The sequence below is a fragment of the Gossypium arboreum genome, chromosome 5 (genome assembly GCF_025698485.1).
Source record: "Gossypium arboreum isolate Shixiya-1 chromosome 5, ASM2569848v2, whole genome shotgun sequence".
NCBI classification, from domain to species: domain Eukaryota; kingdom Viridiplantae; phylum Streptophyta; class Magnoliopsida; order Malvales; family Malvaceae; genus Gossypium; species Gossypium arboreum.
In genome coordinates, this window is record NC_069074.1 from 25,051,176 (window position 1) to 25,122,267 (window position 71,092).

At 31.0% G+C, this 71,092-nt stretch overlaps 8 protein-coding genes, 2 long non-coding RNA genes, 1 other non-coding gene and 2 pseudogenes across 11 annotated transcripts in view; 3 read left to right on the plus strand and 10 right to left on the minus strand.

Moving 5' to 3' along the window:
• Positions 1–260: 260 nt before the first annotated feature.
• Positions 261–2,717, plus strand: LOC108453370 (proteasome subunit alpha type-1-B-like). The gene is made up of 2 exons (XM_017751435.2): positions 261–948; positions 2,058–2,717. Exons 1-2 carry the CDS (start codon positions 598–600, stop codon positions 2,544–2,546), a joined length of 840 nt encoding a protein of 279 aa, XP_017606924.1. The 5' UTR covers positions 261–597; the 3' UTR covers positions 2,547–2,717.
• Positions 2,718–2,871: 154 nt separating this feature from the next.
• LOC108453369 (uncharacterized) lies at positions 2,872–5,766 on the minus strand. The gene is made up of 8 exons (XM_017751434.2): positions 5,385–5,766; positions 4,579–4,842; positions 4,422–4,493; positions 4,280–4,318; positions 4,012–4,119; positions 3,702–3,799; positions 3,509–3,620; positions 2,872–3,291 (listed from the first exon to the last, which is right to left on the minus strand). The coding sequence occupies exons 1-8, from the start codon at positions 5,529–5,531 to the stop codon at positions 3,043–3,045; spliced, it is 1,089 nt and encodes a 362-aa protein (XP_017606923.1). The 5' UTR covers positions 5,532–5,766; the 3' UTR covers positions 2,872–3,042.
• A 6,597-nt stretch (positions 5,767–12,363) lies between these two features.
• On the minus strand, positions 12,364–14,010 carry LOC108451178 (uncharacterized). The gene is made up of 3 exons (XM_017748906.1): positions 13,936–14,010; positions 13,676–13,847; positions 12,364–13,187 (listed from the first exon to the last, which is right to left on the minus strand). The coding sequence occupies exons 1-3, from the start codon at positions 14,008–14,010 to the stop codon at positions 12,364–12,366; spliced, it is 1,071 nt and encodes a 356-aa protein (XP_017604395.1).
• Positions 14,011–18,130: 4,120 nt separating this feature from the next.
• Positions 18,131–19,962, minus strand: LOC108450593 (uncharacterized). The gene is made up of 4 exons (XM_017748281.2): positions 19,592–19,962; positions 19,391–19,521; positions 19,193–19,293; positions 18,131–19,088 (listed from the first exon to the last, which is right to left on the minus strand). Exons 1-4 carry the CDS (start codon positions 19,647–19,649, stop codon positions 18,953–18,955), a joined length of 426 nt encoding a protein of 141 aa, XP_017603770.1. The 5' UTR covers positions 19,650–19,962; the 3' UTR covers positions 18,131–18,952.
• Positions 19,963–22,252: 2,290 nt separating this feature from the next.
• Positions 22,253–24,102, minus strand: LOC108452700 (putative pectinesterase 11). Its single transcript, XM_017750500.2, has 4 exons — positions 23,666–24,102; positions 23,364–23,555; positions 22,968–23,203; positions 22,253–22,609 (listed from the first exon to the last, which is right to left on the minus strand). Exons 1-4 carry the CDS (start codon positions 24,035–24,037, stop codon positions 22,402–22,404), a joined length of 1,008 nt encoding a protein of 335 aa, XP_017605989.2. The 5' UTR covers positions 24,038–24,102; the 3' UTR covers positions 22,253–22,401.
• A 4,238-nt stretch (positions 24,103–28,340) lies between these two features.
• Positions 28,341–29,698, minus strand: LOC108451179 (putative pectinesterase 11; annotated as a pseudogene).
• Positions 29,699–47,254: 17,556 nt separating this feature from the next.
• On the minus strand, positions 47,255–48,591 carry LOC108451180 (putative pectinesterase 11; annotated as a pseudogene).
• Positions 48,592–50,173: 1,582 nt separating this feature from the next.
• LOC128293119 (uncharacterized) lies at positions 50,174–50,677 on the minus strand. Its single transcript, XR_008283190.1, has 2 exons — positions 50,482–50,677; positions 50,174–50,384 (listed from the first exon to the last, which is right to left on the minus strand). It is a non-coding gene; the product is annotated as an uncharacterized LOC128293119 (long non-coding RNA).
• Positions 50,678–57,416: 6,739 nt separating this feature from the next.
• LOC128293120 (uncharacterized) lies at positions 57,417–64,720 on the minus strand. The gene is made up of 2 exons (XR_008283191.1): positions 64,582–64,720; positions 57,417–57,649 (listed from the first exon to the last, which is right to left on the minus strand). It is a non-coding gene; the product is annotated as an uncharacterized LOC128293120 (long non-coding RNA).
• On the plus strand, positions 57,554–60,368 carry LOC108450346 (tubby-like F-box protein 6). The gene is made up of 5 exons (XM_017747920.2): positions 57,554–58,226; positions 58,295–58,703; positions 58,800–58,887; positions 59,160–59,292; positions 59,390–60,368. The coding sequence occupies exons 1-5, from the start codon at positions 57,967–57,969 to the stop codon at positions 60,054–60,056; spliced, it is 1,557 nt and encodes a 518-aa protein (XP_017603409.1). The 5' UTR covers positions 57,554–57,966; the 3' UTR covers positions 60,057–60,368.
• Positions 62,297–64,289, plus strand: LOC108450347 (protein RADIALIS-like 3). The gene is made up of 2 exons (XM_017747922.2): positions 62,297–62,818; positions 63,989–64,289. Exon 1 carries the CDS (start codon positions 62,535–62,537, stop codon positions 62,793–62,795), a length of 261 nt encoding a protein of 86 aa, XP_017603411.1. The 5' UTR covers positions 62,297–62,534; the 3' UTR covers positions 62,796–62,818; positions 63,989–64,289.
• A 104-nt stretch (positions 64,721–64,824) lies between the features above and the next one.
• TRNAA-AGC (transfer RNA alanine (anticodon AGC)) lies at positions 64,825–64,897 on the minus strand. Its single transcript has one exon. It is a non-coding gene; the product is annotated as a tRNA-Ala (tRNA).
• Positions 64,898–70,232: 5,335 nt separating this feature from the next.
• LOC108453397 (alkylbase DNA glycosidase-like protein mag2) overlaps positions 70,233–71,092 on the minus strand; it is a 4,022-nt gene continuing 3,162 nt past the window's right edge. The window contains exon 2 of the mRNA XM_017751473.2: positions 70,233–70,509. Coding sequence (XP_017606962.1) covers positions 70,488–70,509 — 22 coding nt within the window. The 3' untranslated portion in view covers positions 70,233–70,487. The remainder of the gene's footprint in view (positions 70,510–71,092) is intronic.

A 71,092-nucleotide genomic window follows, 5' to 3' on the forward strand; every position in this document is an offset into this window, starting at 1 on the left:
TTCTTATAAATTTTAAAATTTCAATTATTATAGTGAGCTAAAATTTTCTATTTATATATATTACTTATAATATAATTTAAATAATTAAATTTAATTAAACAAATTTAATTATTATTTTTGAAATTTAAAATTTAAAAATATATAAACTAAAATTACTAAAATTAATTAACTAATAGGATTTAACCAAAAAAAAATCAAGAATATGAAATGGATGGTTTTAAACACGAGAAAATACATAAATAGCTGTGTTAGGGAGAATTGAGCTTTGACTATAAATACATATAAATCCAATTGGCCTATGAAGCAAAGACAAATGGCCCATTTCTGGATAGCCAATCGGCCGGTTCCGCCGTTTACTTGTTGACCGACCCAACTCGGATTGTAACGGGGCTGAACCGAACCATTGAAGTGGGCTGGCCATTTCGATTTTGTTTTTGGTGTTCACGTTTCTCTCTCTTTCTCTCTCTCTCAAGCCTTGAAGAAGAAGTAAAGAAGAAAATCCCTCTTAAAACAGCCTCAGTGAAACGTAGTGAGAGAGGAAAAGCAAAGATTTTCAGTGGAAGAAAGCTAGCAATTTGAATTGGTATCGTACGGAAAATGTTCAGGAACCAGTACGATACCGACGTCACTACATGGAGCCCAGCTGGGCGGTTGTTCCAAGTGGAGTACGCGATGGAGGCTGTGAAGCAGGGTTCGGCGGCGATCGGTCTCCGATCCAAGACCCATGTGGTGTTGGGTTGCGTCAACAAGGCTAATTCCGAATTGTCTTCTCACCAGAAGAAGATCTTCAAAGTCGACGACCACATTGGGGTCGCCATCGCCGGTCTCACCGCCGACGGTCGCGTGCTCTCTCGGTATATGCGAAACGAGTGTATCAACTACAGCTTCACTTACGAATCGCCGCTTCCTGTCGGGAGACTCGTCGTCCAGCTCGCCGATAAAGCACAGGTCTTTTTCATTTCCTAAAATCTTCAATCATTGTATATTTTCTAGAAGAAAATATTAAGCTTTAATTTCAGTGCACTTAAGCCGACGGATGATGCTGATTTTGGGGTTCTTTTTAGAAATTGGAAATGACTTAAGGATTTAAATCCTAAATGGTTCTTTGCTGAAGTCTTGACAAGCATGAAGGTTTCGAGCAATGCTTTCAAAATAAATAAAACTTCAAATCTGTTCTCAATGAGAATTAGCTCACTTTTAAGGCTATTATGTAGGAAACATTGATTGATCAAGTAATGTGGAAACTATACGCAAATATCAGTAATTACATTGTTGGTGAACCAGTGGATGATTAACAATGTAAAAAAATGTCCCAACCTGTTTTCTATTAGAAGAAAATTTTACTTGATGACGACTAAGATGATACGAATAGAAAACGGCTACAATGTATGTGTGTGTTAGTGAGTTAACTTCACTTTGAAGTTGAAGCTAAGAGGTTGAGTGTACCCGGTATGAAGTGTCTAGGTCCTCAATATCATACTTGCTGTGAAGTTGCTCTTTGTTTGTGATCAAACTTCACAGTATAACACAGGCAATGGATTATGTCATAAAAAGGATAATTTGAAAAGATTGTTGATGGTTATGAGTACCTTACAATGACCATTTTGATACCTAGTTTACATTAGCATATGGTGCTCAGGTTTAATTGCGCTGGTGTTATATGATCGAGTAGCATTTTTCCAACTTTCAAAGGATTACTCAATATGGACTCTGTATATTTGTTGAGGTAATTGCTGATGTTGTTAGTATTACTGAATTAAATGTCATTGTCAAGTCTCGAGGTTATCTGCATATCATTTTGGTATTAAACATGATTGTTGATAAATCTTCTCTCTGTATAACTAGTGAGTTTTCAGTTTTTTTTTGGTGTGTGTCTTTTATTTTTAACCCTGATTAAACGAAACATGGTTGATGTTAAAGCTAGCAATATCTAATGGAGCACCAATCCCACTGGATTTCTTGAAAGTTAAAGTGTTAAACAGTTCTTCAAAAGAAGCATAATAATCTTATTTGTTTGTGCAATTGTAAAAAGGAAAATGCTCATGTTTTGGTGGCAGGTTTGCACCCAACGCTCTTGGAAACGACCTTACGGTGTTGGCCTGTTGGTGGCTGGCTTGGATGAATCTGGGGCTCATCTTTACTATAACTGTCCAAGTGGGAATTACTTCGAATACCAGGCTTTTGCCATTGGATCACGGTCACAAGCTGCAAAGACATACTTGGAACGGAGGTTTGAGAACTTTACAGACTCCTCGAGGGATGATCTGGTGAAAGATGCTATTATGGCAATAAGGGAGACCCTGCAAGGAGAAACTCTGAAAAGCTCAATATGTACAATTGCTGTGGTAGGGGCTGGAGAACCGTTCCACGTATTAGATCAGGGAACTGTACAGCAAATCATTGATACCTTCGAGACTGCAGCGGAGCAAGAAGACCCCGCTACCGAACCTGATGCTGCTACAGGTCAGGAGGCTGCCGCTGAGCAGGGCACTGCTGCTGATCACGGTGGTTCTACAGATGAAGGTGCGGCCCCAATGGATATTTGAGGATGCAAGAACCGGGGTTCCATCCATGTTCGGCAGTTGAAAACATTATTGTGTTGGATATTTCCTTCTTTTATTCTCTTACGCAAATTGTCTTTTTACCCTTGGTGCAAACATTCAAATGCTAGGCCTGAAACTTTTACATTTATGCTCAGAGATACTGAAACTTTTAAATTTGCCTCATAATCTCTGCTAGGGAATTGCATGTTCAAGAAATTTTAGATCAAGTTTGGGTAAGTGTTTTAATGATTCGTGCATAAAATGACAAATTTATGATGGCATTTAGTACATCGAAGGAAAAGATGATGTAACATAAGGCCTTTGCATCTGATAATAAACGCTTAATATATATATGTATTGAAGCCATTGCAAAGGAGTTTCTACAGAATAATTCAGTGATGATTCAACACTGATTAGGTTTGCCATTTTCTTCAGGAAAAAAAATTATTAAATAGCAGCAATAGAAGTGAAAATCAATGCTTGTTTGATCGTGGAGACATCAATTCCGAATATCAGGAAGTGGTAGGCCCTTTATCTGCATCTGCTTATACATCCATTGCCAATTCTCAGGTGTTACCTCACCCCCAAGTGAACGAATCACTGCACCACCACTACATGAGCCCACTTTGCAACATTCCTCAAGTGATAATCCCTTGACCAATCCATATAAGAAACCACCAGCGAAGAGGTCCCCAGCTCCTGTGGCATCAACCGCTTTTGTCTCCCCTATAGCCGGAACTCGGACAACCTGTCATATTAAGAATCTTTAGTTTTGCCGGTCTTTAGCTATGCATATATCATCTATAAAGGCAAAGTGCACAATTTGGCCATACTTTCCAAGTTGAGGATTAGTAACCAAGTACAAAGGCATTCCCTAAATGGGAGGCACTGATAATCTCTTAACAACAAAAGACTGCAAAGTACGAAAAAACATTGGTTAGTTTACAAGGTTGTGAGTGGCCAACCTCTTGTGCGTGTTTTGCGATGCATCCGTTGGCCCCTAATGTAACCACAGCCCATTGGCAATATTTGGACAGGTATTCCAGTGCAGCTTCAGGACTAGCATTTGCTTCACCCCTAAAGAAGTAAAATTGAAAAATATATATCAGTTACTACCAACTGCAGTTACAGCAGCAATTGAAAAATAATCACAGCCACCTTAGTAGTTCTGTTGCTTCATCCTCGTTGGCAAAGCAGAGGTCGATATCTCCCGACTTCAGTAACTTTAGAAGAGGTTCTCTAAAATTCCGAACCATCTGAGCAAAGTCACAGACTTCATAAGATAAAATGTTGAAGAGTTCCATGATAGAGAAGTGATATCAACCATAAGGTCGAAGCATTTACTATTATGATGCTTTTAAAATGTTTTATTTTTTGTGAATGGAACTGTTTTTAGTTACATTATAATTCACTCTGTACATAACATTGCATCCAACCTTGGGCAAAAACAAATCGATAATCCACTTACCTCAAAACTGGCCAAATCGATGGAGACAGACAAACCCTCTAGTTTGGCAAATCTTATAGCTGCTTGAGTAACTTCCAAATTGAATATTCCATATCTCATTACTAACCACTGCAATGAAAGATACATCATTAAGTCTAATTCTGTGCGATAACCAGCTGCCAAGGACTAAATGATGAAATGTGGTAAAAAAGTGAACAATCTACGTTGGCCATTTGAAAACAATGACCAAAAGAATATGATAATCGGATAAAAAAAACTCCTTGGTCACCTTAGAACCACTAAAGTCATCCTTCGTCAATTCATCCCCCTGCAAAACAACGAGGAAGAAAATTGATTGTAAGTTTGTACTTGGTATGGCACAGACATAAATCAGAAAGCAGATTATTACACTGAAAAACAAAAACACTCACCTGAACTTTTACAGCGGTCGACAGGCAAGGGCGCATTGTTCTATTGCCGTATGCATCAACTAGGCAAACACACTGCATCATGTCATATTCACTAAGAAAGTTTCAGTATGTTCAAAGCATAGTTAAATTTTGATAGGAATTGTATCATGAAGTTCACCTGAGCCGTTGGTCCCGTCTTCTTTCGCAGTCTCGAAATATTAACTCCAGTAAAGTTCATGTTACTTACAAACAATTGACCTTGCTCATCATCCCCATAGGCCCCGATCATTCCACTGTTAACACCAAAGCCAGAGCTAAGTCCACGAATAGTATTTGCAACACTTCCCCCAGCCATAGTCTTCATAGGAGATGGATCATCAACTGAAGTAAGGATATGCTTTTTCAACTCGCTTAATATATGCTCAAGCTCCTTGAATTCCACCTACATTATCAAATCCATTGTCTAAAATTGTCATGCTCATCAAACAAGAAAACAATCTAAAACTTTGCAGTTCAATGGTTGAAACTCGAAAGCTGTTGATTTAGTTGGGACAAAACTTGGAAGACAAGAGCAAATGTCATTGGGATTGGCGACTATGAAACATGAGAACAAGTAGAAGAAACGTAAGAATCTAACCAGAAAAAAGTCTTGTCCGCAAGCCTAAAATTACCATAAAAGTTATAGTTACTGACAAAGCTCCCGCATGCATCAACCAATTAAGAAAGAAAAAAGATATATTTGGTAAGCCTTTTCAATTTTCGTTGTCCAGAACATAGCAGAACGAGGGGGGAAGGGAATGAATAAAAGTTGGGTAATCTTGATGAGAAATAAGTCAATAACCCCGAAATTACACCAACGAAGACAAATTAAAACAAAGGAGCGTGAACCCAGAAAACAGCAAGTAATAATAGAAAGAAAGAGGAACACAAAATTAAGAAAAGAATTTAATGAAACGGGTAGTTAAAAAAAAAAGTGGAACATACCGGAATGGAGCCACCACGTTCACCAGGAATTTGATGGAGCAAGGACCAATCGACACGAGCCACATGATCAATGAGGGCAGCTGGCTGTAGTCCCAGGATAAGGGGAGCCTTGGCCTCCCCGTTATTAACCAAGGTTTCTGCTCCCATAGTTTTTAGCCGCTGGGTGGCCTTTGGTGACTCCCTCAAAAGGGTCTCCTTTGAAGTAGTAGTCTCAGGCTCAGGCTAAGGCTAAGGCTAAGGCTCAGGCTCAGACTCTATAGGATTTTGCAGTGAATGTAGTATTATATAGGCAAAGCCCCGAACATGCGTACTCAGCACTGCGTCAGGTGGGCTCTGCCACTGCCCTTCACTCCTCAGCGCCCCTATTGGCCTATTCAGCCTTTTTTTTTTTATTTACTATTTTGTTTCTTCACTGATTTTTACTATAAAAAAAAATGGGCCTTTTGGCTCCAAATGGTGTGAAATCTTAACTGTGATTGGGGGTTTGTGGGTTAAATACTAATGATTAATCCACTGTGGGCAAGTTTCAGTTGGTAAGTTAACATTAAAATGAACTTGACTTGCTCTGTAAGATGTCGGTCCAATAACTTGGACTTATATTGGGAAATTTTTCTCTTTTTGTTTTTGGTTTCTAATGAGTAAATTTGTTAGATTTTGATAGGTTAAATCAGAGGCTATAACTCCACCTTTAAAATTATTAAGGTGTTGACTGATTTTGCCCTAAAGGTTGTCAAAGCAACATTAAAGAATGTCGTGGAAAATCATGCACATGCTCACGATCTTTCTCAAAACCAAGGAATTTTGATGCCCTTTCTTTTACATGTAGTGCATGAATTTGTACAAAAGGAAATAACTCCCATCATGTCGCATTTTATCATGTCTCTTTTTTTGTTGGATGAAATGCCACATATAACAAAATCAGATTTAAAAAAAAAAATTGCTTATTCAACAACAATACTTCAAATTTTTCTCTCTCAACAATAAAAAGTATTATTCCACTCAGGAATTTTGTCTCTCACTTAGAGGTTGAGTATATAAATAATTACGGAGATACCTGGGTATGGTATAAATCAAACTACCAACCAAGGCCATATATAATACTTTAAAGCAAACCTTGTACCACTTGAGCCAACGCTCCCTCGAGTGGGAGGCAGAACTCCTAAGTGGGTCTCCACCCTCGAGTGGGAGACAAAAACCCCAAGCAGGACAATATCTTTCATTGTTGAGTGATCGAATCGACGTCCCCAAGTACAACACTTCGAAGACTACTTTCAAAAGAGTCGATCCCCCCTTAACATATTTTTGTAGGATTAATATTTTAATGATCCAACCGTTGAATTTATCAATATAATAATATTTGTCATGTATGTAAATTTTTGAACCGATCTAATATCTCTATCATATCAATAATATTATATATATTAATATTTATTGATCAATAGAAGACATTTTATATAAACAAATAGTTAGAAATTATAAATTTAGATATGAAATATAAAATATAATTATTAAATTATTAAAATATTAATGGTACAAAGATATGTAAAATAAAACTATTTTAGTTTTATCCTCCCTATCTTTAGCATATATAAGTTTTAAATTTTATTATACACAATTACCTACTAATCAATTATAATATTTAATAATATTTAAAAATAAGAATTTAAATAATAAAATACATGTAACACAAAAAGTATATAATAAAATTGATAACTATGAATCATAACTTTTTACTTATAAAATATACAAAGCTGGAAATATAATATCAAGTATTAAAAATAATTTTTAAGAATGTATCAAATTGTGAATTATAATATTAAAAGATGTTATTATCTAATAAAAATCAAATAAACATATAAAATAATATAAAATCTAAAACCATAATGAAACTCATCGATGTTACGGAAATTTAATGTTTTTTATTGTAAAAGAAATTTATAGAATTTTTATTTAAATATATTTTAATATATAATTAATATTCAAATATACTAAATTTATCAACACTTAATTTAACTATTACTAAACAATTTGATTACCAATTAATATTTTTTATTATATTTTTAAGAAATACTTTCATTAATCATAAATAACAATAATACATAAACATGACATAATGAATAAAACGCTACAAATTATTGCACAAATACGACCGTATGTAAAAAGAGTCCAATAGAAGAGATCAAAGATTAATCGACAATAACCGCAATATTGGAACCACATCACTGAGTTCAATTTCACGATCACTATCAAAATGCTTTGTCATGACAAAATAATATTATTTATTTTATAAAGCAATGTTATTTTAGTCATTATCTGATCGAGTAAGTGTTTAATTGACTTATTATGCCAACTTGGTTAAAAGCTTAATTTATAATTAGATTATGACACACCCACAATATTAGTGAAAAAATTATATAACGAATGTATTTATAAAAAATAAACGAGACTTTGATTGAATTGATAAAGTTTAGAAAATAAAATCATGAAACTTTGGATTCAAATATCATTATATGTATTTTTCTAGATTTTATGTAGGTAGCACTTTCTATAGCAATCGACATCTATAACGACTTTTCATTAGAGCAGCTAAGTTTGTTGTAGAACTGGTCTTATTTATATTTTACTTTTAACTTCTATAATAATTTTTTATCTATATTGACAAAAATCATAAAATATGAAGTACACTCTTCATAAAATTAGCTCAATTTTCACTTTAAATTTTAGTAAAATTAATTATATTCCTACGTGAAATAGAAATAACAAACTTTAGTTAAGATTTTTTTAATAGAATTAAATTTTATATATAAATATATTAATCATATTTTATTAAATAAACATAATATTTAATAAATTTTATTATAAATGTAGTTTAAGTATCTCTAATTAATATTATTAATATATTATATTTTTAATTTTAAAATTTTAAAATTAAAAATAATTAAAATTTCAAATGATGTATAGGTGTATCGAATGAGGTGTTAACAATCATCTCTATGTAATATCCAAAATTTTGATAGATAAATAGATTATTATAGAGAGGGTTGGTTTATAAAAATACAAAAATGCGGTCAAAATGATATTTATTGCTTTGTAAAATTAATAGATTTTTATAATTTTACAATTGAGTTAAGAAGTAGTTGATGAGCGACACAAACTTAGTTAATCACATAAATAATAATTAAATATCCCAAACACAACTACATTTACAAGAATGTAATAATAATTAAAATAAAATAACATGTTAGAAAAATAAACCTCACAAAATTGGTAATCTTAATTCACCTTCTATAACTACAAACAAAAACTGGTATAAAATATGTATATAAATAAGAATAATATTTGATACATAGTTAGTGTATAAATTTTATGTATCATTGAAAAATAATAATATGATTTATCATCATTAAATTAAATAAAAATATAGAAGACTCCTAAATAAATACTAATAATTTTATTTAAACATACGAGTTAGTATTTGGTGCACTTTGGCAGGTGTTTTTTTTATTTCACAAGTAACATTAAAAACTGTCATGTATATATATTTTTAAATATTTATTTTTAATATTTTACTATATATTATAAGACATTTGTCAACCTCTCGCCCTGATTGTGAAATTTTAAAACTTCATTGGTAGTGTACCAAATGTTATTCCAAAATATAATTAAACATTAAACATAACTATTATAAACAAATATTAAAAACTTTCGAATTTAGGATATTAGTTTTAAGGTCTCAAGTATAGGGTTTAGGATTTTCATTTTATTTAACGATGATTAATTAACATTCCTTAACTATGGAATATATGTATATTATTAATTACATTCATGAATTAAGTAGATTATGTATTAATGAGGTTTATTTGTTCCTTGATTTTTAAAAAAAAAAATCTAATTTAATTGTGAAAGTATCTTAAAGTTTCTAATTGATACAGTGCTTAGGATTACTCATAACTCATCCCAACAGGATAAATGTGCTTTAGCATGCTTGAACTCATGTACTCTTACATTGGCAACAATACCAATGCAAATTTTTAAATCATACATTCTACTATACTTTAGCTTAGATTTCTATTATCATGGAGAGAAATTTGAGTAAAATTTCATGAGTTTATATATTTTTAAGAAATATGCAACCTTTTAAGGTGGTGTTGTTAAAATATTGAGAAACAATTACAGTGAAACCGTGTACATCAAGTGATGAGCAATTTCGTCTTAAGAACAAAAGGTCCAATCCTTAACGACAACGTTAAGTTATCATTCTTCAAATCAATTATTAACAAATAAACTTATTGTTTTAAATTTTAACAAAGTTTACAAATTTATAAAAACATATAAAATTTTCAATATACGAGAAAAGTTTGTATGAAACTGAGATATCATATCATTTATATCCATTTCTAATAATTTAATATCATTTCAGTATTTTTATTCTAATTTTTTTTTGTGATAAAAAAGGAGATACAAGATAAAAGCTTAGACCCTCAAAGGAGAATCTTCAAACAATCTTAATCCTATTCTTCTAGTACGAACAGACTTAGCCAGACAATCAACAATTAAGTTACCTTCTCTAGGAATATGCTGAATTCTCCACTACTTCATCTTCCTCAAGATAATGTTAATTTTCCGAACCAAGGCAGAGTTGGGACTCTCCGAAGTATTATCCAAAATTGCATTAATAGCTTCAGTGCTATCAGTTTGAATTAGGATTTTCTCGAAAAATCTATCCAGAATAAGATTCAGCCCATCTAGAATTCCCCAGAGCTCTACATCTAAAACAGTGCAATTACCCAAATATTTAGCGAACTCGATGATCCACTTACCATTATGATCTCTCACACAACCACCATCAGCGACGAACCCTTCAACAAATCTAACCGAATCATCTGTGTTCAAACTCACCCAACTGTTAGGTAAGGGCCAATTATGGAGATGACCTCGAGCTTTATGAGATGAGAACTGTGAAGTGGATGAATATTGCTTCGCCCAGCTATAAGAGATTTTAATAATTTCATCAACACTCCAAGTAATACCTTGGAAGATGAATAGGTTTCGGTTCTTCCAAATACGCCACACGATGATTCCAAAGAGACAAGGCTAATCAATTCCATCTAGAGGAGTGGGATGGCTCTGAAGATTACTCCTCATCCAATCGAAAAAATATCCAGAATAGAAACTTGAAAGGTTTTGTTGCGGAATAAGCTTGTCCCAAATGCGTCTGGCAGCATTACAATCTCTGAATATGTGCACAGCATCTTCACAGTCATGACCACAAAGGTTATAGGCACTACTGCTCCCAAAACCACGCCTTACCCTGTCTGAGTTTGTTAAGAGGCGATGCTTTAGGGCCAACCAAATGAAAAAGTGAATCCTGTGTGGGCCATGAAACTTCCATGGTATTTCTCATATCCGATCTTTTACATTGAAAGTGTATTCACGAACCTTCTCGTAAGCACTTTTGATGGAGAAGTAGCCAATCGAGGTAGTGCCCCAAATAATTTGGTCAGAACCTGACGAAGGATGGGGTGGTGGAACGCTTATTATTTTGTTGATAATCTCCTCCGAAATCTAAGGGTTGAAAAAATCTAGATTCCAAGAGCCATCATCTGCAACCATACTATTAAGGGAACAATCTAAAGAAATGTTAGCAGAATAAGGAAAAAATTTAAAAAGGGAGGCCACAATTAGGAACCCAAGGATCCTACCAACACTTGATGCTGCTTCCGTCTCCGATTGACCAGATAAGGTTTTCACGAATGAGGGGCCATACCTTAGAGATGGATCTCCATAAAAAGGAACATCTACTCCTTGATAAATCATCAGGTAAACCAATAAAGACTCTGTATTTAGAACGAAGCACCTGAATCCAGAGGGCATTAGTGTTAGAAATGATGTTAAAACCAACCTTCATCATGAATGAGGTATTATGATCTTTCAACTGTCTAAGACCAATACCTCCATGAGACTTGGGTTGGCACACCGAATCCCAACTAACCAAGACCGTCTTTAACTGCCATTGTGCGTTCCCCAAACAAATTTCTGAACGATGCGCTCGATTACCTCACAGATACCTCTAAGAACCATCATTGTCTACATGAAGTAACTAGGAATCGAGAAAAGAACAGATTGAGCCAAAGTAACCCTTCCAGCTAAAGAAAGCTGACTTGCATCCCAACTGGATAGTTTATTACGAACCATTTCCACCACGAAATTCAGAGTACTATTGGTGACTTTGTCGTGTAGAAGTGGAACTCCAAGGTAATGCCCTAAATTAGAACTTTTTTGAAAACCAAATAAATGAATAATTTGTTCCCCTAAGTTATCGTCCACTCCTTTAGAGAAAAAAATATTAGTCTTACGTGAATTAATCCGATGACCCGAGTAATCGCAGAATTCATCCAAAATACTTTTGATGACTCGAGCTTGGTTATCATCCGCACGGCCAAAGAGTATCAAGTCATCAACAAAAAAAATGTGGGATAACGGTGGGCTACCACGGGACAGCCTAATAGGAGACCAATTACCAACATCAATAGCCTTGCGAATACTAAGACCTAACCACTCCATGCAAAGAATGAACAAGTAAGGAGATAAATGACATCCTTGACGAACGCCTCTAGCTGGACGAAATTTCTGGGTAGGGACACCATTCCACAGGACCTGCATAGTAGAGCTAGAGATTACAGACATAATAACATTCTATAAAAAAATAGAGATACCTGCAGCATGAAGCGATGCCTCAATGAAGTTCCATCGTACTCGAATAAAGGCCTTCTCCAGGTCAATTTTGATGGCCATCCACTTCTTGTTCTTCTGCGTACCCCTCATCGAATGAATAACCTCTTGAGTAATGATGATGTTGTCAGTGATATTACATCCTGCGACAAAACCAACTTGCTCAGGAGCAAGGAGCTTCGGGAAGACCACTTTTAATCTATTAGCAATAATCTTCATGACCAGCTTGTAAAGGACAGAACATAAGCTAATTGGCCGGAACTGAGAGAACTCCACGGGGTTTTAAGTTTTTGGGAATTAGCACAATAAGAGAATTATTAAAAGTCAAATCAATGCTTTTACCATTGAAGACTTCTTTGACCCAAGTGCAGACTGAAGTGCCAACATGATCCCACTGACTCTGATAGAATAGGGCATAGAAACCATCACTCCCTAAAGCCTTCAAAGGTGCCATATCAAAAAGAGCTGATTTAATTTCCTCATCCGATACTTGTCTGTTAAGAAAATTAAAATCTTCGTCTTTGAGGCATGGGAAAGCAACAGATGGAGAGTTTCGTATAGGCCAAAAATGCTCGCCATATAGATTAGAGTAGAAATTGACTGCTTCAAGCCTCAGACGATCATCGTCCATTATCCACTCACCCAAGCCATTTTTCAAAATAGTAATTCTATTTTGTTTACTTCTCCTCAGCATTCGCGAGTGAAAGAATTTTGTGTTACGATCTCCTAAGACCAACCAATCACATCGTGCTTTTTGCCTCCAAAAGATTTCTTCATGAAGCACATTCTTCAATTCTTCTTTCATATCTATCTCAACTTGCTTAGGAAATTTCGAGTTAGTTCTATCTCGTTCCATCTTAATACGCTCTAGTTTATGAGTCAAAAGCTTCTTACGAGTGAAAATATGACCATAAACCTCTTTATTCCAAATCTTAACCTGGTCAGTGAACTTAGAATGCAGGGATGACATGTTCATAGACATCCTCCAATTCTCCTTAACAAAATTCGAAAAGGATGGATGCTCAGTCCAACCGGTTAAAAACTGAACGGACGTCCTTTCAATGAAGGAACCTCAGGTAAAAGAGACAGTTTGAGAAGTCTGTGATCAGATTTAAGTCGATGTAAGTGAGTCACTGTTAAGTTTGGAAAAATCGCGTTCCAAGCGATATTGCAAATGGCTCTGTCCAAGCGCTCAACAATCCCCTCTTTTTGCCAAGTGAATAGAGACCCTTAAAAACCTAAATCATGAAGTTGGCCGAAATCCATTAAATTACCAAAAAAAGGACATCTTTTACCTAAAACATGTCCTCTTTTTTTCTCACTAGATGAAAGGATGGCATTAAAGTTACCAATCGCCACCCACGAGGACCTATCCACTGAAATGAAGCTCTACAAAGCCTCCCACAAGTGCCTCCTCTTCTATCTATTAGGACTGCCATACACGAAGGAGACCAAGAAAGGCTACCGAAGGGAGCTATTAGAAACATTAGCTAAAACAAATTGGGGGTGACCCTGGAGCACTTCCATGTTAACCGAATACTTCCACCCAATCCAAATACCTCTTGAAAAGACGACCGCTTCCACATGATGAGAATTATTAAAACCGAGTTTGGCAATAACTAAATCCGCTTTCTCACCACTGACCCTAGTTTCAAGGAGACTAATCAAATCTGGTCTATGCTCTCGATTATATTCCCATAAGACTCTAACAAATTTAGAACTCACACAACCCTTACAATTTCAAGAAAATATAGTAAAATTCATAAAATTAAGAATGAGAGAAAGAACTAACCTCGTAAGAGCTATCAGTAACTCAAACATTGTCAACTATAACTTTAGAATTATTCGAAGAAATTCCAGCTTGTACACTAATGAGCTCTGCCATAGAACCCATAGCGTCCGGAAGAGAGACTCGTAAACTACTGGCCGGTTTAAATTTCCCTCAACGTCCACGAATAGATTTAAATAAATATTTCCCACTATGACCATTTCCTTTCCCATTTTCAACAGCATGTCCTTTAGAAATATTAGGAGAGTTAACACGCACTTTTGGTTTAGATTTAATATCTAATTTCTCTTGAAAAGTAACAGCTGTATGTTTTTTAAGATCAAGTGCATTCGAAATGGGAATAAATTGAGCCTCTTTGAAGGTGGGATTAACGTGAAAAGAGGTGGCCAAATCTTTGGGAGGAGAAATAGATGTTGTTGGGTCTTTATTCATAAAGCCTGCTGCACCCTCCAAGCCCAAACTGCTTATAATTGAAGTCTGGCCCAAAGCCTGATGTGATCTAAAGCAGTCCAACAGAGACCTAGCTTATTTATGCGGAAGGCCTAGAGTAGGATTAAGCCCAAGACCGCCAGTCACAAAAACTTGACCACTAAGCATAGGGCCCAACGCCGAACTAGGTTCAGCTCTGTTAGGCGTCTGATCAGTAGCACGTGTAGAAACACGGGCTTCCACTTCCAGCGTCTGCTTCGCGTCAAATTTTTTCAAGGGTCTGGATTTTAGACAAGGCCCAACATCTTCAATAGGGTCCAACAGACTTTCTCCTCTATTTTCTTCAGCCATCGGTCCAGACTCTAGCCCCATGTATTTGCCTTTCAATTTTCTAATAAAGCCCCCTTGTGAAAACCTAGCCATTCTAATATCCTTAGTGGACGCCTCTAAATCCGGCATTAGGGGCTCAGAATCGATAGAAGATAATGCATCAAATCTGGAATTTCCTAAGATTCCATTTATAACTTTTGATTTTTGCCCACGAAATACATCATGTTTTCCCCTTGACTTACGCTCAACTACCATCCAGGGCCCGAAGGCATCACCCATCATCGGTGGCGTATCCTCCGTTCGCACCGAAGCAGTTTCACTTAGCAAAGAACTCGTGGGGTCTCCCTCTCCGTCATGACCGTTTCCACCTGCCAAATAAGAAGGACAAGAGTTTTTAGAGTGCCCATATTTACCACACGAGAAACATACCTCAGGTAAGGCCTCAAATTCCACACGTTGCAATCGTGTATTGATAAGATCTTGTGAAATAAGGGGTTTCTCTAAATCTACAAAAACAACCATTCTGGCAAATTTCCCTCTTTTTCTGTTATCAGTTTTGATGTCAAGTTTAACAACTTTTCCGACCAAGCTACCGATCTCCTCTAATATTCTTTTTGATACAGGAATCCCGATAAACCTGGAAAGCGGATCCAAGCCAACACACCGCAGGGAAAAGGTCTTGATGAGTCAAAATTCACCGTCCACGATTGAACTATGAGATAATGCCCAAACACTATCCAAAGGCCTTGCGTCAGCACCGCGTCAAAATCTATCCTACACTAGAATTGGACAAAGCAATAGCAGTTTGCGACATCCATAAGGTGAAAGGGCTGCGCAGGCTTTCAAAGGCTAGTGATGGGATTTAATAGAGCCCCATAACCTATGTTGCGCCCAAGCAACTTGACCACTACAGTGAGTTCCATCCTTTTGATGAGAATTTTATTGATGCGATATAAGAAATCAATGGCGGGTATACCATTGAGATTAGATCTATGAATATCACCCTCAACGAATTCTAAGTCAATATTAGCGTCGCTGCCTAAAGAGTTCGAAACCTAACCACCCAAAAGTTTGTCTTTCCAAGAAACTCCACCTTCTGAGGACGAGTCAACCGCCATGCTTGCCAAGAAATCATGACTTCCATATTTAAATCAGACCTTTTTAGTAGCAGAGTCTTCTCCCGCTCTAGTCCGATCATCGAGCAAGGATTCATCGTCGTTCATTGTCGTTGTTTGTATAGATATTTTACCCAATTCTCAAGTGGTTACTTTCAAAGTAGATGAAGTTAACATATTTTTTCTTTGATCTTTCTTGCTTTTTTATCCTAAATTTCAAATCTCATATATATATATACCTCCCTATAGTGGTAGGGTTGGAAATTAATAAGATGATAAATCCACCACCCGTGGTTAAGGCACTATCCTTCCTAATAATCATCCATAATTATGATAACATAATATAAAAAGCATTTATAATTGATGTTAAGTGTCAGTATCCAAATTTAAAAATGTTGATATTATAAAGTAAATAAATAAAAGGTTGGGATAAACAAAAATAATGGAAAAAGGAGATGGCTGAAATTACGGGGAGAAGGAACATCCCAAATCAAGGGCTTCATTATTGCAATCAATATCCGACCATTAACAATATTTTATCAACACTATGACTAGCTAACGTGGCTAGAGTTAGGGGGGTCAAGATTTTCGCACGTGGGTTAGGTCCAACATGCATACTTGTCTTTGCATTTCTTTTCTTTTCCGCCAAAGTATCTCCGCTTTTACTTTTGGTATTCATATAAAATTACTTAACAAATAAAAGAATCAATTTATTCAAATTTATATTGTGTTTACAATTTATTGATTAATAATATAATTTACCTAAAAATAATAAGAACTTAATTGATAAAAAGTATAAATGGTTAAATTTATCTTATTCCATTATTATTTTGTAATAAATTGAGATCACTTCCCTCAAATTTCAGCCACTCTAAAAGTGATCTATTGAAGTCTTTATCTCTAAAGCCCAAACAAGTCATTTACTTTGGAAATAGCCTATAAGGAGAAAGTCCATTGTAAAAGTAGATGATTAATTGTAGGTTTAGATGGACAGTATATTTATTTGATGTTAGTATAAAAATAATAGTAGTAATGGAGAGATTAGATATTGTAATAATATTTTAACGTGAGACAAAAAGTAAGTTAAATACACCACCGCATAACCCATCTAAACTCACGCTAAAAATAAACTTAAACAAATACGAATTTAAAATCATTAAAATACAAAACCATATTGAATCCAAGGAACCAAAATAAACATAGCAAAGAGCACTTGGTTTGTTAACAAGCTACTACCGCATTTCGTGTTGGATTAATTGATTTTAATTAAAATATAAAATAAATTTTAAAAGTTAAAATATATTTAAATTTTTTGTATTTTTCATGAATTAGAATTCAGAATTTCATATTTTTATTTTAAAATTTTAGTCTCTTCATTTTTGAATTTAAAAATTCAACTCCAATTATTAGCATTATAAAATTTTTCTGTTTAATTTTGTTGAAGTGATATTTTAATTTTTTAACAAAATATTCACTTGGTAATTATATAAAAAACACATTGAAATAAATGTGAATTTCATAGATCATTTTAATAGTGTTTAACAACTCTTAAAAATTACATCACCATTTTAATTAAAATAAAATATTTGGTCTAATCAATGACATTGTAAAAGTTGAGGTACTAAATTATGTCAAGAAGTTGATGTATAACGATTAAATCTTAAATTTGAGCTTAATATAGGGACCAAAATTGAAACTTGACCATTGTTGTATAATCTTTAGAAAAAAGTGTCATACCAATTTGCCACCATGTTGTTTATAAATAGTTCAAAATAAAAATCACTTTTAACCTTTCAACTACAAGTAACTTTTTTATTCTTAGATAAGTCAACATACAAATGATATAATAGTAAAATAATAGGACGATTATCACATATAATTATTTAAATTAAAATATAAATTAAATTTTAAAAAATATAAAGATTAAATATCAAATGTGAGCATAATAGAGAAATTGAAACTATAATTTTATCATTAGTTAGTCCAAATAATTAGTTGTATTAATAAATTTAATAGTTAATGTGAATTTTTTCCAAATAATTAGCTGTATTAATAAATTTGATAGTTGATGTGAATTTTTAAAAGACTTCCTCTAACTCATAATGTGAATATAAATTTTTATTAGAATAGAATTTCATTGAAAAACATTCACACAAACATTTTACAAGAATAATCAACAATATTAATTTTATCACGGAAAATTTGTTTTAGAAAATGATTTTTCAAAAATGTATTAATTTTATAGAAAAATTAATTTTTTTTGGTGTTTGAATAATTTGATGTAAAATATTTTTATTATTTGATAGATTTTCTTGAAATTATTTTGAATGAAACAAGCTGAGTATAAAAGATTTTATAATTAAAACGTAATTGTTTTCATTAATCATTCCATAGTCGATCAAACATGATGAAACCAAGGTCCTTGTGAACATGTAAGCTGGGCAACTCATCTGCTACTTTATTCGCCTCATGGTTAAGAGAGACCATTCATTGCTTTTGCAAAGTTCCTCGATATCTCAACTATCCGCGGACAATTTCCATCAACACAATCCTGATCCAACAATGAACTGCAACCACATTATCACATTTAACCTGGACATTTCAATATCCCATATCCCATGGCGAGCAAAATCTCCCATTCGACATCATCAACCACTAGATTCAGGCCATTCCTTGTATTCAGATAAATCCAATCAAACAAACGGTGTGATCCTTCTTTGGGATAAGAATTTTCCAAATCGACTTCACACAGGTGGCATGTGGCAGCAGCAGTTAAAGCTCTTCATCAGCAGCCGTCTTCGAACCAACCATAAACACTGTTTGAGTCGCTATGGACTTTTAAGACTCCATAGCATGCATTCCACACCAAAAATTGTCCACTACTGGACCGACTCCAAATGCAGATGTCATAAAAACGGAAATGCATTCCCCTTTGCTAGATTTTGATTAATATGGTTTGTTTGTTTGTAAAAAGAAAGTTTTAAGAAATGTGAAGTGTAACAAATGCTAAATACAGATTCATCCCCCAATGTACAACTTTGTACAGATTCCACACACTCATTACGTAACCAGACTTGAGAGCAATGCTCTTACAGCTTTGTATAACATAAACATATACGGATTAGGCTTAAAATATGCCCAAAAAGATACAGCATTTATTTAGTAGGTAAAGATTAAACACTGATCCCAGAATCTGGGTTAAGCTTGGAAGCAGCAAGGTTGGCAACGTGGAACTGTGGCTTGTAACTGTTGGTAGGCCGGTCAAGTACGGGCGGTTCATTCAAGAATGCCCAATTGCTCCTTGTCCACCTGCAATCATTTACATTAATTTTACGTTATTAAAAGAAAAAGTCAACTTTAAGCCTTTTTTTTTTCTATTAAGTAAACTAGTCAACTAAGATTTAGCAACTTACCAGCCATTTTTATTTATGATATTCTCCAGGCTTGTTTCTGCATCCTCCTGGCTGGTGTTTGATCTCAGATTCTTACTTCCATGCTCCTCCAATGGTGTTTCCTGCCATATATAGATGTAAAAGAATCATATCCTCGTATCTATATCCGAAAATTTATCAAATGAGTGAAAAATGGGAGTGTTTTAAAGATTTATATACCAGGTAAGAGTGAGTGCAGGTATATGATGGACTAAAAGTAGCTTTAAGATGTTCTTCCTCCGTTTGCTTCTTTGATTTCCAATAAGCTTCGATCTCTTCCTTGGTCAACGATCGATTTCGTTGGCGTATTACTGAAAAACATATTCAAATAAATTGAAGGCAAAAACAGCATGGAATCACTAAAGAATTCACTGAAATTACCTGATGTAGGATCCGATTCTGATACAGGAGAATCCCATCCCGCCATTAAAGAACCCATTTTAACGATTTGCTTTTACTTTCTTGAAAAACCAGAATAAAGTAGTAATTTGTGACTATGTCTCAGCAGATGTTGAGAAAGCCTTTTTATATATAGGCTTGATCTTATTCTCGTCCTTATCCTCGAGACCAAAGTATATTATTTCCATTGAAAACGGAGCTAATTCACTTAGGTATTGACAAAAATGATAGCGAGAAGCTCCACTATCTATTTAGCAGCCAACAGAATTTTCGTCAAAGCTATGGGAAAACCAGAGGGTTTTATGAAAATTGTGGGCTGATGCAGGGGTTGTGAAGTATTTGGCATTCTTATCTTCCATTTGATAATCCAAAACTATTGATGACACTGACTGCGCATTAATTTACGTTACTAGTTTCTATGATGAAAATCCATTTGAGGATAAGGATAAAATATGGGTGTCAAGTCAGCGATTCTAATTTATCCCACTCCGAGATTAATTTTGTTCTTGCCATTTCTCCCATCTAGATTTGGCTTTGCTAATGTAGTTTCAGTCCAAGAATTTTGAGATGGTAAGTCTCTTTTTTACCTTAATTATTAATTGAGGATCCTATTCTCGTTTTGAGTATAGAGTAGTTTTAAAATTTATAATCAGTATCTATTTTTAATAAGTCTATAGAATGCGAAAGATTAACTATGAATTCGTTTCGATAATTACTTTAATAAATACAGAAAAAAAATTAAAATTTTTGAATTTTTAACAAGTTAAAAGTTTAAAGAAAAAATTGTATTAAAATGATTTTATTTTTTTAGAGAGCTAACAAATGAATTATGTTGTTTACTGGATGGACTACTTATTCTTCAAAAACAAAGATACAATGAAGTCACTATTTGATCAGATAATCTTGAAAATGTGATTTCCATTAGTGAAAGTAAGTCTTGTAGTTCAAAAAGTTCACTGATAAGGAGGATTCAACAAATTCTGGCTTTTGAAATGTGTCGATACTTGACTTATGTTCCCAAAGAGACCAATCAAGTAGCTGATGCATTGGCTAAACTAGCTTTGTTGAGCGAGAAGATAGGTCTATTGATAATTCCATTATGAATTATTATATGTAATTTTTTGTTTTAGTATACCAAAAAAAAAAAGATTAAGTTGAATTATTAATTGAAAGAGTGGCTAAAAATGGAATTACATTATTTAACTTGTCCATGATGAAATTCTTTAAAGGAAAGACAAATTGAGTTTTTTTTTTAGTAAATCTTTGGTTTAAATTAGAGGTGTGCATGGGCCGGCCGAGCCGAGTTCAACAAAAAATTTAGGCCCGTTTGCTAGGCTCAAGCCCAGTCCGGCCCAAAAAATGGCTTAAAATTTTGCCCAAGCTCGACCTGGATAAAAATGTTAAAACCCGGGCCTGACCATATTAATTTTTATATGATTTTAAAATATATATATAATACATCAAAAATACTAAAAGCATCAAAATAAATATTTCTCAATAAATTGAAAATAAATTTTAAAAATATATATAATAAAATAACACTAAGATAGATGCAACTTAGCAAGCAAATACCTTTAAAATAATAAAAATTAACAAATGTCTTTAAAATAATAACAAAATTAATAATAAAATAAGTTTTATACAATATCCAAACAATAACAATAAAATAGTAGCAATATAATAGTAAAATGGTAGCAAAATAATGGCCGGGCCAAAAATGCCTTACTTGAGGCCTGGTCCGTTTTTTAAATGGGCCTTTTTTTTTGTCCGAGTCCATTTTTCGGGCCTATATTTTTGCCCAAACCCTCTCACATTTCAGGCCAGCCGGGTGGCTAGACCCATAAACAGGTCTAGTTTAAATATGCCAAAGGTCCCTATACTATTTTGAAAATTAAAATTTAGTCTCTATATTTTAATTTTAAGACATGGAGTTCTGTATTTTTTTATTTAAAATTTAGGTCCCTCTATCTAAGTTTGTCATTAAAGTTAACGATGTCAAAGGTAAAATAAATTTTTACCCTTAATATTTATATTTTTTTATTAATTTGGTCATTACCCTTTAAAAGTACATGCAAAATTCAAAAAAAATCACATTTAAATAGAAACTTAGAAATTTTAAAAATTATAATTTTAAAAAATTAAACTGACAATTGAACCGATATCAAAATAGTCTAACTAATTAATTAGATTGTTTTGGGAACAAATTGGTTAGACCATTTGAAATCTATTAAACTATCAATTTAATTTTAAAAAATTATAAGTTTTAAAATTTCTAAGTTTTTATTTAAAATAGGAAAAAAAATCTACATGTTGAGAGCTAAAAAGTTATTTTTACAACTTTAATAAAAAATTAAAATAAAAATCAAAATTTTAAATAAAAATACAAGGACTTAATATCTCAAAATTAAAGTACAGGGACTAAAATTTTAAATTAAACAAGTAGAAAACCTTCTAAATATATATATATATATATATTTGGTTTAGAGGCTTAAATGTTACTCTTTTAACTTTATAATTCTTTTTACATATTTAAAATTTCTTAATTTTAAGAGACTTTATAACATGTATTTGGTTTAATTCCGTAGAATTTAATATACGTATTATGTAAATTAGCGGGAAAAATGAGAGATAAGGATTGGCAGATTTTTCTTTTAGCTTAAGTGCTAAATGAAGTTGTATTAGAGACGTCTTCAAGCTCCATAGTTTTAACAGGGAAGAGTTTTTCTTGTATGTTGAAATAATTACAAATATTTTACATAAACAAATTGTCTGAATATTAATGTTGTTGATGATCAGGAATGTCCCGTGGAATTGTTAGAAATGGCAGTAGAAACTTTCTTAACATGTTTGAGGGTGGATCTGATCCAACTCTTGCCGCCAATCATGTTCTTAGTCAAGAAAACCTTCACCTCTTCGGCCGTCAGCTTTTGCGACCATTCAACTCTTTTACTTGTATTAGCTCCTGGTCCGTAACATTTATACTCTCTATAAAACACCGAGCTACAATTATAAAAGAAATCAAAACAAAATGGTTGAGCATCCGTTCAAAACTGCACCCTTTAATGAAATATTATTTATTTTGGAAGTGAAAACTATTTTCACAATTTTGTGGATGCCTCGATAAAGAAAAGGTGGTTTATTGAATTCATAGTTTAATTACTTACCGATGTAGGAAGTGGATTGAAGATTTATAATAATAAAAAAAGGATTACTTTTTTTTTAAAACATTAAAGCATAAAATTGTGAGGACGGTTTTCATCTCTAAACGAATAATATCTCATAACAGATATAATCTGAAAATTCTTAGATCAATAAACATAGTGTTAATCTTGATTGATTTTGTCAATTTTTCGTTTACCTTTGCTTGGTTGTGTCTCCCCAATTGTCCCATCCTCGTGGCAGAATGACATTAGACATATAGGTCAAGGCAAAAATGACCCTGGAATAAGAACCCCATGGCCTTCCTAATATAGCAGTCCTCTCCCCAGTTATCTTGCAACCCAAAAATGTAAATCCTGTCTCCTCCGTCGGTAACCCCCTTTGTTGTGCTGTAATGGCTGAAAATTCTTCTGACAATGTATGCAAATGGCACCTCTGAAACAAATCCAAAAAGAAAATTGGAATCCCAAGAAAAGTATAGTTTAATCTTCAAAATACTTCAAATAAATAAAAAAAGTTAAAAATATTAAACACATTATTCAACACTTCTATTTAATTTTGAGTAACATAAGTAATGCATTCTTGAATAAGTTACCTCAAAAAGGGAAGCGGCATTCCCACAAATGAAGTCAACAGCTCCTTCAATGTAACAGTTGCGATAATAGTGTCTACCGTTTTCATCTAGCAATGTATCTTGGTAACCTAAAATTTTGCATCCTAAGAAAACTACCCTATCTCCAGATACCCTTAATGCGACTGCTTGAATTCCATGACGTTGGAACGTATTCTATTTACAAAAATAATAAAAATAATCGATTAACTCAAGCCAAAAAAATTTAATATATGAAGGGAATAGGTGAGTAAGAAAGTATAGAATCAATGTGATGTTTTATATACCTCAATCGTTATATATCGACCAACAAAATCCGAGGCCAACACAGTAAAAGTAGCAGATTCAATTATATTTCCACTATCATTCCTCGTTATTACCGTGCTATTTGTCTTGGAACCGCTTACCGTAATGAAAGGCTTGTCTCCAGGCACAATGATCTTTTCATTGTAGATTCCAGGCTTAACCAATATGAAATACGGTTGTTTGTTGTTTGATGGCACGGCATCAATAGCGTCTTGTATCTTTTTATAGTCTCCTTTCCCTGATTGGTCAACTCTTATAACTACAGCCGCAGCTGAAGTTTCAGCAGCATCTGCTCGAGGGGTGGTACTCGCCATTAACGTGAACATAATTACAAAAAAGATGAAAGCAGCCATTGTTACAAAACTGAAGATTGTAATGAGCAGATTATGATGGATATTGTTGTTTTATATATTATGTGGGGGCCGATTTCTTGCCATGGAAGTATTACACATAAACACATCAATTTTCAAGCAATTGTGTGTAGATTAACTCAACATTATGTCAGAAAAAAGAAAAGGGTGCGGTTTTCCCAAATTCAAGCAGCCGGTAACTGGAAAATTTGGCTTTTTCCAGCACTGAATGATTATAAAAGTGGATTTAGTTGAAAATGAAGATAAATTAATTATTTCTCTATGGTTAATTAATTGTTGGACTACTGTATCGTATTCATTAAACTAACATCTGATTTAATTTAATTTAGCCCCAGTTGAAAGGAATTTATTAGGTGCGGCTACTTGAGATTAAAGTTAAAAATGTTAATTGGAAAAATGCAAATTTTTTTTGCAATATCTTAAATTTTTTAAAAGAGAAATTCATTAATTTATTTAATGAATAAGACTATATAATTTGGGGAAAAAAATAATAAACTTCATCAACACAACAAAAACTTCAACTTCAGCATAAATCTACAAAAAATCCAAGCATCTGTCAAACTAAAGAGCATGGCGACAAAACCAACCTAAAATCACTCGCAAAAATAAGACTACATGATAAACAGTACTAAAAAGCGTATTATAAGAATAGACAAAAACTTCTAAAAGTGAAGAGTTATTAAACAATGAAAAAACAAATAAAAGAACATATAAAACTTAAGATAACATAAATCCAAATCGACTCATGAAATCATTTCTTATTTAAAATACTTTCAAATTAGAAACATATTAAGAAGTCAACGAGGCACCATTATCTGTCCATCACGACTTGTGAAGACAATAAATATATTCACAAAATAGATCTACAAACTGAAAAAAGAAAAAACACATAAAGTGAATGAGAAAGAAAAAAAAAAATGATGGGTAAGAGAAAAAGGCGGGCGATAACTAACCTAGAAGACCGCTGCTAGATAAAAACAAAAAGATTAGAAACAAACAACTTAAAATCTAACTACCCTTAGGATCTACCCTTTTCACATGCTTGGGCTTTGTTTATATTTTGGTACTTTTGGGTCAGCCCATTGTTTAAGCTCAAATCTAGTCAAAATGTGCTGAAAAGGTAACCATTAATTAAGGTTCAAATCTTGATCAGCCCAATATCATTCAACTTATGTTCGATTAGACTTCTTGGTGTATCTAATTGTTCATTCAAGCTTGTTATAGAAATCAATCTAACCTTGAATATAGCATTTTATCCATATTGGTACCAGCGTTTTTACTAATATGAAATTTTGAGAAAAAAAAAAAATCTTCTCCTATACTTGAAAGAAACATTGGGTAACTAGGGATTGAAAATTGGTTGAGCTCTAGTTGAACTCTTGGACATATGTCACTTGAATTCATTTGCAAGAAAATCCAAATTTTAGTTCAAATCAAATATTTTGTGAAGAGAAAAAAAAATTGTTAGTCAAGATTTGATGTTGAACTCAACAATTAAGACTTAATATCATTATCGAAAAGTGAAAAACGCAAATTCATTCTCAAATCGAAGAATAAGTCTTTTTCTTTTTTCACTAAATGGGAGCCTAATATGTCATAACCCCCCAAATCATGTCAAGGTCGAGGCTGTCAGATGAAATTCATGTCGAAGCAGCTTCTACATCGTACCAGTGCAAAAACATGATTTCCCAACCCAAAAATTTCAATGATACACACTGCATGCATCCATGCATGAAAAGACCAAAAATAAGAAGGAAAAAAAAAATCAAAGGCCCAAAAGTGCTACACAGTTCCCTTCCCCAAAGATAATGATTCTCATGTTTAGTAAAGGAGACAATAATATTTTGCTTTGCGTCTACTTAACCAATATATAATTCTATAGCTTTTGAATGATTTTATTTGTTTTGATCTGATAAAAGTAAAAGTTTAATTACTAAAGTCAACAGTTTTACTTTTTCATCATAATTTATTTTTAATTTAAAATTTATGAAATAATTACAAATGAATAAACGAATAATTTTAATATAATTACATAAACGAATCTTGTAAGAGATAGAGAAATATGGGTAAAAGAATAAACAAATCAATATTACAACATGTGCTAACAATAATTAATTAATGTTGTGGATGATGAAGAATTAATGGGTGGTGGCATTGTTAGAAATGGCAGAATAAGCTTTCTTGAAACGTTTCTACCTCTTTGGTTGTCAATTGTTGCGACTGTAGAAGCCCAGTTTTATTCGAGTCCAACCAAACAGAAATTAAACCAAAATAAAAATAAATAAATAAATAAATTTGGTCTAGTGTCCATATCAGACCCACATTACATCAAGCCCATATAGCTCAAAAATAATGAAAATCCTAAAGGCCCCAGACCCAATAGCTTAAATTATTTCAGAAAAGAAACAGAAACCCTAGCTCCTTGTGCCGCTACTCGTGCCACATCAGCACACTCTCGCCCTGAGGTCTGCCACTGTCAATGCCTTTGCCACCGTTGACTCAACCACCACCTGCAAAGAAAAAGCAACATGCAAAGAACAATAAAAAATAGAAAAAGAAATGTTGTAATTCTACTATAAAAGACCTTAAAAAAACCGATTGTAAAGGGGGGATTTTTGAAAAAAAATCAATCGAAATACAAAAATAAAAAAAATATTTCAATTTTTTTTGGTTTATTTATTTTTTCGAAAGCAAAAAAAAAAAGCAAATATATATAATAAAAAAGAGAGGCGAATCGAAAAAGATCGAAGCTTTTTGTTTTTGTTTTTGTTCTTTTTTTTTTAACCTTTTTAGGCTTTTAGCCCTCAAATCCGAGCTTTGGAAGTCAAAAGGCCGGAAAAAGGAGATTTTTTTCAACTTTTGACATTAAGACATTAACTAATCAATTCGGTACCAATTTTGAGCATGACGAGGGTGCTAATCCTTCATCGCACGTAACTGACTCCCGAACCTGTTCTCTCGAGTTTCGTAGACCAAAAACACGTACCGTTTTAGTAAACTAAAATGTTTTATTAAAACAAAGGTGACCCGATCACATCTAATAAAGATCGGTGGCGACTCTCGTTTTAATGTTCATTTTCAAACAAAGTCGATTCTCGTTTTCAAAAAAATGATTTCGACAGAACTATTAGTAGAACATTTGAATTCATTTGGAGCAAATCCAAATTCTACCTCAAACAAATAACACTTTAATTTTGAGTTTTGTGACAATGGAAAATAAATGTGGGAGAGAGTTGGTAAAACTTTTATGATGTTGATATTCTCTAAACTAAAATTTTAATATTGCACAAAAAGATATTTTAAAAATTTTATATAAATTTATAACTTTCACGAGTCTAAGATTATTTGAAGCTAAATTGAAGTTAATCATTCACATAAATTAATTTCTCTCTCTTTACCTTTTTCCTTACAGAACTCTTGGCCTTTTTTCTTAATATATTACACAAACCCTAAACGATAAAACCGATAATTTTTGTGTGTTTTTTTTTATCAAATCTTAATAAATAGGGAAGGATAAATTTATAATAATTTTAATTTGATATACCCATCAAGTAACAGAATCAACTTACAAAATTTTACTTCTAATTAAGTAAAATATTTAATTCCTTTAAACTAGACCACTTAAATTTAGATTTAATTGGTCCATCAAAATCAAGTAAAAATCAAGTAATAATTGACAAATAAAAATAAAATCACCTTCAAATCAAATCAATGGGAGCCTCACATGTCATTACCCCCAAAATCTTGTCAAGGTCGAATCTGCCGAAGAAATTCATGCTGAAGCAGCTTCCACGTTTGTCCTTGCGACCATCGTACCCCTTTTGCAAACTTCCAAGCATGATTTGCCAACCAAAATTTTCAACTACACACGCTGCATGCATCCATGCATGAAAACACCAAGACGAAGAAGGAAAAGATCATAGGCCCAAAAGGGCTCCAAATTTCACTTCCCTATGGATCATGATTCTCAGGTTTACTAAATGAGACAATAATATTTTGCTTTACTTAACCTATATATAGTTCTATAGCTTTCAACTGAATTTATTTGTTTTGATGAGACAGAAAAAGAGTAAATGTTTACTTACTAAAGCAAATAATTTCCACTTTTTTATAATTTTTTTACCAAGTTTAAAAGTTTTTGAAATAATTACAAATGAATAAATGAATAAGTTTAATATGATTACATATACAAATCAATCTTATAAGAGGTAGAGAAAAAGAATAAAGAAACCAATATTACAACATGTGGTAAAAATAATTAATCAATGTTGTGGATGATGAAGAATTAATGGGTGGTGGCATTGCAAGAAATGGTAGAAGAAGCTTTCTTGAAACGTTTGGGGGTAGATCTGATCCAACTCTTGCCACCAATCATGTTTTTTGTCAAGAAAATTTCCGCCTCTTTGGTCGTTAATTGTTGCCACCATTCAACCCTTTTCCTATTATTGGCTCCTAGTCCATAACATTTATATTCTCTATAGAACACCGTGCTGCAAATATCAGACAAGAAAATTGTTAAGCATCGGTTCAAATTTAAAATGATAAACAAATAGATGAACATATTACACTGCACTTCTTTTATGTTACCTTCGCTTGGAAGAGTCGCCCCAGTCATCCCAACCCTAGGGTAGTATGACATTGGACATATATGTTAGGGCAAAAATGACTCTAGAATATGGGCCCCATAGCCTTCCTAATACAGCAGTCCTCACCCCAGTTATCTTGCAATCCAGGAATGTAAACCCAGTCTCTTCTGATGGTGATTCCCTTCGTTGGGCAATAATTGATGCATCTCCTTCTGAGAGCGTATGTAAATGACACATCTAAAATAACCGCCACATAAATTCATATTTAAGTTACTTTTCATTTCACTTAAAATCCTCATATCTAACACATACTTGAACATGACCATATCAGATATAAATATTTTGAACACATTTATATATCCGACACTTATAGAATATTACCAAGTAACCAATTGCTAAAATATGTTACCTCAAAAAGGGAAGCGGCATTCCCAAAAATGAAGTCCACGTCTCCTTCAATGTAACAATTGCTGTAATAATGTCTTTCGGTGTCATCTAACAATGTATCCTGGTAAGATAGGATTCTGCATCCAAAGAAAGCAGCCCTATCTCCAGACACTCATAATGCCACTGCTTTAGCTCCAGGCCCGTACGTATTCTATTCATCAAAATTATACACAAATTAACATTCAATTAACTCGAAAAATTAATTGTGCATTCTACACTCTACATGAATTGTTATATATACCTGAATTGTGAGATATCGGCCAACAAAATCTGAAGCCAACACAGTGAAAGTAGCTGATTCAAATATATTCCCGTTGTCACTCCCAGTAATTACAGTGTTATTTGGCTTTGAGCCACTTAACGTAATAAAAGGCTTGTCGGCAGGCACAACAATCCTTTCATTATAGATTCCCGGATTAACCAATATGAAAACCACTTCTTTATTGTTTGATGGTACTGCATCAATGGCGTCTTGTATCTTTTCATAGTCTCCTTTCCCTGATTGGTCTACCCTTAAAAGTAAAGCTGCTGCTGAAGTTTGAGCAACGTCTGCTCGAGAGGTACTTGCCATTAACGTGAATAGTGTTACGTAAAAGATGAAAGCAGCCATGGTTGCGAAACACAAGATTGCAATTAAATCAATGATACGGTGAAGTAAATGAAGGAATGTTATAAGATGACTGGTTTGTAATGAAGAGATTATTGTGGATAGTGTTGTTTTATATAGTATGAGTGGACTGATTTCTTGCGATGGAAGTGTGCTGTATAAACATCAAATTTGAAGCCACCGCGTGTTGATTAACATAACATTATATCAGAGAAAAGGCTGGGGTTGCCTCTAACACAAGCAGCCGACAATTAGAAATTTGGGTAGAAACTCGATAAGCTGTCGCCGTCATTTGATTTTGGTTCTAGCTAGCAACTTAATTTCACTTGTACTTTAAAATGAGTTTAATTAGTATGGTTCATGAATCTAAATTGGAATGACATTAACACTAAAATTTATGCCAATTCTAAATTAGAACAACAATTTTCGATGATTAAATGATTTAATTAATTGTCACTGATTTAATTTAATTCAACCCCAAATGAAAGGAATAGAATAAGTTGGGCTACTTGAGATTAAAGTTAGGAACGTTAATTTGGACAAATGTTGTAACTATTTTTGCAATATTTTAGATGACAAGTCTTGAGATTGCTTAATAACTACCTTGCTATCCATTAACTTTCTAGTTCAAATTCTTTGTAATACTTGCTTCAATCTTTGAGTTGACCATCGCATTGGTGGCTGTCCATTTGTCCTTTGACCTTTTCACACAGGCTTCGGCTTTGCTTATGTTTTTAGGATCTCATAAAGAATCGGAGTTAATTTTTTTATTAAATTAAACATTAAAATTACTTCATAATTATTTTTACTTTTTAAAATTAAATATATTAATCACCAACCTTTATCATGCATCTTTCTCCAACCTCATACTTATATAAGATGATTTTTTTTTTATACAATATGGAGAACTACTTATAAGTCATAACCTTTCTTTAACCCTTAAATGAGAGAATAAATGTGCTTCAATATTTTGTAACTGATCAAGTCCTCTTATGCTAACAACAATATCAATGCCGGCCAAGCTAAGATTCAGCTGGCATATATGATGACCATATTTGAACAAATACAAAAACCCATATTACATAGGCATAATAATTTATATAGCTCTCCGACTTTACAAGAAAAAAATATTTTAACCCTCCATTTAATTTTCTACCTCTTTTATCTCTTAAACCTACATCATTTATCAAATCACCCCTAAAATGGATAAAAAAGTTAATATCTTTTAACTTTGCTGACGTCATTCATGTGGATGCCATGACAATAATTAGTTATTTTTAAATATAAAAATTTAAAAAGATAATAATTATTAAAAAATATTTAAAATTATAAAAATTAAATGAATAACTAAAATGATTTTTTGGAAAGGAAATTAAATAATTAAATATAGAGATTTTTTAGATAACCTTTTATAGTACAATTATATAAAAATAAAAAGGGTTAAATGTATATTTTACATATTAAAATTGTTTTGTACGTACCTGTTACACTTAATTCGATTGTATTTTCATTCTCGTCTTGACTATGCCCGTTGAACTATTCGGAATCACTAAGGATACTCGGGAATCACACATAGGTCGTACAGTGACATATCCCGGATATGGTCTTACATGTAATCTCATATCGATGTCAATAGCCCAGCTATGGTCTTACACGAAATTTCGTATCGATTCCATGTCACAGACATGGTCTTACACGTAATATCATACCGATGCCATATCCCAGATATGGACTTACATGTATTCTCATCTCGATAACCCTAATGTCATGACATTTGTATCCTATACTATTCCTAAGGTTCGTACGGGACTTTCGGACATCGTAACTCTGTCGATTTCGGCTCGTAATCATGACCATTCAGCATTCAATTCAATTCAATAATAAATAAACATTTATAACACAATTTAAGTATGTTTATTAGCATACGAACTTACCTCGATCGCTGTAACGACGAATTAGGTCGACTAACTTGATACTTTATTTTCCCCCGTTCTAGATCCGAATCTCATCTTTCTCAATCTATATAATAAAAATATATATGTATTTAATCTTTAATTCATTCAATTTAATACAATTTACATTTTTTGGAAAAATTACACTTTTTCCCCTATTATTTCACATTTTTGCAATTTAGTCCTTATCACCTAAAATCACAATTTCATGCAATTTCATCCTACCCATGCTTAGCCGAATTCTTCTTATTGCTTTAGCAGCCCAAATTTTCCAAATAATCACACTTTTAACCACATAATTTCAATATTTCACAATTTAATCCCTAATTTGCATTTTCATCAAAAATCACTTTATAGAATATGAAAATCTAACATCAAATATTCATATTTTACCATTAAACATCAAAGAACACATAAGCTCATCAATGGAAACTATCATAATCTTTAACAATTTTGAAATCGAAGACACGGACTAGCTAGTATTAGTTGCAACGATCACAAAAATATAAAAATCATCAAAAACTGAGTCAAAATGGAGTTACAATTGAAACATACATGAACCAAATGCTCAAAGCTCCAAAAATCATCTTTTTTCTTTTTACATTCGGCTATGGAGAAAGATGATAGCATAAAAAATGGTTTTTGTTTTATTTAATTAAACATTATTTAACATTTTACTAATTTGCCATTAAAATAAATTCATATTTACACAAATGCCAAACCAAATATCATCCACTAACTCAAAATTTGGCTAATTATCACATAAGGACCTTTAATTTAATATTATATAGCTATTTGACACATTTAGCTTATAGAACACAACTTTTACGTTTTACGCGATTTAGTCCTTTTTATCAAATTAGACACTCAAACGATAAAATTTCTTTACAAAAATTTCACACAACTCTAATATCATGTTTTAAATATTAAGATAATAATAAAATAAATTTTTTGATATCAGAATTGTGGTTCCGAAACCACTATTCCGATTTAGCTCAAAACGGGCTGTTACAGAAATCACGTGAAAGAAAAAAATAGAAAAAAGAAGATTGAGGGGAAAGAAAGTGAGATTTTAATACCCCCACTTAAAAAAAAAAAAAGAGAAGAAGAATGTTTATGGTAGAAGTAGAAGTCCTTGAATAAGTGATCTATAAATAAATAGTAGTATAAGAAATTATGATTCTTTTTAGAGAAAACCGTCAAACATGAAAACACGGAGGATTATTAGTAAGGAGTATGTGGTTAAGTTAAAATTCGCTATCGAGTTCAGGGATTAAATTGAATAAGTTAGAAAAGTATAGAGACTAAAGTGCAATTATCCTATTTTATTTTGATAGAAATGACTTAATAGCAATTTTTCCGTTACTTAAAAAATCAATGGTTTCATGATGACTTTTAAATGATTTTTATTAAGTAATAATATTTTATTAATTAATATTATAATATATATATATATATATATATATATATAAGAGAAAAAGAGAGAGAAAGATATCATCTTTCTCATCTTCTTTCTTTTCACGTCAAACAAAGGGGGAAGAGAAAAAAATCTCTTCCATCATTTTTCTTCAAATTCAAGTGTAAGGTATGGTTTTTCTATTGGAACATTTTCAAATGAATAGGTGTAATTAATCAAAAGATTATATTGTTTGATTTTTGAAAAGAATTATAACTATTTAAATAATTTTATTTGAATAGTTATAATTAAATGAATAATTATGTATTTATTTTAAAGACATTATTATTCAGAAAGACACTTATTGATGAAAGATGTCTCTATGAAGAGATACGAAAATTCCTATAAATAGGAATGAGATTTCATTTGGAAATCATACCATCAAATTCTAATATTCTTTCTTTCCTTCCTTCGTTTTCTAATATTATTAGATTATTCTATAAAGTATTACTACAGAAATTCTTTATAGAAATTGAGTTTCTTGTCATACAATTGCTCAGTGTGTAGTGGGCTATTCTCGTCAGTGCAAAACGCAAATAGTCATTGGCTTCATTGTATCCTCGAGGTTAATTTGCTTAGAACTTGTTTGCACACCGGAGATAGGTGACGGCGAATATAACCTTAAAGATAGTGGCTTGATACACGCCTTGGAGCCTTGTCCTATTTCTTCTTCTGTTCGAGTTCTGTTCTTGCGTTTGAGATTTTCCTCACCGAAGATTTGTACTAACATTTTATTCAAAAAAAAAATTAGATTTTGAATCTTTAAAACTTGTTTTACATATATATACCAATAGTTTTTTATTTTATCAAGTATTTTGAAAATTTCCATTAAAGGACATTGATGGAAGCTTAAAAAACTTAAGTGAAGTAGATATATTTTTTGATAGGAAATTATTAGAAGATGAGTTCTAGCTTGTTAGAAGTGTGAAAAAGAAACAAAAATGGATGAAAAATTTATTTGGTATATTTGACCATGTTAAAGGAGAAGTAGAGAACATTGACCACTTTGTGTAATATTGGTGCTAAATGATAGCTTGCAGTGAGTACTCTGGTGAAGACGAAATTGAAATCGGATAATCATGCCTAAAGATATGTGAATTTTGGACTAGAAAACTTAAGTTGTCAATATGAATAATCATGCATATTTAAGTTTGTTTTTATTAGTTTTAGTTTTAGAATAGATAAATGATGTTGTTTCATAATGAATTACTCCTATTGTAGCTAAAAACGAAGCGAACATCTTGAAGGAGAAAGTCGAAGAAAAGGAGTAAAGCGATTAAAACTTAGGTTTGTGCTAATATCTTATTACATAAAGCTTTAGAATATTTAATATAATATGACTAGTTATATTTATTTTATTTTATTTTATTTTATGAGTTTTGGATGAGTTTGAATAACTTAGTTAATATTTATAAAATTATGTTTCGAGATGAATACTATGTTTTTCATAATACTAAATTAGCGAATTCATTGTTATGATTTGGATTTGAGTATTATGATTTTAGATTATTGAACAAGAAACATTTAATATGTTTCAAATTGGAAGCCTATTTTACATTAGGCGATATGTGATTTGAACATGAAACAGAATTGAAATGAGAAATATTATATGAAAATGAAATTGAAATGGATCATGAAATTTGATTTTTACCCTGTTTCACTAAGTTAGACTAAATCAGATATAGTTGGCACGCCATAGAGTCTTTATGTCAGAGAATTTAGATCTCCCCAATTCCCAGAAGGTCAAGGGAGAAAAGGCCAAGTTGGTCAGTTGTTATTATTGTTAGCCCCAATTCCCAGAGGGCCGTGGACTACTCTGATAGCCATCGTTGCCTAACAATTCGGGGTGGTGGATTTGTGTATCTGGTTATGAATCTAAACTTTAGTACGGGGTCCAAATTGAAAGAAAACAAAAACAAAACTTAAATTTATTTGAATTTTCATATTGTGCAAATTAAATTAATTCCTCGATTTTGAATTTAATTGAAAAGCTTATTTTCTTTATTCGATTTGTCAATATCAAAATATTAAAGTTTATTAATATTAGAATTTTCTTTTATTGTGATGCTATTAATGAAATTTATAATCATGTTTTAGTTTATCTTTTATTAATTAATTTGTGTCCAATACTTATATAATAATTTATATGATATTAGCACCACTGAGCATAAAAATTGCTTAGCGTACAGTTTGTCTACTTTTCCGTGCGCAAATAGTTAGATTTGTTAGATCGTTCTAGTAGCATCCGAAGAACCGAAGTTCAGTTCAAATAATGTTGATGTAAATGGCATGTACCTAGGCTTATAAATATATAATATTATGTCGTAAACTGAATTTAAATATTTTAATCATGTTTTCTTAGCTAGTATTTTATAACTAATGTTTTGACAAAACAGTAAAGCATAGAAATCTAGTTTATTGATATGTTTTGAGAAATCGTAGTGCTGAGAATTGATTTAGAGATAATATGAATGTGGATAATTTGTGAAAATTTAAATTTTGCAGGGTTTTTATGTAAAATAGGCAGAAATGTTGCCGGAATTTTTATAAAATAATTTTACCACTACGTTTCCTTTTCAAAAAAAAAAAGGGAAAAATGAGTTGCTTGGACAATGAAATGTGACATTTTATATTCGAATCCAACAACTGGGTTGGGTATAAGGTGTCACAAGGATGATCAAACATTAGAGCTCTAAGTCTTAATCAGATTTCCTCATTTTTAAATTCAATTCAATATCTCATAGTATGGGTGGCACAACAAGGAAAAACAAAAATAATTCACATTTTGTACATAGTAAGATTCAAACTTAAAACTTAAAGGTAAGCTAAAGCCTTACCACTAAATCAGTAAGCTTATTTTTGCTAGCAGCTCACGAAAAATAAAAGATAATCTAAATGTGACAAGCTAGATATAAGAATAAAAATACTTAAAATTCAAGGGAAAAAATTTAACACAAGACCTCAACCGACCTCAAGTACTGTAACGCCCCAATTTTTGGGAATCTTGTGAATGTTGGCATAGGTTTAATTATGTTAGTAGGCCTCTAGAAAGCCCAAGCTTAAGATAGAACCCGACAATTTTAGTTAATTTTTGTTCCATAAGAAAAAGGGGGTGAAATTCTGAAATAGGACCTATGTGAAAATGTTTGAAAATGCTATAGGCTAAATTGAAGTGGCCAAATAAATAGGAGTGCAAAATAGGAGGATTTGCAAAACAAACCTCCCATTTCACATGAAGTGGCCAACCATCATGTTGTTGTAGACAAATTGATACAAATTGATAATAGGTTAGGTAAATGTTCCATGATAATAGGTTAGGTAAATGTTCCATGATAATGGGTTAGGTAAATGTTTCATGATAAGAAATTCATGTCTTTTGTATTAAAGAATTAAATGGATGAAATATGAAGTTTTATTAAAAGAAAAAGGGGTGAAAAGAACAAAGTTTTGTCCATCTTTGTTCATCATAGCTGAAAGTTAGAGAAGAGAAAGGAGATGAGAAAGCTCTTGAGTATTCGGTCATTAGGAGGAGGAAAATTGAAGGTAAGTTCTTGGTACCTTGCTTCTATTTTGAGGTTCACGAGTTCTTCTCGATTCTACCTTAACTCTTGAAGTATATTTTGATTTTTAGTTGTGTTGTGAGCATTTAGTCATGAACTAAAATGAAGGAAATGGTTGTTGTTTCATGTTCTTTTGATGAAAAATGGAAGATAGGTGAAGTTGAGCCAAACAAATAAACATGCATGTGCCTTAGATGCTAAAGGGAAAAATCGGCTAACATGTTGTGCTTTAAAATGATGAAATGGAGATTATGCTTAAGTAAAAATCATAGATATGTGATGATTGATTGGTGATATACATGTTTAAATAACATGCATGCAAGATAGGTGTATGAAAGAGTGATTTGGTAATAAATCTGCTTGGGACAGCAGCAGTAACGTGACTTTGGAAAATCACCATAAATTGTGGGAGATGAATTAGAAGCTGAATAAATTATGTAATTAAAGCTTATTGAGTCTAGTTTCTAATGAAATAAACAAGAATATATTTTGAATTCTGTACAATGAGAAATTCGATTCGTAATGAAGAGTGGTCAGATTAGTCAAACAGTGAAACATGGGAAACTTTAAGAAAAATCTGGTATTGATTGGCTAAACCAAAAATTCTGAAAATTTTATGGATAGAAGATATATGAGTCTATTTTCAGGGAAAATTAACGGAACTTGATTTGGAGTTTCGTAGCTTCAATTATAAATAATTTAGTGACTGTTGCTCAGGAAGACAGCTTGCAGTGAAATTATGATTATGTGGTAAACATTGACAAAAAATTGTTAATGAGTTGCTTATTGATTTCTTATAAGCTTACTATGATCTGTAGGTGTGGTTGGCCGAATATGGTATGAGGTTAATATGTAGTTCGTGTTTGAATAGTTAGATTAACGTGTTAGTAATCCAATTGTAGGCAGTTCGTGTGTGTGGATCTCACAAGATATCGTCAGCAAATGTGTGTGTAACTAACACCCTCTTTCTTAGTCTAGATCGACAAAAGTCGAAAAGTCGAAATGCCGAAAACCGTATTTTATAGATTTGCGAAAAGCGAATGCTCGTGAGGTAAATCGATTAATGTTTTGGTAAGCTGCAATGTTTGGACTGCAAAGTGCATGATTTCTGTGCCCTCGATATTTTTAGGCTTAATGGGCCAAAATTAGAATGATGGGCCAACGGGCCCAATTCGGTAAGAACCCTCGGTAGTGATTCTGTTAGTATGTGAAAGGTAGGAATGTGCATGAAAAACCCTAAAATAGATAAATTACTGAAATACCTTTAAAAGTGGAAAATTTATAGTTTTACCCCTAGGAGATAAATTACCGAAATACCCCTAGGGTTAAATTGACCTAAATGCATGTTTGACTGTTGTTATTTACTGCATGCCATGTTCTTATTATCTGATGCATGGGACTGGGATATTGACGGAGGAAGTACTGAAAGTGACTTGTCCACGTACTGGAGGCTTTGCCTCAATTTACTGTTAACTGAGCAAAGAAGGCAAGAATGTGGAGTGTTAATGGGTGGGTTGAGCTATTCCCACATGGAGTGTATGGCTAGTACGGGTGGAGTGTAGTGGTTGGTGGGTTGAGTAGTCTCCCCAAATGGGCTATTCACTATGTCGAAAAATTTTTACTCAAATACAAGAGGAATAGACTATGTCTATTTATAGGCTTGCAAAGCCATATTCTAGTAGGATTGAAACACCTTATCTAATCAATATAAAATAGATGGAGTTTAATAAGGTTTAAAACCTTATTCTAAAATAAAATAAAAGAAGTCTAGTTCTATATGGATTTTACTTTTATTTTATTTTCCATCGTATTTTATTTAAATAAGAATTTTGGGTCACTTAATTCTAACAGTTTTATATCAATTCTATATTTAATAAGTGAATTATAAGGTAAGTATTGATATTTGAGTTGAATGAGAATTGAATTGAATGGTGAATGTGTATGTATAATTGAATTGTAAATTGATTTGAATGTGAAAATTTTAATTGAAAAGTAATCTTGGAATGGAAATGAAAGTGAATTGAGAATTGAAATACCCTATTAACTAGTCGGGCTAAGTCGGATATAATTGGCATGCCATAGGATATGGAAGTGTACGGATTTGCGGCTTTATCGATCGGCACTTTATGTGTCGTATCGGGCACCTCATGTGTCGTATCGGGCACCTCGTGTGTCGTTTTAGGCACTTTATGTGTCGATATCGATCAGTACTATGTACCGCTTTAGGCACAATGTGCCGTCTTGGTGTGTTTGGGTTGGAATCCGTGTATCCGTTAAAGTCCGAAATGTTAATAGGGTGAATAATTGAAATGAGAAGTTCAAATGAATTTGATCGATTGTACTAGTGAATATGAAAGAAATTAAAATTGTGGACTGAAAATTTAGATTGGAAATGAAATGCATGGATTTAAAATGATTGTGATGATTAAAACACGTAAATGTGATTTGTAACTAAAATTGAATAATAGCTAAAGATTGTTTATTTATTGTTATTTAATGATAACTTAAAAAAAAAAAGAATTGTTATTTGATGCCGAGTTCTTATTTTATTTTTTTAATTGCTATTGCAATTTGAATTATGGTAATACCACTGAGTATGAAATACTCATGTCACGATTGTTTCCGTCTTGCAGTTAATAGAAGTCTAGTGTCCCGTCCAAAGATCCGAAAGTGATCCCAACTTCAATGAAAAGATTTTGGGTGATGTTTTCTTTCTTAATTGAAAGTGGCATGTACTAGGTGTTGTATAAGTTATATAGATATACTTGTAAAGTTAGTTATAAGAATGGTATACCATATTTTGTTATTAGTTTGATAAAATGGTAAATATTATATTATATAATTTGGTATAAGTTGGAATGAAAAAAAATGAATGAAGTTATTAGTTAATTTGGATTAATATTATGAATGTTTAGTTATTAAATGACTATGTTAATGAATTGGTTATGATTTAGATATATTTAGGTTTAAATTGTTTTTTATTGTGCCATTGGTTTTGGATTAGGTGGTTTTGGTTTGAATTTGCGGGGTTTTATGTAAAAAATTAAGAAGAAATGTCATTCGAAATTTTTGTAAAAAAAAATATATTTCCTGAATACTCGAACAAGTCCGTTTCATTCCACTTTAATACTTGTGTTGGGCTTCAAAGTCCATTATAGGGACATAATTCTTCAATTATACTATGAATGTTATAATAATTGTAAAATATCCATAAGTTGTCTGATATATCCGGTAATACCTCGTAGCCCTGTTCCGGCGACGGTTTGGGGTTAGGGGATGTTACATGAATAAACAAATAAAAACATAACAATATGTGAATAGTTGAAATTAAATGAATATAGATTAAATCAAGATTTAAAATGAAATTTAGAGCCTGGATTATAATGAAAATAAGCAAATAAGGACTGAATCGAAACCAAATGAGGTTAAAGGGGATAAATCATTAAAAATAAAAAGATTAAAATTGAACGCACGAACAAAGGATGATGATCGAATGGGAAAATATTCTTAGGTCCCTAAACGCACCGTTCCAAGGAGGGTTAAAATAAAACAGGACTCAAATTACGTGACAAAATTTTAAATAAATAAAAAGACAATGGGACTGGATTGAAGAATCAATAGAACTCGGAGGGACTCGTAAAGGAAATAGGCCATTAGACCAAAAACGAGTGGACCCTAGGTCGGGTCGGGCCAAGGCGCAGATTAAAGGCCATGAAACGACGTCGTTTGGACGTTCAACATCTAGCCCAAAACGGTGTCGTTTTGCAATGCTATAAAATCAACATTTGTTCAACATCCGGCCTAAAACGGCACCGTTTTGCAATGCTATAAAATCAACATTTCTAAAAAAAAATCATTTTTGTGCCATGTTCCTAAAAAAAAAAAGAGACTTTCTCTCTGTTTCTCCCTGGGCATAGCTCTGGGGTTTGGTCAGGGCCCGTCGACCGTCCACCATTGCTGGCGACGGTAACCATCGTCGGTAGTGGCCGGAAAGGCACCCAAAACCTAATCTGAACCCTCTTTTCACATAGAAACGGGTTTAGAACTGAAAGATTTCAAAATCGAACCCAAAAATTCTCAAAAAGGAAAGACCTTTCAATTTTTTGTCTCTTTCGCATTGACTTCAGCCGGATCCCCAGGGATCTGTCAGCCTTCGGACCAGAAAAGCCAACACTAATGGCACAAAGACCAAACGACGGGTAAAAAGTCTTCTTTTATATATTTACTTATTGTTTCTGTTTTCAAATTAAAAAAAATAAAAGGTAAAAAAGAAAAAATCACCTTAAGGGCTAAAATCTGATTTCTCACATTGGATTTGCTTTTTGTATTTTTAAGTTCTCTGTTTTTGAATTTGATTGTCTGTAAATATATTACATTGATGTGTTTGGCTTTTATAACCATTTTCAACACTGTGTTTCATTTTGCTATTATTTCTATTATTTCTGCCTTCGTCTCTGCTTTTCTGCTCTGTTTCTTTCTTCGTTCTCTTTGTAGGTCTAGGTGAGGTCAACAGAGGCGGGTTTTTGCCATTTTGGTGCAAAACGACTAAAGGTACCAGGCCTCGGGATGAGGCGCAGGCGGGGCGATCGAGGGTGGCTGCAGATGGGCGCGGCGCATTAGGGTTTAGGGTTAGGTTTTGTTTCTGAATTGGCTTTAGGTTTTGGGATTTTTTTGGGTCTGTATTTTATTTGGGCCTTGTAAACGGGCTAGTGTAATTGGGCTAAGGATTTTTGTAAGGGGTTTAAACTATTATTATTATTTGATTTTAATTGTGTTTTGGGTCCCGGGCAAATTTGGCCCGTTACAGTAGTCACTTCACTTCATTCCATTCATAGTTGTGAATATATTTGAGAACATTTACTCAAACACTTGCTATTTTCCTTTAGCTTTTCTATTCTTCGTTGCTCTTTCGTTCCGAGTGTGCTTCTTTTATATTTTCGGTGCCTTAGAGAATTTCTGTAAAATTCTCACCTTTGAGAGAGCTATGCTGAATCGGAGCAAGAAAATTACCTAAGGTCACATGGATTACGAGACAAAAGGTCTAACCTCATAACACTAGTACATACTGATACTAGTCTAGTTCAAGGTACCATTTTGAATTTTGTAATTTAAAAAAATTCTCAAAATCAAATAATGAGATTAAATAAATCTTAAATATAAAATATTATTTAATAGGCTTCACAAATACAATCCATCAAGAAACAAACTCAAAATAAATAATAATAAACTATTTCACAACTTAAACAAAAGATGATCTCATAATATGCATATAACAATTCATAACCTAACAAACTCAAGATAAATAATAAAACTTTAAAATTTTAATTTAAAATTCAATTTTTTACCAACCGATATACCATATTTCAATTAATATAGGTGAAATCAACCAGATCAATGATACCAATCAAAATTCACACTAAAATGGAACATTCTAATTAATATGGGCGGTATTAAAACGAAAACAATTACATTAATTCATATTAGTCCATGTATTTGTATAAAATATATTTTTAAGTGAGTTTTAGAATTGCCTTACATAACCTGATTATCACTTAAACAGTTAATTGACCAACCAAACTCTTTGTATTTTGCAAGTGATGAAATCAAGAAAAAATTTCAAATATGAGCCATTATCTTGATAGTTTACCCTTTATATTTTTTAATATTTATTTCATTTGAATGTTTTATAAAAGAAATGTATTAGTACAATAACAATTAGATGACATTGTTGATTTATTAATCTGTTAAAGGCACAGATGACCAATTAAAATTGGATCAATCTTTTATTAAATATATATCTATATATATATGTACGAAGTTGATCTTATCCTGTTTGAATTATTATTTAATAGTTTATATTATTTAATTTTACTTTTAAGAACGCAAAACATTAATATAAAATGATTTTAAATTGGACAATTTTGATAGGTACATAAGTACATTATTTTAAGCTTTATTTGTTCCTTTTCAAATGTCTTTTTTAAGTGTTGGTTTAGTAATTTTTCATAATTTGATACGTTAAATTAAATTTTTTGATACATTTGAGGAGCTTTATCTTGAAGTAATTTTGTTTTTTTCTATATTTTTCGTAGTTTTGTTTTTAATATTTTGTTTTTATTAGTTTCAAGACATTTTTTTAGACTTAAATTGGTCAATCGTACCATGGAGAACCTAACAAGTTGACGTAGTTTTGTAAGTAGTCATCGGTGACCCAAACGTGAAGAAAACATCACCTAGAAGAGGGTATCGGGATATCGAAGCATGAAAGTCGTGATACCCTTCACAGTGCTGAAATAATGAAGAGAATCAACGCCAACTACGGTGATATGGTGATATAGAGACATCCTAAGACCATCAATTTCAAGACCGTTGTGGGTATCGTGATACCCAATCGCTGCCTAACGGTTGAAAAAACTACATAGACAGTTAAAAAACTACATAGACAATTTTACATGTCTAACAAGCTTAAGTCTATTTTTCACTTAAGGGAAAAATAGTCAATATTAGGTTAAATGTTAGTAGGCTATAATAAACCTTTGAATTCAGATTTTGTTGGCTAAAAACATTTTCCATTGTTTCTTAACTCTTAGTTTAGGTTTTCTTTTCATTTTCTTTTCTCTTATTTTCTTTTTTTTTTCTTTTTCTTTTTATTTTCGTTGTAGTATTTTTATTTCTTCGTTTTTGTTGGAACATTGTGAAAGGAAATGTATTAAACGCTCGTGCTTTATCGGATATTTATCTATTAATGAGCATTTTCTCAACCCTTATCTTTTACATTTTATGCTTACTATGCATTTGTTAAAATGCTTGTGTGGAATTCAAGTTTAATCATGTGCTGAATTGTTTTATTGGTTGATTGATGAGTGGGTTACTTAGCTAAGTTATGATTTATGCATTGATTGGTTGTTTATTTAAGTGTGTTAAATTGCATATTGCACTAGAATTGACGCCTCTAATGGAAAGATCTAGATAGACGAGACCGAGAGGAGACTCTTTCTTGTAGGACTTTGATACACTTGTACCAAATAGTGACCCTGAGAGAAAAGCTTAGGTGATTTATTTTAATTTAGGATGAGGCTGAAAGGAGATTTCTAACTAAGAGTGACAAACAATACAATCACCATAGATTTATTAACTTAATTAGTAATTTATGAATCATTCAACCATCATTTCAATCCATTTACATTAATTCTACTAAAAAGAAAGAAAGAAAGAAAATTGATTTAGTGTTTTTATTTGTCAATTTAGATATAACTTAAATATTATTTTATTTAACCCAACTCATGAATAGTTAAGACCCATGATTACTAAATATCATTTTTTATTTCTTATTTTTAAAAAGACCATCCTCAAATCAAATAATAGACATTTTTCTTTAAATTGAAGCCTAACATGTCATAACCTCCAAAATCATGTCAAGGTCGAATCTAGCGAAGAAATTCATGTGGATGCAGCTTCCACGTTTACCTTGCGAGCATCGTACTCAGTTTCGCAAACTTCCAAATTGCAAAAACATGTCCCACCCAAAATTTGTCAATCACACACAGTGCATGCATTCATGCATCAAAAGATCAAGAATTGGAAAAAATAAAAAAACGAAGGCCAAAAAACTGAATTGATGGACGAATTTATAGAAACTCTTTTTTTAAAATCGATTTTTATTTTAAAAATGAAAATGGGGTCATCACCAATCACTTTTATAATATGTGATCTGATCACCTCGTAATTTAATTGTTTTAATAAGAGGCTTGGTTTACTAAAACGATGTTTTTCGATCTACAAAATCCAAAAAATGGGTTTGGGAGTCAGTTATGCACAAAGAAGGATTAACACCCTCGTTACGCCCAAAATTGATACCTAATTGATTACTCGATATCTTAGTGTCAAAAATTAAAAATTTGAAGAGAATTTAAAATATCCCTTTGTATTAAGATATTTTAATAGAAAAGACTTTATTCCGAATTAATTGAGAAGAAGGATCATACCCCATGAGTTAGGACACAACGCCTTTTGTTTTTGAAAACCAGAATAATCACCGTTTTAATCATTACTCAATTTTTTTTTTAAAATAAGATATTTGATTATTTCAGTTCTAGGAAAATGCCATACTCCGTAAGTTAGGAGCATGGCTTCTTTGAATTCCAAAAATAATGAACATTACCTCGGTTTTGAACATTTTATACATTATATAAAACGAAGATAACCACTTTTTTTAAAACGCTATATATTTTTTTAAACAAAAGCGAATGAATATGTTGTGATATAATACATGAAATGATGATAGTGATGCAACTACAATAATAATGAGAATACTAATTTTATAATAATAATGGTACTAATCATAGCATAGTTATTATTACATTAATAATATACTAAGTAAAATAATGATAATAACAAGGATAAAATAAAATAACATGTATAAATAAATGATATAGTAGATTGATAAAATAAAATAAAATGACTATATGGGTAGGATATTAGAATGATAAAACATTAATAAATAAAGGGATACTATAATAACAATAATGTAATCATAATAATAAAATATATAAGGTAACTTAAAATAAAATAAACGGAATATGCATGATTGAAAGGCATGATATGAAAGTTCCAAAATAATAAAAGAAATAATAAAATAACAAAAAAATAAAAAATGAAATAATAATGACAATATGACAAAAATGTACAAATATGAACAATATAAATTTTAAAATAAAAAGCAAGGCAATAATAAATAAATAAATAAGTAAATAAAAAATTCATGAAAGGGCTGAAATTAAATAAATAAGGGACTAAATCGAAATTTAAATAAAATTGTAAGTATAAATCATAATAAATTAAATAATAAAACAAAAAATGGACATCAATGAAATGCGCGAAAAGGAGGAGGGACCAATTGGGAAATTATTCCCAAACCCTTAAACGCACTGTTCCATGAGGGACCAAAATGAAACAAAACCAAAATTACGTGGTAAAAATTAAAGAAAGAAAAAAAGAATAGGACTGGATTGAAAAATAATTAAAAAGCGGAAGGACTGAAGCAGAAATTAGACCCTTTTTAAGAAAAAACACGGATCCTGTTAGTATCCAGGTCGGGTTTCAAGACGAGTTTCGAAACGACATTGTTTTGGCGTCTCACAATCAGCCCAAAATGACGCCCTTTTAGGGGGCTATATAAGTAAAAATATTAAGAAAAAAATCATTTACATCTGTTTCAAAAAAAAATTAGCCATTTTTTTCTCTCTCGGCCCTCCCCTAATCGGGCCTTGGCGCCGACAAGTCTCTTCCGTGGCCACCGATCATCAACGACGGAGACCGTCGCCTCCGGTGGCCAGAGATCACAAAAAGGGGTATTTTCATCCTTGTTTTCTGGGGAACCCAAATCCAGAGTCAAAATCCCTAGATCCGGTCGAAATTCGATAGTAACAAGGAAAGGCTTTTCGACTTCCAGTCATCCCCGACACGACTTCAGGCAAACCCCGAGGGTGCGACAGCCTTTTAAGTCAAAAGGGACTCCGGCGACAGCGTCGAGGTAAAAACCCTTTTTATTTCTCGTTTTATGTTTTACATAAAAAAAACAACTTCAGAAAAATAATAAATAAAAAAGAATCACCTTCACAATTTGGTATCTTGTTTTTCTATTGTTTCGTGTATCCATTACATAATTTTTTGTTTCGGCTTTTTATAGCCAAATACATTACACTATTTTTTACTATTCTTACTACTGTTCTTTGCGTGTTCTTGTTTCTGTTCTTGTTCTTTCTTTTTTGCAGGTGTCCCTGGCTGATGGCGACTACTGGTAAACGAGGCGCCAGACCTCTGGTGACGAAATCGCAAGTGAAGTGGAGGCGGCAGCGCGTAGAAACCCTAGGGTTTCTGACTCTTTTGCAAACAATTTAGGTTTTGGGCTTATCGGGTTTCGAGCTTGTAATTTGGGTTGTGGGTTTTAAATTTGGGTTTGACATTTGTAAATGGACTATTTTTGGATTTTGATATCTTTTATTTTTATTATTTTCTTGTTTGGTTTCTGTTTGGGCCCGGGCTAAATTGGCCTATTACAGAATTTATCGTACCATTAATTCTTGATTTGATTGATTTAAGTGGTTTAAAGGAAATTAATTATTAAAAATAAAAAAATAAAAAATATAAATATTGATTTGGTTGTAGTTCAATCAATTTTTTAGTCCAATTCAATAAATTTGTTCCAATTTGTAAATTAATTAATTTTGTACCTCTCATCAGATCAATATCTCTACGATTTCTCAATCCAATCAATCGATCTAATTCGATTCCGATAATATTGTCCAAAAAGGCTCCACATTATGCTTCTACTTAACCTAATTCTATTTGTTTGTTTTTATCTGATAAAAAAATTTAGAAGTTTCAATGTTTCATTACTGTGGCAGACAGTTTCCCTATTTATATAATATGTATTTAAAATATAATTATTTTTTAATTAATTACAAATGAATAAATGAATAAGTTTAATAGGATTACATATACAAATGAATCTTATAAGTGGTAGAGAAAAAAGAATAAAGAAATCAACATAGGCTAACAATAATTAATTAATATTGCGGATGATGAAAAATTAATGGGTGGTGGAATTGTTTGAAATGGTAGAAGAAGCTTTCTTGAAATGTTTAGGGGTAGATCTGACCCAACTTTTGCCGCCAATCATATTCTTTGTCAAGAAAATGTCCGCCTCTTTAGCCATCAACTGTTTCGACCATTCAACCATTTTCCTATTATTGGCTCCTGGTCCATAACATTTATATTCTCTATAGAACACCGTGCTGCAAATATCAAACATGAAAATTGTTAAGCATCCGTTCAAATTTCAAATGATAAACAAATAGATAAACATATTACATTGCACTTCTAAATTACCTTTGCTTGGATGAGTTGCCCCAGTCATCCCAACCCTGGGGTAGTATGACATTGGACATCTATGTTAGGGCAAAAATGACTCTAGAATATGGGCCCATGGCCTTCCTAATACAGCAGTCCTCACCTAAGTTATCTTGCAACCCAGGAATGTAAACCCTGTCTCTTTTAATGGTGACTCCCTTCGTTGGGCTGTAATTGATGTATCTCCTTTTGAGAGCGTATGTAAATGACACCTCTGAAATAACCGCCAAACAAATTCATATGTAAGTACTTACTTTTCATTTCACTTAAAATTCTCATATCTAACACATACTTGGGCATTATCATATGGGATATAATTTCTTAAAGATCCTCCAAATATTTTGAACACATTTGACACTAATAAAAATATTACCAAGTAACTGGTTGCTAAAATATGTTACCTCAAAAAGGGAAGTGGCATTCCCAAAAATGAAGTCCACGGCTCCTTCAATGTAACAATTGCTGTAATAATGTCTTCTGGTGTCATCTAGCAATGTATCCTGGTAAGATAGAATTCTGCATCCAAAGAAAGTAGCCCTATCGCCAGACACCCGTAATGCCACTGCTTTAGCTCCAAGCCCGTACGTATTCTATTCACCAAAGTTATACACAAACATTCAGTTAACTCAAAAAATTAATTGTGCATTCTATACTCTACATGTACATGAATGGAGATGTTATATATACCTGAATTGTGAGATATTGGCCAACAAAATCTGAAGCCAACACAGTGAAAGTAGCTTATTCAAATATATTCCCACTATCACTCCCAGTAATTATAGTGCCATTTGGCTTTAAACCACTTAACGTAATAAAAGGCTTGTCAGCAGGCACGACAATCTTTTCATTATAGATTCCAGACTCAACCAATATGAAAACAACTTCTTCGTTGTCTGATGGCACGGCATCAATAGCGTCTTGTATCTTTTCATAGTCTCATTTTCCTGATTGGTCCACCCTTAAAAGTAAAGTTGCGGCTGAAATTTGAGTAACGTCTGCTCGAGGTGTACTCGTCATTAACATGAATAATGTTATGAAAAAGATGAAAGTAGGCATCGTTGCAAAACACAGGATTGTAATTAGCTGAAGGATATGGTGAAGCAAATGATGAAGAAATGTTAATGTAAGATGACTGGTTTTGTTATGAACAGATTGTGGTGGATATTGTTGTTTTTATATATAACCAGGGGCTGATTTCTTGCGATGGAAGTGTAACATATAAACTCAAATTTGAAGCCACCGTGTGTGGATTAACATAACATTATATCAAAGAAAAAGGCTGCAGTTGCCGCTAACACAAGCTGCCGGCAACTAGAAATTTTGATAGAAACTCGATAAGCGGTAGCCGCCATTTGATTTTGGTTCTAGCTAGCAACTTAGTTTCACTTGTACTTTAAAATGAGTTTATATGAATTTTTTTTTGTTCAACCGGTTTATATGATTCGTGAATCACAATTAGGAATGGAAACTAATACGTAACCATTGATTTTGACCAAAAAAGCCAGTAAAATTGTATTTTTTTCTTTTAATTTCAATTTTACATGGAAGATTTAATTTTTATTAAATATAGCATCAATTCTCTAAATAAAATTTTCTCGGTCTTAATATATTTATTAAAACAAACTCCTTCCATCCCCATCATCACATATATCTCTTAAAAAAAACTCATAATTTTTAAAATATTTATCTGCATCAATAAAGAAGTATACATAAATTGTCATACAGATTGTCATATCAATGTCGCTAAAATTTTAATAGTTAAATCAATTTTTTATTCAAATAAAATTAATTTAACTAAATTCTGAAAGTTAACGTGGTTATGTAAATTCTGAAAATTAATGTATTTTCAGATTTTCTATTAATTTTCAAATTTTTATTTAAAAGGATGGAAATTATTACAAAATTAATTATCTCTCTAAGGTAGTAATAATTTGATTAATTGTTGGACTAGTGTATCAAATTAACTAACTTCAAATGAAAGGAATAGATTAGGTTCGGCTGCTTGAGAATAAAGTTGGAGATGTTAATTTGGACAAATGTTGTAACTATTTTTGCAATGTTTTTAATTGCAAGTCTTGAGATTGCTTAAAAACTACCTTACCATCAATTAACTTTCTGGTTCAAAATTCTTTGTAATATTTGTTTTAATGGTTGATTTGACCATGGCATCGGTGGCTGTTCATTTGTCTTTTGACCTTTGATTAAGGCCCTTTTTTAATACTTTTGGTTCAGCCCATTGATTAAGGTTGTATTAACTTACAATAAAAAAGGAGTCCACTGATTACAACCTGTGCTTGTATTTTAGTGGATCCAATTATCCATCTAAACTCAAATTTTAAGTTCAATTTTAGGAGTTGAATAAAAACAGTACATTGAAAACGAGTTAAGACTTGAAACAAGGACTCTTTGTATTTTTTTAAAAGGTTTAATATTATATGTAGAATACAAAATATATATTTAAATAATTATAATATAAAATCAAACTAATATAAAACATATCGAATAAAGAATTCAAAGGTATCTAACATTAAATGTTTGAGTTTAGTGACGAGTACCACAGAGAAATTTTTCTATCTATTTGATGTTTGACTTGACTCGATTTAATTTATGAATAATTGAGATTCATTAATATCAAATATTGATAAAAATCATCGTTACATCAAACAAAAAACTTTTTCCTTTAAATGAGAGCCTAACGTTTCTTAGCCCCAAAATCATGTCAGGTGGAATCAGGCTATGAAATTCATGTAAATGCAGCTTCCACGTTTGTCCTTGCGAGAACCTCGTACGAGTTCTTGCACACTTCCAAACTGCAAAAACATGATTTTCCATCTAAAATTTGCCAATCACACACAGTGCATGGATTCATGCGAAGGGAAAAGAAAAAGAAAAGAACAGACATCTCACCTCCCCAAGGATCGATCATGATGCTTGGCCGTTTTCTAAAAGAGACAATAAAATTTTGCTTTGCTTCTACTTAACCTTTAATTCCTATAGCTTTTGGCTGCATTTATTTGTTTTTATATGATTAAAAGTAGAAGCTTCATTACTAAAGCAAGCAGTTTCCCTTTTTCTTTTTTTTCCCCAAAATCTTCTTCTTGTATAATACAAAGAGACAGGCACCTAATTTAGCACTTTAATTTGCTGGAAACCAATTGAGTTATGCAAGCTTATTGATGTTGTTACGCATTCATTGCCATTTTCATTCTCTAATTCTATCAAATTATGGAGAATATAATAGCAGATTATAGCTGGTTGCCACAAACCACTTACACCAATGCGTAGTACGGAAACATTCTTTTCAATTTAAATGTTTCCACATTCTATTTTTTTTTAATATAATTAACACTTACCTAGTAATTAAGTCCTAATATATAATTTGATACACATTTTTGTCTAATGTAATACCTGTATTTTTTATAAAAGTTATATATTTCGGTACTTAAAAGGATAGTGTTAACCTTTTTTACTATTTAATTTGGGTATTAAAGTTAATTTTATAAAAATTCATAATTAGCAAATAATATTAGAAATCAACTATTATCAAACCAATCTTAAAACCCAAGTTAAACCACATCTATCGGATTGTATTTGGAAAATTAAATGCAAAATTAAATAAATTAGCAATCAATACTAAATTTATTTTTCAAAATCATGAAAAATTCAAGCCTAGTAGTATTAGCAATTAACTTTCATAAATTCACAATTAGCACTAAATATATTCTACAAAATCATGAAAAATTCAAACCTAGTAGTATCAATAATTAACTTTTATCAAATCAATCCTAAAATCTAAATTAAATATTAAAATATTAACACCATTATCTTTGAGTACCAAAATATATATTAAGATACTAAATAATAGGCTAAATTAGTCACATGTGTAGTGTTTTTTAATTGGACTTTTAGGTCTTTTTTTTAATTAAGAAAATAGGTTATATAGAACACGCTTTCACACACTCTCTCTAATTAAAAAATCAACATCTACTACTAATTTAGCCCAAATAATATATTTAGTATTTAAGAATTTATATTTAAATATAAAATTAAACTTTAAAAGGAATTCATTAAAACTAAATTATTCATTGTACCTTCATTATATTGTAGCATGTTCAACTATTTTGAACATGTTTATCCACGTCTTAATCATACTTTGATCGTGCTGGGATTTTTTCTTCTTATGTATGAAGAAATCATTATGTGTTTGGCATGTGTTGCCATATCAAAACTATATTCGTATCAAAGCCACATTATTTACCAAAAAAAAAAACACTATTTAAAAATTAAAATCACTAGAAAAAAAGAAAAGAAAAGTTTTAAGCAGTCAGGTCAAGGTCTCCTCCAGCCAGTACTGCATCAATAGGTTCTCCGGTTGGTGGGTGGACCCTAATGCTGTGAAAACCACAGCTAACAAACATTAAGTCTTAAAATAATGGGTTTAGGATGGAAAATAAAATTAAAACACAAGTTAAATACTATATACTAAATTAACAAAATGATTAAGAAAACTGTTGGGAAATTTATTTAATCAAATTGAGTATTGTATAGTTGAAGAGAAAAATAGCCATATTCCTAGCTATAATTCGGGCATGCACGGAAAGAATCATTCTCTATCTACTTATTTTTATTTAAAACTATTTTAAAAATTAAATTAAATAAAATTATTGTGGGTATAATCTAGCATTTTCTTGTTGATTGACATGATGAAAGGACCGAAGGATTTAAATTGAGCCCACTAATTAATTAGTTGCAATTTCCCATGAATATTTTCACACAATTTATCTATTATTTTCTCAATTATCAATACTTCCATCAAAGCTTATCTTAATGATGGTTTTATCATACTATGAGGAGAAGCTGACTTTTAACCATAATCCATAGGAGATCATCCCCCTCTCAATACATTCTCCGTAAAAACATGGTTCACACTCTTAACCTATTTTGGATATTTTCAACTTTTACCAAAATCATCCTCTACACTCTTGTTTAAGAGGGAAATGAACCCATATAAATTAGCCAAGGGTTAGTTCGTTGCTATATATACTAAGAGTGAGCTTGTATAGACAGTAAAGTGGGGTGCGGTGTGTTTAAGTTACTTTTTATTTTACGCTATAGTATTTAATCTTATTGCCATCGTTATTTTTACACTAACTGCAGGTAAACGTACCACTCATCTAAACTCACCCTAGATGTTATCTTTCTCTTTTGAAATCACAAAATTATGAATACAATCTTCAGTCTTCACATCTCAAGTATACAATACTTTTTCGCGACACAATCTACTAATCTTTGCGTAAGTAATGGCATCGCTTATGACAACTACCAATTAGTTTCTTAGTCAATCTAGTTTTCAAACTAGCTTTTCAAGCTAAACCAAAAAGCTTAAAAAGCCAGTTTAAGTGCGAAGTTGTATATGTGCCCCTCATTTATATTATTTATATATTCAATTTAAAAATTTTAAATAATTTATATTAATTATTTAAAGCTTATTTAAAATTTATATTTTATAAACCATAATATTAACAATGAGTTATTGTAAATTATTTTTTATATTTTTATTATAATCTAAGGGCTAATTTTTATTATTTTACTTTTGAAAAGTAATGTGAAAATTTTAAAAGTTTTGGTTTAAGATTTAAATATTTAGTATCGCTATAAAAATATTTTGAGAAATAAAATATCTATTTTAAACATGATGCCGTGAAGTAAAAATATTTATTTAAATAATGATCAAATTCATTAGTATTATGATATTTTAGTAAGAATGTAAAATTCTTTTGTCATTCATTATTAATATTTTATATATATAATGTAAATTTTAAATATATTTAAGTAATTAATATTAATTATTTGTAAAATTTAATTTGAATATATAAAATATATTTTAAATATTAAAATATATAATGTTATATATTTGAAATGGATTTCAATAAGGGTTAACAAAATTATTTGACTCCAAAAATTTTTTATTTTAAATTTAAAACTAGGACAAAAATACTTTTACCTTTGAGCTCAAAAAACACTTTTAATTTCAAAAGATATCTATTTAGCATTGCTTATAGCTCGAACAGCACTTTTAACCGCCAAAATATTTTAAAAAACCAGTGAAAAATAAAGCCTAAGTTGAATTTTTGTAATACTAAAGTACATGGCATCGTGGTAATAATAAAAAAGACATGGGAAAAGAATAATACTTAATATTCGAGTAAATTATTCCGTCACTTATAAAATTTTTATTAATTATAAAAGTTATGTTTACATCTAATTGTAATATTAAAAATATAATTTACCAACTAACAATTAATATTTAAATCATGTCAATTAATATAAGAGGGCTTGGGTTTGAACATATTCAGGTGCTTTTTATTTTCCTATTTAATGGTTGAAAGGAAGTTATGAGTACTTCTAGATATATATATATATATATATATATATATATATATGTATATTGATATTTTATATATTATAATATTAACAAATTTTAATTTTATTTAAATTAATTTATTTTTTTACTTTATACTATTCTATAAAATGAATATTTTAATGACATAATAGTTTTTGGCCTCCAACTTCTCTAAAAAATTATTTTCACCCTCTATTTAATTTTTTTGCTTTTTTTAGCTCTTAAACTTGTATTTTTTGTCAAATCACTCAAAAATAGATGTTTTGCTAACTTCATTGATGTGGCAAATATGTAGATTTGTTGCGTAGATGACATGTCTACAATTGATTATTTTTTAAATTTTAAAAATATATTTTTTTATAATTTTATATTTTTTAAAATAATTTTAATGATTTTTAATTTTTAAAAATAAGTTTTTTTTAATTTAAGAAATAATTAAATGCTGACGTGTCATCCACGTAACAATCTACATGTATGACATGTCTAACTTTTCTAATTATTTTGAGATGATTTGGCCAATAATGCAAGTTTAAGGGTTAAAAAAGGAGAAAAATTAAATGAATGACTAAAATGATTTTTTCTATAAAGTTGAAGGACCAAATAAATCATTATACGTAACAATGTTAAATATTTAAGATTTTAAACCTCACTTTTCCACGAGATTAATAATATTCAAAACAAATATTAAACTAATCCTAAATTAACTAGTATCGTCTCTTAAGTTGATAGTACACCGTTAGACCCCAGCACACTCCAAACTCATATAAAAAACATTGCGAAATATAAATTGGGGTGCCCTGTAATTTACCCTTGGTTTTTCAAGATTATCAACTCTTCAAGCCTAAAAAAGCACGTCTAACCCAACCTCTTCCAAGAGAGATATTAAAGATAAAAACAATTATAAATAGATATTGAAGTATTAGATACTTGGTCAACAATTTCTTGACTCATAGCATGTATTGTGACATGAAAATTTAGGTTTAATTCTTAGCAATCCTATCTCTACACTCAATTATATATATATAAGAATTGTATATGCTTTTGGATAAATTTAAACATAAAAATATTTTAACAGATTATATTAAAGGATTCAAATAGAAATTTTTCTTTCAAAACCGAAATTTTAGAGGACTTGAAAAGAAAAGTAGTTTACTAATTTAAAATGTCTAATTAAATTAATATCATGAGTGAATTGAATAAATATAATGGAGGGTATTTTTTTATATTTTATATAAAATTTATAAATATTTTTTTGTTAGTTTTGATTTTGAAATGATTTGATAGATTTTCTTAATCAAATTTGTAAAATTACTTTGATTAATTTTAAATATATTTTTAAGTGATACAAACTCAAAATTGAAGTTTCTAAATGTCTTAAATCTTCTTCAAAAGTTTTTGAGCACCTCAAGTCCTTTGAAATGTTTTTAAGCCTTATTTTCATGTTTCCCCAACAATGTCTCAAGACACATAATCATTTGTCTTGAGACACACAAACATGGAATGTAAAATTACTTAAAGGAAGTATTGTCTCGGGACATAATTAAGTCTGTTTGTCTCAAAACAGACCAACATCGAAGCTAAAGGTATGCTTCAAGGTTTGCTTTAAGGGAACCTTATCTCGAGAAATACCTGTTGTGTCTTGAGATAGCATACTCCAACAATCACATTTTGTTCTTTCTATATCAAGATAAATGCTCTATGTCTCTAGACATATACCTACAAAACTGCATTTAATACGTGGAATAAATGCTCTCAACGATTAGAAACTCCCTCTAACGACCCCAAACATCCATAAATCAATTAAAGGATACAGATATCATTCAATGACACTCATATTGAGACAAGAAACAAGTTTACAAAGGTCAAGAGATAAAATCCAATCACTTCTCATTATTATTCTTCTTTTCACTAGTACACGTAGTGGGTTTTCTTGTTATTCATTCTTTCAAGTTAAACATTATCTTTGAAAGGTTTAAATTAATAAATTTAGAAAATTATTAATTGCGATAAGCTAAACTAGTGGAGGTAAGCAACTAGGGCTGAACCACTATAAATTATTGTATCTCTCTTAATTGTCATATTTACTTTCAATTTTAAAAATTAATTCACCCCTTCTTAGTATATATTGAACTTAACAATTTTAAACTTGAATAAATTTACAAATTTAAGATATCAAAATTTAAAAGATTAAAATTTGCCATTTCATCTAAAACTTTATTAATTTTTCTACATATTTTTTACTCTTATTATGAATATGTCATAATTTAATTAACAAACTTATATTACTATTAAATATTTGTATACTTAAATTTTAATTATATAAGTTCTAATAATAGATATGAATTCGAGACCTAAATTTTATGTATGAGACTTAACCTGCTAAAGATAGAGATAAGGTTATTAATCTTGTACCAGTGGGTGCATATTTTTGTTCTGATACAAGTATTAATCGGTATTGTTATGTTTGGATGTATCTTTTCAAGTTTATTGATATTTTTATAAATATTATATATTTTTTATAATTCAATGTTTAGTTTTTCTAATAATATATCTTATATATAAATATAAATATAACTCAATTATATTAATATAAATATTTTGAGAAATTGCATATAAATATATTTATATGCTAATATAAAATACAAAATTATTAATTACATTTAATAACTTAATTTAATGATTATATTTTAGTTTTAAACGTAATAATACAAATTTAAAATTAATTTAAAATATTAAAATCATACAAACACTTTGAAAATCAACAATATTAAAACATTGTATTGACTAATATGCATTAATATGAGAAATGTAGTCAATTCCATACCGGTCTTGATTATATTGACCAATATACACCGTTTCAGTAATAATTTAGAACAATTATTTCTATTTTCCATATTAATAAAAATTTCAATATGTATCAATTGCACCGCTCATTTCGCCTAATTCTATATGTATCGGTTTAAATATTGTGCATCAATTGGTGTATAAATATTATTAAATATATATAATTACTATTTTTATTATTTCAATAAATAATAAAACTTTATCTTGTTAAAAATATTAAATTTTAACTTTAAATTTTAACTAATGTAAAGTTTAAAAAATTAAAATTTACAGTAAAAAATAAAAAATTCAATTATTTATATAACAAACAAAACAAAAAAAAAAAAAAAGAAGCGAAAAATTAAAATCTCGAAAAGCTTTTAATATACTTAGTATAAATGATCTTATTGTGGATTCTTTTATAATTACGATGTTTACCATATGAGATGTGAGACGATAATTTTCTTTCTTTATTTTGGATTTGTTAAAACGTAGAATTTTATTTGTAAAATTTATTAACGAATAATTTTATATTTAAAATTTATTTAATTTTTAAATATGTGAAATATTTTATAAAATATCGATAATTTAAAATGATATATTAAAATACACTATATTTATAGTACAAAATTTAATAGAAAAATAATACGTCCGCTAATATATATTAACTAATAAAGTCAAATTAGTGGAAATGTATTAAAAATTGATCATAAAAACTAAAATTATGTGATAAGATTTAAATTTTAAACAATGTACCAGTCGAGGCGACCAATTTCGGCATTGAGAACCATGATAGACTTAAATGTCTCCTTTGTATGCCACGTTTCCAGGTGCAATTTGCTGCTAACTCTGAAAATAAAAGGAAAATAAAAAACCCGCCAATTAAATCAATGGACAAGATTGAAAATTAAAAAACAGACAATAAAAAAAATACTTTTTTTCAAAAATTACAAATTGTTTAAATTAGAATCAAAGATAAACAGAAAGGAAAAAGGAAAAGAAAAAGGCAGGGCGTTCATTGTGCAGGTAGTCGCCGTCGTAGAGCAGAGGAGCTTGAGGCGGTGGCAGCGGCCTAGAGAGAGGCGGAGATAGAGAGAACGGGAGAGAGAAGATGAACAATTGAACCGCCAATCTTTAAAGAAAGAAAAAAAAAAAGAAGAAAACGGATGCAAACCTCAAGGTTTCTTATCCCATTAGATTCTCTCTCTCTCGGTCTCTTTTTTCTTCTCATTGTTCGGAGATCGTGTACATTTTCCATTTCGCCTCTCCCTATAGCGTTTTCCGATGAATTCGTCTCTTTTCTCTGGAAATTTTTAATATTTTCCAACACTTCCTCTTCGCATTTTAAATTTTTTGAAGATTTTCCCTCAAAGGCATCTCTTTCCAATTTGGATCCAATAACAGCAGAAGAACCCAAATCTATCAGGTAAACTTCAAGCATTTCATCTTTTGTCGTTTCCTTTTCACCTATTGTGATCCATCGTTATTTTCCAGCTTTATCAAACCAAAATCAAGAAAAATGCCATTAAAAACTTTTATTCGGGAATTTGGAAACATATCAAATAAAAGTCCAGCGAGGAAAGATAACCATAGGCGTGGACGATCCCATATTGCACCAGAAGCTGCTTCTTCTTCTTCTTCTTCTTCTTCTTCTTCTTCTTCTACGTTATCATTAGCTGGTTCTTCAACTCAAATCATCGAGCAAGGGCAATGGGCAAATTTGCCTCCGGAATTACTTTTAGATATAATACAAAGAGTGGAAACAAAGGAAAAATGTTGGCCGGGAAGGAGAGATGTGGTTGCTTGTGCTTCCGTTTGTAAGTCATGGAGGGAAATTACTAAAGAAATTGTTAAAACACCGGAGCAATGTGGCTTCTTCACTTTCCCCATATCTTTAAAGCAGGTGAAGTGTTAATCGTCTTTTTTCTTTTTCCTTTTTATTGGAAATTTTCGGGTTGATATTTTGTTTACCGATGTTATTTTCTTGGGGGTGGTTTAGCCTGGACCAAGGGATGCTCCCATTCAATGCTTTATTAGGAGGGAAAGAGAAACTTCAACATATAGATTGCATCTGGGTCTCAGTCCTGGTTAGTTCTCATTTTTTTATCTTTTCTTTAATGAAAATGAGTGTTTTTATTCTTAAAACTGTATGTTAGTAGCTTAATAATATGTTTATAGGGATACATTATAAATAAATTGTGATTTATGGAATGTACACTTAAAATCGAATCCAAATCATGTATACAATTGCACTAAATTAAAATCCTTGAATCACCTTACACCCGGAATTAAAGGACTCATCTTTACGTTTATATAACTGATTTTTATTAGTTTTATTTACGAATTTACATTTTTACAGCTTTGTCTGGTGATTTGAGTAAACAGTTGTTGCTAGCAAAGAGAGTTAGAAGGGCTACCTGCACTGATTTTATGATATATTTAAAGGGGGATGATTTCTCAAAATCAAGCAACGATTATATTGGAAAACTTAGGTAAGCTTTTTGATGGGTGAAAATTGTTATTAGTTTTTTCTTCTTTCTTAAGGGTTGGTTAGTTCTTTCTGCAATTTAAAGAGGGAAGCTTTAACAGGTCTAATTTCCTGGGATCCAAGTTAAACATTTTCGAGAGCCAACCTCAATATGATTCTACTGCACAATCCACTCCTCGATCACGTTGGAAAACTTACTTGAAGTCGGTGCCTCCGAAGGTCCCTACGATTAGCTTGAACACTGCCAGTATATCTTATGAGCTCAATGTTCTTCGCACAAAAGGTCCAAGGAGATTGAAGTGTATTATGTACTCGATCCCAGTCTCCTCGCTCGAAGAAGGAGGAACTGCTCGAACACCAACAGCATTCGCAAATTGCCCTGATGAGGATCCTTCTCCACCGGTAGATTCCAAAGGAAAGAAGCCACGCATGGGATTCAACTCAACTGTCTGTGGAAAGCCTCCAAAATCAGTGCAAAGTACTGCATTAGCTTTGAAAAATAAAGCTCCTAGATGGCATGAACAGTTGCAGTGTTGGTGCCTAAATTTTAAAGGACGAGTTACCGTGGCTTCTGTAAAGAATTTCCAGTTGGTGGCCGCTGCAGAGCCGGGCCATAACATTGCAGTAGCAGAACAAGACAAAGTGATCCTGCAATTTGGGAAGATTGGCAAGGACATTTTCACCATGGATTATCGTTACCCACTCTCTGCTTTCCAAGCCTTTGCAATCTGCTTGAGCAGCTTCGGTACAAAACCGGTTTGTGAATGACAGTCCCTCTTATTCCCTCTCCGGAAGCACTTTAGCTTTTGCCATTTTCATCGGCAACCACTTCTGTTTCTCTGCACATACTAAGTAATGAAGGCTGTACACATGTATTCTATGTTTTAGCATCTATCTATTTTCAAACTGCAAGCTCCAGGCTCTCCCCCTGAGCAGGTTGCTTCATACAGTCCACGACTTATGTTTTATGTCATTCAATATACGAGGAAACTATATTTTATGTTGCGTGGGTTGATCTTGTAACCCTGAACCGTCCTTTTTGATTGACTTTGAGTGAAAAGATGCTCATGAGTTTTCCTTCTTCTGCTAGGACTGGAACACTGATTAGAACCCTGCAACCCAGCTTATGAATTTTTTTATTTTTGAAATATCTTTAACTTTATGCAGGGGAAAAGTTGGATATGTTAAACTCCCAGGTTTTATTTGTTTTTCACCAGTGCTCAAAGTCTATGTTGTTCCAATTTTCATTTTGCTTGAAGTAGCCATGTCTGAAATAAATTCGGACACACCCACGTTCGATTACAACTGAATCCAAGTGATTGGGGTTGTTATGTCTTTTTTCATTATCTCTATTTTTTGTTCCAGAGTTGCAACAGCAAGAAGTTTAAATATTAGTTCTTAGCTGTGGTTTTCATGTTGAACCCCTTATTGCTGCTTTTTTCCTGCGTTCTTTTGCAACCTTCTTTATTTCTTTCCCTTCCCCTCTGAGAAATCTCTGTCTAACCTATGCCTGTATCTTCTCTATTCAAGTTAAAGACCAAGCCAAATTATTGGACTAGTATCAAAATTCCAAGATAAATAAATGAATAAACAACTTTTATCCCTTCAAATTGAACCTACAAGATTGAACTATACCACTGTCTTGGTTCTTGTTTGGAGCATAATCTGCTTTTTTTTGTCTTTTGGGACATTCCATGAGCAAGATCATGCTTTCTTGCTATAATATAAACATGTTTCCAAAACTAGTATTACTTGCTTTATTCATGGATTCCCTCAAAGTGTGGTCCTCTTATCGTGCCCCTTTAAGATCCAAATGAGTTAACGGCTATATGAGTGGAGTAGACTCCACCAAGTGCTCAAAAGGCACTGGTCTTTAGCTCTGGCATTCAAAATCCCATACTAATTTTAAAATTGTTCTTATATATTTTAATTATATAAAAATTTATAATTTCAGAATGGATTGAGAGATAAATCTAGACGAGATAAATTCAAAATTATATACATAAAAATTGAATCAGAGTCCAAACAAATTTCACAGTTTCAATCAATCCTAAGAGAAAGAACCATTGGCAACGGTTTCCCACAAAGCAAACTAATGGGAAGGAACTAACTCACATCCCACTGGCACAACTTTATCATCAAACAAAGACTCGAGAATCAATCAAAGCCCTTTCCATCTACAGCATTCTCAACAGCTAGCATCAGGTCACATTTATCATTAATTCTAGGCTACTAGCATTATTTTTCACAATATTATTATGAAAAAAAAGAACAACTTCAATATAAATATTTCTCTTTCAAAAATATATATTAATTACCAAGTTGCCAAATTACAGAAGAAAATTTCATCTTCCCACTCAGGAAAAAGGAAATGGCAGAATATGTTACTGTATATTTTGTGGGTTTTAAAAAGGATGGTGGAGGATTATATTTTGGAGCATCTATGGTGATGGGGTAGACTGTTTTGGGATCTAATCCCCACCATCCGATAAATTCTCAAAGAAGTCAACTTGATCCAATAAAAAACAAGAACAAAGAACTAGACTTTCATAAAGAGTCAGTTCTATGACACTTGATTCCTGTCCATCAAAAGCATTTGCTTAAGCAAGCGAATCATATCTTGTTTTAACCCTAAATATTCCCCAACTTACAATGAAATAGCAATCTACTTCAGCTTAAAAATTCTAAATTCGATTTTTATTGAGTTGAACTGTTTTATCTATCGAACGAGCCAAATTTAAATATTTTTTAATACCATAAAATAAATTTGTAATCTTAATCAATTTATTATATTTTTATTTAACACTAAAAAATTTTAATTCGATCTAAAACTCACATTGAAATATAGATAAACAAGTCTAATCAAATAAAATTAAATAATTCAATCATTATCTTGAATTAAACTCAACTTGATTAAATTTAAATCGAATTTCTAGCTGCTCTTAATCACTTAAACTAGATTCAACTTGGTTACACCGCTACCCACCACCGATGTTGGCTCTTTATAAGTAGTAAGCATAACAAGTTGTTACCTGTACCACCTCCTTGATTGAGGCAGCAATCTAGTTTACCTTGATAGCTAGCTTCTTTCTCTTTTGTTAGTTGCTCTCCTTTTAAGGGTCTAATCTTTGATAGACAAAACATTCTTCGTTTCCAACTTTTTTGTTCACTTCACATCCAACACATCCAAGCTTTTATTTCCACATTCTTGTTTGTTTTTGACTCATCCCCCTAAGTGCAACAACAATGTCGTCAAGTTCTAGGACTTCTTCACGTGATTCTAACTCCTACTGGACTCCAAAGCAAAACAAACTGTTTGAAAAGGCCCTTGCTGTATATGACAGGGACACTCCGGACCGCTGGCAAAAAGTGGCAGCGGCTGTTGGTGATAAAACACCCGAGGAAGTGCGAAGGCACTATGAGATCTTAGTGACGGATGTCAACCATATTGAATCTGGTCAAATCCCTATACCCGATTATGAAAGCACTGGGAACAACAGTAGATGAACTGCTGCTGATATGAGTGAAAGGTAAGAGTATCAAGGACTTTCTCTCCTTTGCAAACTTAATACTTGCTACTACCTCTTTGATAGAATCTTTGCTAGTAGATGAACTCAGATATGGATGTAAGTGTCGGATAAGAGCATGTTTATGACCATATCCTTATATTCATGTCTCGACACGAATAGTTAAAAAAAATAAAGGGTTGGATCAATCTAGACTTGCACTGCTCTAAAATTTCAACAATAAACTATACAAAAATTAATATTCAACCAGCCATCTTTCTTAAGACTTCCTTTGCAATCAATGCCAAATGCTGTCAACTGATGGCAGGGCAGGGACCCTAGGTCTTTGTAAAGCTAGTTGGAATATGAAAAACCTGATAAAACTTCATATATACGATAATCCAAAAAGATTATGATTTATTATGTTGATGAGCATTTCAAAGACCATGGATTCTAGAAGACACCCCTAACATGAAACATAGACTCGTCCTCAAGCTCCAAAAACCAGCATATAACAGTAACAAAAAGACGTTAGGGATTTCTAATTCTTCCTTCCATAAATTATCTGACCCTTTGCTTGCTCCCCTTTTCGGCCACGCTGGAAATCATTTAAAGAATGTTATTATCAAGTGTTCTATTCTTCTGGCTAGCTGGGAATCGTGGAATGGTTTAAAATCCTATGATAAGTATATAATTCAAGCATGAACTCCATATCATATAATAAATGAACTTTTTTTTCAAAGGAAAAAAAATATCCATGTTAATGTAATGGATAACCCTTGTTTAATTAACTTTAAAACTTAACAAACCTCTATAACCCTTCATTAATAATTCATTGACTTCCCCTAATGTCATGACACTGTTTTTCTTAGATCATGAAGCAATGCCCAATATTTCAGCTAAAAACAAATTAATAATTTCCATAGTATAACATAGATAGACATTTGCACTTGCTCCTTCGCTAATAATCCAATTCTCCTAAAGGCAGGATACCTCATACCTATATATGTTACTCCCCGTCATATTTTAATACAAACATAATATTCCTAAAAAATTATATTATTGTACTCATATCTAATATATGTTGAACACTGAGTATTGAGCACAAATACTTAAATAAATTTTGAAGGGTTAAAAGAAGGTAAATTTATTCTTCAATGCTCTTAGCTTTTGTTTTTCTTAAATCTTCCACAGGTTTATGAAGATAATCTATAGCTACAATGAAGCAAAAGTTTCAGCTACATTATTGTCAAAAGATGAGTAAAGACTATATGTGTAAGTATAAATATAAAGAAATCGGGAACCGGATCGTGATTCTCCCTTACCTATGGCTCCTAAGTGTGTATGGATTGTATGTTATTTCGAGTCAGATCGTTAACATAACAAAAAATTGAGATCTATAATTATCAAAGCTTGTAAGTACTGTACTCGATTTTATACTTAATGTACTGGTATTTCTTGTAATTTTTTTTATGTATTTTCCTATTGAATCAAATATTTCCTTGCCTTGTTTGTTTCCAGAAAAGCCAAAAGAAAAAAAGAAAAACAAACGTGTAATACTTAAATCACTGGATAAAGATTGGATTAGAGAGTTAAGAATGAAGCGATCAGCATCAAAAGATATAGTACAAAATATTAGTAATAATCAACGTAGAAAAATGAAATCTCACTGATCAAAATGAAAATAAACATAAAATCATGGCGATTCGAGTTTAAGGAATTAAACGCAATATTTCATCATTATCCAATCATATAACGTCACTAAAAGAGAACCTTAAACAGCTTACCTAGTTCAGTTCCAGCCTCCAAAATCTGAAGAGAGAACCAATCCAGTAATTAACTGAAAATATTGTATTAAATCTGGATCAGAAAGAGAGTGATTTGAGAATATCAGAAAATAATTTATCATTTTTGTATATTTGATTTTGTGAGGAAAAGAGAATCGCTGTTTTACCTTTTTAAGCAAATGGAAGGCGGGAAAAGCCGAAAAGGTTTGTTTCCTTTTGGAATGGAAAAAAAAAAAGAACTTTTGGAGATGCGGGGTATCGATCCCCGTACCTCTCGCATGCTAAGCGAGCGCTCTACCATCTGAGCTACACCCCCTTGCCATTTACTGTTCCCATTATAATTTTAATCAACTAAGTTATTTTGTTTTGAATCCCTAATCTGCCCCTGGAAGGATTATAATATTATTAAATCAATGGTAAAATACCACTTTTCTTTATTTTTTAATATTGAAATTTTAAATTTCAAAACATTAAAATCAATTAAGCAAGTTATTGAAAATTTTTATTCCTTCAAATTTTAAATTTCAAAATATAATGTTAACTAATTTGTTACTCTAATATTGAAATTAATTAAATTAATTTTCTTCTAAATTTTAAAATTTTATTTTAGTTAATTTCAATATTATAGTAACAAATCAATTAATATTATATTTTGAAATTTAAATTTTAAGGATAAAAAATTTTCAAACTAATTTATTAGGATATGTTAAAAAAGAGAAATTATTATGTTTTTATTTTTAAAATTTATCGATTTACGTTATTTTTGTACAGATAAAGGAAAACTAAAATTAATAAATTAGTTTTTTGGTGAGATGATTAAATGTTAGAGTTTTTGTCCTTAAGTTCCGAGTTCAATTCTTCTCCTACTCACATTCATATTTTTTATTTCATGTTGTTTTAAGCTTCTTCTTATTATTAATTAATATTTTTGACATATTAATTTTTTGTTAGATGATTAGATAATTGTGATTTCATCCTTAAGTCCTAAGTTCAACAAGCATTTTAGTATGTATTTTTTATTTCATGTTGTTTCAAGTTTTTTATTATTTTTATTAATGTTATAATTAATAAATATATTATTTTCAATTTTTATTTTTAATTTATCTCTTTTTCTATAAAATAAAATAATAAATATGTAATTATTTTTAAAAACATTAACTAATTCTTTAGATATATTTTTCTTTATATATAATATTTATACGTCAAATATTTATTTTCTCCACCTATATCATGGGTTATAGTGATTTTTAATATTATAAAATCAAATAATTATTTTAAATATTATTATTATTTCACATATGTAAAATATTTCAAATAACCTTGATTTCCATCTACATTATGTGTATGGTATTCCAAATGTTTTTATATGTGAAACATTTCAAATAATTATTTCAAATACACATACAAAGATATATAATATGTCAATTTACTACACTCATGATATAGATTGAAAGATAAATATTACACACATAAAAATTATATTTACTAAAAATAATGATATTTGCAATAATTATTTGATTTTATAAATAAAAGAATTATTAACTAAAAAGATGAATTAAAGTTAATAAAAAGCTTGAAACAACATGAATTAAAAATATATATTAAAATACTTATAAAAAGAATCGAACTTAAGACTCAAATATGAAATCACAATTATCTAACCATCTAACAAAAAATAATATGTTAAAATATTAATTAAAAATAAAAATACAAATGTAAGTAGGAGAGGAATCGAACCTAGGACTCAAGAAAAAACACTAATATTTAACAATATGATAATTTAGCTAATAAATAAATAAATAAATAAGCATTTTTCTCAATTTTAGTTTTTTCAGCATATACTGATAAATTAGCCAAAATTTTTAACAATCTATTTAATTGAATTTTATGTTTGGAAATTTAGAATTTCAATATTGAAAAAAATTCTACAATGTGACAAACAAGTCTAATTTTACAATTTTTAATGCATTATTTTAGTTTTTAGTGTTTTTCCACTTTAATCTTTAATTTTTTTACCCAATCAATAATTCAAAAAAATATTTTTTAGATGACTAAAATGAAAACAACCTAAAAGCTGGATGACCAAAATGAAAATATGAACATGATGTGGTGTGTACAAGTTAACTATTATTAGAGATTTAATGGTTGGGTGATTAAAATGAAAACGTACTAAAAGTTGAATGATGAAATTGCAAAGATTTCCTTTTAAGTGACAAAAATAAAAACACCCTGAAAATTGGATCACCAACTAAATAGTTTACCCTTAAATCAATTCTAAAGCATTTGAAAGCTAGATGATTGACACGCATTCCATAATTAATTTTAGCTAGTGATGTGACATGCCAATTCTCCCTATTACTTTTTTCAAGGATCAATATTGATATTGATATTTTTACTTTTATATAATATAGTTTGTACTTTTTATTCATTTCAATTATATAATCACCGGATTTAATGTATTAACAATAAATAATATTAATTATTAATAAGAGGTACAATTTTAAATTAATTATCACTTAACTAATATTATAATTATAATTATATACAGTTTAAAATTAAGATTTATCATTATAAGTAACATTTAATATTTAATACTTTTAGTTAAGTAGCATATGAAGAAAATTATTGAAAAAGAACAAACTATTAAAAGTAGTAGGAATTCAAAGAAGAAATATCGAGTCATATTCAAATAACAATGATACTTAAAAGAGATGAATGGCCATTTTAATCGATTTATGATGTAATATTATAATGTTTATGTATAACTCACTTATTTAGTTAAATTTATATATAATATGAAGTTTATTTCAAATTCATCATTTTCCGTTTTCCCTATCATTTTGTTGTTTGATAAGAAAGTTTCATGTTATAATTGTATGCTCAGGGACGAAATTAGAAAAAAAATTTAGGGGGGACTAAAATTAAATTGTAATTTTTACAATAATAAAAATACAATTTCACCATTTTAACAACCTATATCTTTATAATTTTAAAAGATTAAATCAAATTTTTATGATTTTTAGAAGGCCAAAGTATAATTTTACTTTTACTAATTTTAAATTTTAAAAATTTAAAGGGCTTAAATGAAAAATTTTCTATTTTAGGGGCCGAGACACCGCCAACCTCCCAATTACGTCCCTGTGTATGCTATTTTAATTTTAATTTTATGCTATTTTAATTACTATTAGTATAATTATATTTTTATAAAAGATATAATTTACAATAATGAATTGTTTGTTGATGTAATAGAAATTATACACACTTTTAACATCAACATAAAATTCATTAAGAGTAAATAGAATTTTGAAAAAGCGATTAAATTTGTTATGTATATAAGTAGTTTTAACAAATTTTAAAATATTAATTTGTTTTACTTTCAAAATATTATTATTTATTTCATAAACTATTTTTATGAATTTGACATCATCATATAATGCAAATTAGTTTAAAATTTCAAATGTTTTACTTTGATATTAAAATCAAAGGCTTTCATGAGTAAAAACTACAAGTCGTGAGCTTATTTAACTACAAAGCATCAGCATAAAATGTAAATTAGTTTAAATTATTAAAATATTTTTACTTCAACATTAAAATCAAAGGCTTTCAGGAGTAAAAATTATATGTTGTGGGCTTATTTAACTACAAAAATAGCATAAGAACTAGTTTGAACAAAGTATATTAGCCTAAAGTCTAGATATATACAAACAATGTAGGTGAAACAAATTGTGTAATAAAACCAAAATGTATAAAACCTCAAATTAAAGATTTGGTTAAAGTAGTAAATAAAAGATTTTTATAAATGTTAGTGCCATGGATTCAAACTTTCACATTTGCAATTTTTATTGGTTTCTTTTATAATAAATAACTAATAAAAGTACTCTCCAAATAATACAGCTTATTTAAAATATGTAAAGTTATTTTAATAATTTACTTAATCGAGTTGGTTACAAATTAACTTGTAACACTATTTCAATCGCACTTAACTAATATTTAGATAAATGCAATTCCTCTTATAAAAATTTACTAAAATTTATAACATACATAATATAATATAATATAATATAATCTATATTAAATATAAATATATGATATTAAAAATATTCATATTATAATACTATTTTAATTATATAAAGGGTTATAGTGAAAAATTGTCACTTTACTATAAATGGATATTAAAGTTTGTCACTATATTTTATTTAGATTGATGTTAACATTATACTTTAAGAATATGGATAAACTGCTCAGCGGTGATGTTAGCTTTCGGGTTGGCTATCGCTTGCCTTTTTCTTCTCTGATCAACCCTTTCTTTCTTTCTTCTTTTCATTCACTAGACACGTATTCTCTCTTCTTAGTTTGCAGATCTATTTTGTGGGTATCTTTATTGTTTTCACAAGTTGTGATGAACAGATAACGGTGCTTGTCGTTCGCTAAAACTCCACCGGCCACCAGTAGTTTTTCTTGGAAAGTGGGTGGCTCTTCATCAACTTCTTAATTTGTTTATGTTTCGAGAGTATTTCAGAATAATAAATGATTTCATGTGTCGAATTGGACTCGTGTTGTCTTAATTTTCTATGTTTTTTGTTTGTTTTTCCATTGTTTAATAAGTCTTTAGTTTTATAAGTTTTTGTCTGCTATTGTAGCACGTTTTTTAGTCTTACTTATGCATGTAATCTTAATTTTACAAATGATTTTAGAGATGATTTTGTTGTTGTCCTCTCTAGTTTGGTGAATGCTTGATTCTTTCGTCGATTTTTGCTTGCCATTTTAGACCATCTGGGGCTGATTTCCTTATCATATTAAGTGCTTGAGTTGTTGCAAAGCCAATTGTCAAGGTGTCATAATATTTTATTGATGCTAAGGCTAAAACCTTTATTGTGTTGATAGAGTTTGTCCTTCACCATCTATTACGAGTGTTTGTTATTATTTTCTCCTGAATTGTATGGTTCATTTATTGAATAAATTAATGAATTTAACTTTAAAAAAGAAAAGAATATGGATAAATTTACGCTCAACTTTTATGTGTTTAAAATTAATTAAATTTTAGTTAATTTTGCCGCTATATAAAATTTTACCATTGGATTTTGATTCTAATGATTTGAAAACAAAATTTAATGGGAAGATAATTTCATATATTTGTATTTTAACAGTGATATTAAGTTACTTCATAACATTATTAAAAATTATAAATTAACTTCGGATTTTTATTTAATAAGAGGATGATTTTAAATATTTAAAAATATAAAAATACCTTACTTTTCATAAATAATAGTTTTTTAGTAATATTTAATATCACGTTAATTAATGAAAATAATTTTACTAAACTTAAATTAACTTAATTAAAATTAAAATTAAATAGTAAAATTTAATCAAAATTAAGTGGCAAAATTTAATATAAAATTGAAGTGGAGTGATAAAATTACCATTAATTTGGCAAGTAAAACATAATGGAAAATTTCAATTTCTGGCAAATTTATACATTAACCCATTATATAAATATTAATTAAATTTTTATTTAGGCAATTTAACTGATCAAGTAACATTAAACACGGTGTTTAAAACCAGGGAGAAAAAGAAGAGGTGTTAACGTTGGGATATGACCATCTTTTACCGTGAGCAGCAGCTGCGAAGATGCACAAATATGCGGCGAGAAATTAGAGTTCAAAGAAACACATGCTTATTCAACCGAACTAAAACTGGTATCCTTTTACAAAGACCGAACAACTGGGCAGAGTTTTTATTCAAATCTCGAGTCAGATTTACAGGGACCCAAAGTTCGAAAGACATCACTCTTATAAGGCCTATAAGCTTTAAGGGCTTTCACAACACTACTTTCGCATTTGAAGTGCCTGTCCTTCAAGCTGATCAATGCATTGTGACAAATCACATACATTGTGTTCCAGTGATAATCATTGCCCCCAAGTACAGGCCCTGGTCACATACCACAGAAAAATCATTACAAATGCATTAAAACCGAAAAAGTTAAAATTTCAACTATGGAAAAGGTATATCATCCAGGGAACATGAGCATGCATTTTTGAAGAGCTAACTGTAAGAAAACACAAGATCATGGATATATATACCCATCATGGTTATTTTTTGTAATTCACCCTTCAAAATTATAGCATAATTGACACCAATTGACTAATTTAAAAGTAAGGTGGGGAGTATGTATATGGTATAGGTACATTACCCATATATGCAGGCAACTTGGCATAGAAGAGACTACTGGCTAGAAGGGGAGGGGTGGGAGGTTTGATCAATTCAACATGAAGGAGAGAATGCAGTAAGCATGAGCTTGTCATCATGCCATGGGACATGGGCATATGCGTTAGCATTTTCTCAAGTGCATCTTTAGGCAGCAAAGTTTCGAGTATGTAGGAGTATCAACAAGATAGCAAATAAACTATCTTCATCAATACCTTTAATTACTTAGAACTGTGCAGAAAATTACATCTTTAACTAGGATTCCACATGGAAATTAAACTGAACTTCTTTAACACAGATAACAACT

Excerpts from the sequence above, each read along its gene's own strand:
- LOC108453370 (XM_017751435.2), top strand. The coding sequence starts at position 598 with ATGTTCAGGAACCAGTACGATACCGACGTCACTACATGGAGCCCAGCT. Across the intron at positions 949-2,057 it reads AGCTCGCCGATAAAGCACAG|GTTTGCACCCAACGCTCTTG; the intron begins GTCTTTTTCATT and ends TTTTGGTGGCAG.
- LOC108450347 (XM_017747922.2), top strand. The coding sequence starts at position 62,535 with ATGTCGTCAAGTTCTAGGACTTCTTCACGTGATTCTAACTCCTACTGG.
- LOC108450346 (XM_017747920.2), top strand. The coding sequence starts at position 57,967 with ATGCAAACCTCAAGGTTTCTTATCCCATTAGATTCTCTCTCTCTCGGT. Across the intron at positions 58,227-58,294 it reads GAAGAACCCAAATCTATCAG|CTTTATCAAACCAAAATCAA; the intron begins GTAAACTTCAAG and ends GTTATTTTCCAG. Across the intron at positions 58,704-58,799 it reads TCCCCATATCTTTAAAGCAG|CCTGGACCAAGGGATGCTCC; the intron begins GTGAAGTGTTAA and ends GGGGTGGTTTAG.
- LOC108451178 (XM_017748906.1), bottom strand. The coding sequence starts at position 14,010 with ATGGGTTCTATGGCAGAGCTCATTAGTGTACAAGCTGGAATTTCTTCG. Across the intron at positions 13,848-13,935 it reads CTAAAGTTATAGTTGACAAT|GGTTGTGTGAGTTCTAAATT; the intron begins GTTTGAGTTACT and ends TGAAATTGTAAG. Across the intron at positions 13,188-13,675 it reads AGCGGTCGTCTTTTCAAGAG|GTTCCTTCATTGAAAGGACG; the intron begins GTATTTGGATTG and ends CTTTTACCTGAG.
- LOC108453369 (XM_017751434.2), bottom strand. The coding sequence starts at position 5,531 with ATGGGAGCAGAAACCTTGGTTAATAACGGGGAGGCCAAGGCTCCCCTT. Across the intron at positions 4,494-4,578 it reads AGACGGGACCAACGGCTCAG|TGTGTTTGCCTAGTTGATGC; the intron begins GTGAACTTCATG and ends GACATGATGCAG. Across the intron at positions 3,292-3,508 it reads TCGCAAAACACGCACAAGAG|GTTGTCCGAGTTCCGGCTAT; the intron begins GTTGGCCACTCA and ends TTAATATGACAG.
- LOC108450593 (XM_017748281.2), bottom strand. The coding sequence starts at position 19,649 with ATGGGTTCTTTAATGGCGGGATGGGATTCTCCTGTATCAGAATCGGAT. Across the intron at positions 19,522-19,591 it reads AGAATCGGATCCTACATCAG|TAATACGCCAACGAAATCGA; the intron begins GTAATTTCAGTG and ends TATGTTTTTCAG. Across the intron at positions 19,089-19,192 it reads ATCATAAATAAAAATGGCTG|GTGGACAAGGAGCAATTGGG; the intron begins GTAAGTTGCTAA and ends AAATGATTGCAG.
- LOC108452700 (XM_017750500.2), bottom strand. The coding sequence starts at position 24,037 with ATGGCTGCTTTCATCTTTTTTGTAATTATGTTCACGTTAATGGCGAGT. Across the intron at positions 23,204-23,363 it reads ATGCCGCTTCCCTTTTTGAG|AGGTGCCATTTGCATACATT; the intron begins GTAACTTATTCA and ends GATTTGTTTCAG. Across the intron at positions 22,610-22,967 it reads GGAGACACAACCAAGCAAAG|CTCGGTGTTTTATAGAGAGT; the intron begins GTAAACGAAAAA and ends TTATAATTGTAG.